The 55,979-nt window shown below is 48.7% G+C and overlaps 1 protein-coding gene across 2 annotated transcripts; it reads right to left on the reverse strand.

Moving 5' to 3' along the window:
* Positions 1-4,276: 4,276 nt before the first annotated feature.
* LMAN1 (lectin, mannose binding 1) lies at positions 4,277-50,442 on the reverse strand. 2 transcript variants are annotated; one of them, XM_069746177.1, is made up of 13 exons: positions 50,193-50,439; positions 39,901-40,055; positions 39,085-39,192; positions 28,731-28,792; positions 28,341-28,440; positions 28,123-28,246; positions 27,012-27,070; positions 25,747-25,879; positions 24,368-24,558; positions 22,525-22,595; positions 13,615-13,762; positions 11,167-11,282; positions 4,277-7,881 (listed from the first exon to the last, which is right to left on the reverse strand). In XM_069746177.1, the coding sequence occupies exons 1-13, from the start codon at positions 50,389-50,391 to the stop codon at positions 7,845-7,847; spliced, it is 1,503 nt and encodes a 500-aa protein (XP_069602278.1). In that variant the 5' UTR covers positions 50,392-50,439; the 3' UTR covers positions 4,277-7,844. The 2 variants fall into 2 exon arrangements, with proteins under 2 accessions (XP_069602278.1, XP_069602287.1); XM_069746186.1 differs by lacking the exons at positions 4,277-7,881; positions 11,167-11,282; positions 13,615-13,762 and adding an exon at positions 14,645-16,098 and having other exon boundaries at positions 50,193-50,442.
* Between the last annotated feature and the right edge of the window lie 5,537 nt (positions 50,443-55,979).

Raw genomic sequence — 55,979 nt, forward strand, 5'->3', positions numbered from 1 at the left:
AATGTTTGTTTGCTGCTGGAATTTTTAAAAAACATTTAAGGTACATGTGGCACCCCAGGAGTTCGGGTACCACAGTAGTGCTGCTTTCCTCTCAGGGAGGGTAGTGCTATGTCTGGAGACAAGTGAGATTCCCTTTGGCAGGCTATCACACACATAACACCTTCCAAATCCAGGCCAGGAGGGGGAGCTCTGAACCCTGTTTTAGGGCAGCTTCCCTGGATAAAGTTCCTGGTTTGGAGGTGGAGTTAGTTCAGTTAGTGCAGACAGTCTGTGTGCGACGACAGATAAGGACGGAGCCCAGTGGAGATACAGGACTCCAGGAGGGGACTAGGAAGGTCTCCTGGGAGTCAGAGCACAGTAACCGGGTACCGGGAGCCTGAGGCTTTTGTAGACTATAAGACACAGAGCAGAACCGGAGGGCAGAGAATTACATGGACTTTGCCCATATTTACCTGTGGCACAGCAGCACCTTGGAGCCTGGAGTCACTGTGAAAGGACCCCAGTAGGCACGGCTCAAGCTGCCTGCCATACAGGTACCTGTCCCTGGACAGGAGAACGATTAAGGACTTTGCTTAGGACAATTAGTGGCAGCAGGGACCTCAGAGACAGTAAGCACAGAGTGGAAGGCCCCTACCTGACCTACCCAAGGGGATTCCACTTGTCTCTGGACTACCCGGAACTCTAATTCACCTGTTGCCGATGCCCTGGACTGTGGCCTGTAACCCACAAGTAAATGAGGTAAAGACTTACAACCTGTCTCCTCCATTTATTCACCAGGCATACCATCTACGCCACACACCATAGGACCCCTGGGGACCCCGCTTCACCTGTGGGAAGTGTAACATCTGGGCTGCCGCAACATCCCCCAGGGGACCCCTTTAATGCATCGTCGGTCCCCCTACTGACCGAACTCCACAGGTGGCGTCACAACAAACTTTGAACATTTAACCCCTTTTAACGTTGATGCCCAGGGCCACAGACCGGGTCGCAGCCACCGTGACATCTCTTTGCGACCAGACCCGTACCGAGTATCCCACTTCCCTGTGGGCGTGTCATATACAGTATTTTTTGGAAATTGCAGCCAAAAATAAATGTATGTGTGCATACGGTTGAAAAGTTGGATATAGCCATCAAAGGGGTGAAGGGATGCAAAACCTGGGACGAGCTACAGAAGTGCAATGTGCTAATTTCTGCATCTTTTCTCTGGAGTAAATATAATTCCAATTGTGACTTTTTATCTTATTTGCACCTTTTTTACATTTAAAGCAGTATTCCCATCTCCAATATCCTATCCCTACTATATGTAGTAGGTGTAATAATATTCGCAAATGCCTCTAATTAGAAATGTATAGTTCTTCTGATTAGCCATGTCTGTTTCCTCATGTGCAAGCATTTCAGGTCCTTAGGTATTCATGGATACGCCCAATGATGAAGGTAGCTAGTTGCTATTGGTTGTAACCATGGATGTCTTCACATGACGAAAGAGACATGGCTAATCAGAAGAACTATACCATATTTCTAATTGGAGGTATTTTCTAATATTATTATTATTACTACATCTAATATATAAAGCTGAATGTGTGTGTGTGTGTGTGTGTGTGTGTGTGTGTGTGTGTGTGTGTATGTCCGGGATTGGCATCTGAACCGTCGCAGCTACAGCCACAAAATTTTGCACAATCACACGTCTGGACCCCGAGAGCGTCATAGGCTATGTTGTGAGGTGAAATTTTAACCCCGCGCTTTCCAATTCACCAAACAATTTTGCCCCTATCTACATAATGGGGAAAAGTGAAAGGAAAAGTGTTGGAGGCAAATTGACAGCTGCCAGATGTGAACAAGGGGGACTTAAAGAGTGAGAGCGATGGCGCCAAAGAGTATATACCGTACAGTTGCTAAGGTGGGGCCCCGACATGGGATACTCACCACACATGGGGATATGAACATGCACACAAAATGCGCCACACACTACCACGTGCTTGAACACATATACCACCCTCAGCACACATTTCACCACACATACACCAACTTCGCCACATAAAAGTCGAAACACAAAAGTTGCCGCTCAAAACTCGCCACGCGTAATACTCGCCACATGCAAAACTAGGCTCACGCAAAACTCGCAACACGTGCAAAACTCACCTCATGGGAAAACTTGCCACACCCAAAACTTGCACCCGCAGAAAAATTGCCACATGCACAAAAGTTGCAACACATGCAAAAGTTGCCTCACACAAAACTTGCACATACTCAAAACGCACCACACATAAAACTCACCACGCGCAAAACTCGCCATGCGCAAAACTTGCTGCACACAACTTGCTACACTAACCTGTCACATGCAACTTGACACACAAAAAGTTGCTACACGTATGTTGCCACACAAAACTCATCTCACAAAAGTCACTACATGCATGTCGCCACATGCAACTCAACACACACAACTTGAGACACGAAACTCGCCCTAAAACACACACAAGTCTGGTATTATCCTTCAAAAATAAAAATCTGATTAATAAGTAGACAAACTACAAGAGCAACAAATGTACCATATAGGAAATACGGCAGCTGTCAGTCACATGACCTGTCTATTATGTGTATGTATGAGCTAATATATACTGCCAGGGGGGAGGGCTTCCTGTTGGCTGGGGATTTATCAGGCTGCCAATTTAGCTTACAAATACTGAGGTAAAAATACTGAGCAAATAACGTGTGAACGAGGTCTAATACAGGAGGAGATGACACACAGGTATATACTATATACAGGGGAGATGACACACAGATATATACTATATACAGGAGAGATGACACACGTATATACTATATACAGGAGGAGATGACATACAGGTACATACTATATACAGGAGGAGATGACATACAGGTATATACTATATACAGGAGGAGATGACATACAGGTATATACTATATACAGGAGCAGATGACCTACAGGTGTATACTATATACAGGAGGAGATGACATACAGGTATATACTATATACAGGAGCAGATGACCTACAGGTGTATACTATATACAGGAGGAGATGACACACAGGTATATACTATATACAGGGGAGATGACACACAGATATATACTATATACAGGAGAGATGACACACGTATATACTATATACAGGAGGAGATGACATACAGGTACATACTATATACAGGAGGAGATGACATACAGGTATATACTATATGCAGGAGCAGATGACCTACAGGTGTATACTATATACAGGAGGAGATGACATACAGGTATATGCTATATATAGGAGATGACATACAGGTATATACTATATACAGGAGGAGATGACACACAGATATATACTATATACAGGGGAGATGACACAGGTATATACTATATACAGGAGATGACATACAGGTATATACTATATATAGGAGATGACATACAGGTATATACTATATACAGGCGAGATGACACACAGCAGGTATATACTATATACAGGGGAGATGACATACAGGTATATACTATATACAGGAGATGACATACAGGTGTATACTATATATAAGGGAGATGACATCCATGTTTATACTGAGGTGAAAATGAGAGATGTGAGGTGAAAATGAAAAGGTGTGAGTGCAAAATGAGAGGAGTGAGGGAAAATAGTGGAGTGATCGGAAAATGACAGATGTGAGGTCGAAATGACAAGTGTTAGGGGGAATGAGAGGAGTGAGGGGGAAAATAAGAGAAGTGAGGGGAAAATGAGAGGTGTGAGGGAGAAAATGAGAGATGTGAGGGGGAAAATGAGAGGCGTGATGGGAAAATAAGAGAAGTGAGGTGCTATAACTAACCACAGATATTTACTATGCCCAGGCAATGCCGGGCTCTTCAGCTAGTACACTATATATCGGGATAGGTTCTTTGAGATGGGAATACCCCTTTAACGTAACCTGGTTTTGCGGGTGTTTTTGGTTCGGCACTGTGGGTGTGGTTTTGACTATCAAGATGTTCATCTATGATTTTTTTGCACTCATATTCCTAGTAAAGCATAAAACCTATTTTTTGTTTTGCATTGTGACATTCTACTGTAAGAAAAAAAAAAAGGCACAATATCGAAAAAAAAAAAAATAGTTGAATATGCGCGAAATTCATCAACTAACAAACGACATTTTGAAAAACTTGGCCCAAAACATGACAGTGAATATATCTAAGAAAAAATGTAAGCATCACTTATATGGAAAAAAAAAGGCACATGACGGATCAGCCTCTTACCACGTTCACACAAAGGATGGCCGAAACAAATAAAACATCCTGCATCAAATTCATCATTTCATGGATTTATTATTTTTTTGGTTAAAAAACAAAACAAACAGAAAAAAACAATTTGCATTTTTTGGGGGGTTCGTGGCAATTAGACGACGTCCTGCTCCTGGTAACACTGTTTGTATTCATCAACGGCAAATATTCAGAATAACACAAATCAGGTGAATTATATGTGGCGATCGCAAAACAAGTACAAAAGGGGGGGAGGATTTATTAACAAGGTCCTGGATTTAGATTTAATGGGGTATTCCCATCTCCAAGACCCTACCCCAATATGTAGTAGGTGTAATCATAATAATATTAGCAAAAATACGTCCAATTTGAAATGTAGTATAGTTCTTCTGATTCACCGTGTCGTTTTCTTCATGTGCAGGCATTGCAGGACTTTAGGTATCCATGGTTACGACCACTGATATAGTGACAGCTAGTTGCTAGTGGTCGTAACAATGGATACCTAAGGTCCGGCAATGCCTGCGCATGAGGAAAGCAACATAGTGAATCAGAAGAACTAGACAACATTTCTAATTGGAGGTATTTGCTAATATTATTATTACACCTACTACGTATTGGGATAAGATCATGAAAATGGGAATACCCCTTTAAGCGTATAACAAGAAGGCGGAAAGAAGTTGCCAAATTTTTCACAGTGATGCCCGCACACAATACATTTGGCGCTAGATATGTTAGATCGACCTTTGTTCTTGTTGTAATTTTTAATGTACTGAACGAAAAAAAACAAAAAAACAATGCACCCTGGGTAAAGCTTCTGGTGTATACCGCAGGAATAAAACACACAAACCGCCACAAATTGCGTATTTTGCTTAGTCCATCCCCCTTGTATTTCTTGCAGCAAAAACGGATGCGATACAATTGTTGCAACTTGACTATTTGGCCATTAGTTCAATCTTCCGGCTGTAGTTTGCTGATCACTATGGTTCCTGCTGTTGTAACCTGACTGATTAGTTTTTTTAAGGATAAATCATATCTGCACTAATGCCGGTGTGGTTGTTTTTTTTTTTTTTACTTTTACAGTCACTCGGTGCAGTTTATTCTAGCATTTCAGGTCCTCAATTTGATCGTGCTCATTCTTAAAGGGACCTGCAGCTTTAAAGGGTTGTGTTTTCTTAAAGGAACATACAATGTAGACAGTGTTCTACCTCATTCAAGACGGTGCAGGAAATGTATCGCTACATAAAGGCCCACGTGCACAGGCGGATTTCAGCCCACAAACACTGGTGGAATATATAAAAATCGATCATTCATCGGTGTGATTATAGGGGCCGATGATTGGGAACCTGCCCCGCCACAACAGCTGGCACGGACGATCCTCCAAATCTCACCCCCATTGGCTGCTTACTCCCTTCTTTCTGAGAAATGACACAGTAGGAAACCTTGCTGTGAGCTGAACAGGCATCTACCACCTAGATGTATACAGATTAGATCAGATGACCTCATTTCAGATTAGAAGACCCCATAAATGGCGGTTTGAGAGAGCGCAAAATTCAAGCGGCAGGAGCGTTCTCTCCCTGGATGCAATCCACTGATCACTAAAGTTCTAGCTGTTGTAACCTTGGCTGCTTAGCTGTCAGCTAGTATTACATGGCACGGAGTCCACCAATAAGAGTGTACACCGACCACTCCTTTAAAAGGGGGTTTCCAGATAGGACAACCCCCACTTTCCAATATTCAAACCTTCCCGCAGAAATTTGCTGATCACTATGGTTCCAGCTGTTGTAACCTGATAAATGAAGCATTTTATGACACTTTGGTATATTGCGAACACCAAAGCGGCTTTCGTTGTTTGCAGTGGGGTAAGTGAGGTGGTAGCACCTCGATGAGGGTCACGTGCAGAGAAGGTACCCTCCGCACACACTGCCATCAGCCCCTACACGTAACAGAAACCGGTGGTGTAATCAGAGGTGTGGCAACGGATCAACACAGTACCCGGACCCCTTAAGCCACACATACAGCTATGCTGTACATTTTCTACAGCGGAAAAAAGTGGAGTTGAAATATATGATAATTAAGGCAGCGTGATATTAAACACACAGACATCTAGCCTATACTTCCATGTCAGAAGTCAATATTATATTGTTAGTGGGGAGGACCCCTATACATCCAAAGAAGAATCTCAGCAGCGTGGATGTATTGTGTCATAAATGGCGTGTACCTATATATACAATCTAATACAAAAGGATCACATCCCCTGCACAGATAAAAAGTTACACCACGAGAAAATTCGGCTTTTCCACAGCCACCACTAGAGGGAGCTCACTGCAGACTGTGTTCAGTGTATTAATTGTATGCAATGCGCTCCCCCTAGTGGTGTCTGAAAAAATGTTATCATTTAACGCTATGCCTATGCGGCAGATTTCAGAGTCCCAACTGCTAACCGAATTTTGGACATCTATTTGGAAAGATAAATGATATTAACATTATAGGATGTCTATAGCATCCCGATTTTTTTTTTAATCTAGCACTAATATTTATAGTCTTTTCCTAAGAGGCGGGGCTTCCTGGGTAATTATGCACAGCAGTCAAAATACACGCCCCCGAGGAATCATGTGAGCCACACTCCCATAGCAAAGACTATAGAAAAAAAACCTCATCGCTCTGGAACCGTATGGAGAATTAAAAAAATACTCAATGGAGGAGGGGGATAAAATAAGAGAATAGAGTAGCTCCTTATGACCTACTCATCCTCTAAGTATGAGTATAAAGGCTGCTATGACTGCAGTACGCTAAGCTCCTGAACCCGTCTGGTAGACCACACACAGTTAAAAAATATATAGGGAAATATTCCAACATTTTTTTTTAAATTTTCTTTATATTTTTGCCTAGTTCTAGGCACAGGTATCTCCGCTACACCACTGGTGAAGATTTGGAGACTGCAATACCTTTGCTTGAGTAATACTGGACTTAAGGGGTTTATTATAAATAAAACTGTTAAATCATGGGAAAAAAAATAATAAAAAAAGTTAACACTGGAATATAAACTTTAGGCCCCACGCATATCGCTCCATCATGGGTTTTTCACATTTCTTACAAATTCTTTTATAAAGAAAAGTTACGTTTTGTTTTCCATTCCATGATTAAATTGAAAGAATAACCCTATAAAATACATCTCAGTGGTTTCTCCAATCAGAATATATCATATTAAAAAACAAACATCCAACTTAATTAGAAATTACCGTTAAAATAAACAAATTGTCGGTAAATTAAGCTTTTCTTTTTTTAAAGCATGAAGCAGGGGAAAAATAAAAACGTTTTGCCCTGAGTCATAACAGACAAAATAAAATCAAACCAAAAAATTAAAATAACTGGATGCGAGATGGCGTGTTCTCCCACGGACGATTATTAAAAAATAGATAAAAAATAATATATATATTCCTCTTTTCCTCCCATTTCTGCCTCTTTGGCCGTTCTTCAGTAAATAGAAGTTCTCGCTTTCCTTTCCCCCAAAATTCAATAATTTAATCTAGGTGAGCAATACTAAAAAAAAGTCCCTCATATACAAATATAGGCCAGGCAGAGCGCGGTGATCGCATACAAAGTGGCGCCGATCATCAAAAGAATTTCTTGGCTGCTGCTTCTTGTTGACTTCTGCAAACAAAAAGAAGAGAAGATTATTAAGCTGCAAGATTTCTAGTACACTGGCACTGAACAGCAGACCAATGCCAAGAGAGGGAAAGAGCAAGGGTGGAGAAAGAGCAAGGGTGGAGAAAGAGCAAGGGTGGAGAAAGAGCAAGGGTGAGAAAGAGCAAGGGTGAGAAAGAGCAAGGGTGAGAAAGAGCAAGGGTGAGAAAGAGCAAGGGTGAGAAAGAGCAAGGGTGAGAAAGAGCAAGGGTGGGGAAAGAGCAAGGGTGGGGAAAGAGCAAGGGTGAGAAAGAGCAAGGGTGGGGAAAGAGCAAGGGTGGGGAAAGAGCAAGGGTGGGGAAAGAGCAAGGGTGGGGAAAGAGCAAGGGTGGGGAAAGAGCAAGGGTGGGGAAAGAGCAAGGGTGGGGAAAGAGCAAGGGTGAGAAAGAGCAAGGGTGGGGAAAGAGCAAGGGTGGAGAAAGAGCAAGGGTGGAGAAAGAGCAAGGGTGGGGAAAGAGCAAGGGTGGGGAAAGAGCAAGGGTGAGAAAGAGCAAGGGTGAGAAAGAGCAAGGGTGAGAAAGAGCAAGGGTGAGAAAGAGCAAGGGTGAGAAAGAGCAAGGGTGAGAAAGAGCAAGGGTGAGAAAGAGCAAGGGTGGGGAAAGAGCAAGGGTGAGAAAGAGCAAGGGTGAGAAAGAGCAAGGGTGAGAAAGAGCAAGGGTGGGGAAAGAGCAAGGGTGGGGAAAGAGCAAGGGTGGGGAAAGAGCAAGGGTGGGGAAAGAGCAAGGGTGGGGAAAGAGCAAGGGTGGGGAAAGAGCAAGGGTGGGGAAAGAGCAAGGGTGAGAAAGAGCAAGGGTGAGAAAGAGCAAGGGTGAGAAAGAGCAAGGGTGAGAAAGAGCAAGGGTGGGGAAAGAGCAAGGGTGAGAAAGAGCAAGGGTGAGAAAGAGCAAGGGTGAGAAAGAGCAAGGGTGAGAAAGAGCAAGGGTGAGAAAGAGCAAGGGTGAGAAAGAGCAAGGGTGAGAAAGAGCAAGGGTGAGAAAGAGCAAGGGTGGGGAAAGAGCAAGGGTGAGAAAGAGCAAGGGTGAGAAAGAGCAAGGGTGGGGAAAGAGCAAGGGTGGGGAAAGAGCAAGGGTGGGGAAAGAGCAAGGGTGGGGAAAGAGCAAGGGTGGGGAAAGAGCAAGGGTGGGGAAAGAGCAAGGGTGGGGAAAGAGCAAGGGTGGGGAAAGAGCAAGGGTGGGGAAAGAGCAAGGGTGGGGAAAGAGCAAGGGTGGGGAAAGAGCAAGGGTGGGGAAAGAGCAAGGGTGAGAAAGAGCAAGGGTGGGGAAAGAGCAAGGGTGGAGAAAGAGCAAGGGTGGAGAAAGAGCAAGGGTGGAGAAAGAGCAAGGGTGGGGAAAGAGCAAGGGTGGGGAAAGAGCAAGGGTGGGGAAAGAGCAAGGGTGAGAAAGAGCAAGGGTGAGAAAGAGCAAGGGTGAGAAAGAGCAAGGGTGAGAAAGAGCAAGGGTGAGAAAGAGCAAGGGTGGAGAAAGAGCAAGGGTGAGAAAGAGCAAGGGTGGAGAAAGAGCAAGGGTGGAGAAAGAGCAAGGGTGGAGAAAGAGCAAGGGTGGAGAAAGAGCAAGGGTGGAGAAAGAGCAAGGGTGGGGAAAGAGCAAGGGTGGGGAAATAGCAAGGGTGAGAAAGAGCAAGGGTGAGAAAGAGCAAGGGTGAGAAAGAGCAAGGGTGAGAAAGAGCAAGGGTGAGAAAGAGCAAGGGTGAGAAAGAGCAAGGGTGAGAAAGAGCAAGGGTGAGAAAGAGCAAGGGTGAGAAAGAGCAAGGGTGAGAAAGAGCAAGGGTGGGGAAAGAGCAAGGGTGGGGAAAGAGCAAGGGTGGGGAAAGAGCAAGGGTGGGGAAAGAGCAAGGGTGGGGAAAGAGCAAGGGTGGGGAAAGAGCAAGGGTGGGGAAAGAGCAAGGGTGGGGAAAGAGCAAGGGTGGGGAAAGAGCAAGGGTGGGGAAAGAGCAAGGGTGGGGAAAGAGCAAGGGTGGGGAAAGAGCAAGGGGGAGAAAAAGCAAGGGGGAGAAAGAGAAAGGGGGAATGAGCAAGAGGGGGAATGAGCAAGAGGGGGAATGAGCAAGAGGGGGAATGAGCAAGAGGGGGAATGAGCAAGAGGGGGAATGAGCAAGAGGGGGAATGAGCAAGGGGGGGAAAGATCAAGAGAGGGAAATAGCAAGGGAGAGAAAGAGGGAAAGTGAGGAAGAGAGAAAGAAAGAGAAAGGGAGGGAGAGAGGCAGGAAGAAGGAGAGGAAGAGAGGGAAAGGAGGAAGAGCGAGAAAAAGAGGGAGGAAGAGAGAAAAAGAGGGAGGAAGAGAGAGGAAAAGAGAAAAAAAGGAGGAAGGAAATTGCCTACTTAGGCTTCCTACTAAAATGAAATAACCTTAGCATACTCCAGCACCAATAAGCGCAGTTTGTTTCAGAGTATGTTGCTTTAAAGGGACAGTGCAGTTTAATAATTACAAAAAAACAAAACAAAAGCAATTATCGCCTCATTGATCCCTCTTGATCCCATCATTCTCCACTCCCTGATGCCTGACACAGGGACATGTGTCCTCTCGCGAGGACTGAGGGGAGAGGGGGAATCACTGCGGAAAGGGGTCGGCATTTTCAGTGTCTCAAAGGAATGAAAAATGGAGAAGATGAAGGTGAATCCAAGTGATTTTATTTTTTATGCCATTCATATCCTTTACGCCCAGATTGCCAATTTACCGACATACAAAATTGTGCAGTTTAAGTTCCCAAATAAGCTTAAATTTTGTAATGAAATTGAAATAAAAAAAAATATTAATAAAAACTACAAAGTGAATACATTTATTAATCATCGCAGTAATTGTACCGACTGGTTACCAGGTAATTTTTACTGCAAAATACAAGTTGCAAAAATAAAGTCTAAAAAAAAATGAAGGAATTGTATCTTATTTTCACCTTTTCAACAGACTTATTTTTTCTCCAGTTTTTCAGCACATTCTATGGTAAAATGAGTGATGTTAATCAAAACTACAATTCACAAAGTTAACAAAAAAAATGAAAGCGCCAAAACGAAACTAGGCCCAGTCAGGAAGGGGTTACAAAATTGCTGAACCCGACGTGCTCTCTAATAAGCTTGCCGATTGACCTCAGCGTTGCCCCCATGCCTTTTGCTCAGGAAGTTGGTTACCAATTCAAGGACGGTAATATAAAGAGCGAGAGATTCCTAGAAACACACATTACTCTAGCCTGGATGTGACGTCGTGCGGACAATGTGTCGCTCGCCTCCTGCTCGGACTACAGGGATGTGCGGCACTCACTTGTACATGATGTAACCGATGAAGAACACGCTCTGCACAGCTACGAACATAAAGAAGTGCGCTGTGGACAGACACGAGGGAACCGGAATTTCAGGGCATTTCTGTTTTTCATGAGGCTAGAAAAGAAATGCAAGAATAAAGTGAAAAACGGTAAAAAACAGAATGAGGCAACTTATTGATTAAAGCTATATTAAAATATATTCCAGAGCTGCAATCACAATGGTGCTGGCATCCGAGCCCAAATCTGCCAGGATGAGCGACCGCTTCAGAGTCTACACTGATCTCAGGGAGATCTGCACTTAGAAAGGTTTAATACTATGCATTGATCAGATGAAGGAAAAGAGCCCTGACCCCCTGCAATGCAGGAGCTCAGCACTGCGCTAGGGGGGGGGGGGGTTGGGGTGGCTGGGTACTAAATGGTTCATGGTTTTCATAGAGAACCAGCAGAATAGTGAGGGCAGCTCTGGAGTATAATACAGAGTGTAACTCAGGATCAGTAATGTAATGTGTGTACACAGTGACTGCACCAGCAGAATAGTGAGTGCAGCTCTGGGGTATAATACAGGATGTAACTCAGGATCAGTAATGTAATGTATGTACACAGTGACTGTACCAGCAGAATAGTGAGTGCAGCTCTGGAGTATAATACAGGATGTAACTCAGGATCAGTAATGTAATGTATGTACACAGTGACTGCACCAGCAGAATAGTGAGTGCAGCTCTGGGGTATAATACAGGATGTAACTCAGGATCAGTAATGTAATGTGTGTACACAGTGACTGCACCAGCAGAATAGTGAGTGCAGCTCTGGGGTATAATACAGGATGTAACTCAGGATCAGTAATGTAATGTGTGTACACAGTGACTGCACCAGCAGAATAGTGAGTGCAGCTCTAGTGTATAATACAGGATGTAACTCAGGATCAGTACAGGATCAGTAATGTATGTACACAGTGACTGCACCAGCAGAATAGTGAGTGCAGCTCTGGAGTATAATACAGGATGTAACTCAGGATCAGTAATGTAATGTGTGTACACAGTGACTGCACCAGCAGAATAGTGAGTGCAGCTCTAGTGTATAATACAGGATGTAAGTCAGGATCAGTAATGTAATGTATGTACACAGTGACTGCACCAGCAGAATAGTGAGTGCAGCTCTGGGGTATAATACAGGATGTAACTCAGGATCAGTAATGTAATGTATGTGCACAGTGACTGCACCAGCAGAATAGTGAGTGCAGCTCTGGAGTATAATACAGGATGTAACTCAGGATCAGTAATGTAATGTATGTACACAGTGACTGCACCAGCAGAATAGTGAGTGCAGCTCTGGGGTATAATACAGGATGTAACTCATGATCAGTAATGTAATGTATGTACACAGTGACTGCACCAGTAGAATAGTGAGTGAAGCTCTGGGGTATAATACAGGATGTAACTCATGATCAGTAATGTAATGTATGTACACAGTGACTGCACCAGCAGAATAGTGAGTGCAGCTCTGGGGTATAATACAGGATGTAACTCATGATCAGTAATGTAATGTATGTACACAGTGACTGCACCAGCAGAATAGTGAGTGCAGCTCTGGAGTATAATACAGGATGTAACTCATGATCAGTAATGTAATGTGTGGACACAGTGACTGCACCAGTAGAACAGTGAACTTAGTTTCTCAAACTAACTCCCAGTCTATTTTTCTTCTTTCGCTTTCAAACTCCACAATATAGAGTTTATACCCTGCCCCTACTTTCAGGCTTCTCCTATGTGGATTTCTTCCCAATATTGCAGGCTGAATGTGAGATCTTGACATTCAGGACAGTGCTCTCTTCGCCAGCTCTCTTGTATCAGTAGAGCTTCAATCCTAGACCGATTTCTCCGTTTCCAGCCCATGAAGGATCTTATCTTCTTTGTGTAAGTCAGCGATGCTGGGGGTCCGTCACTCCCACACAATCTGCAGTGGGGGCATTCCTATTCGGTAACATAGATGCACAGCCTGTGTACCTCTCTACCACCCTGTTACTTACGTGCGCTCATCTCTATCCACACCCTGTGATCTACCTTCTCTACATTCTGGGATGGTTCCCCCCTCCCCTAAAGATCTACTGATCTACCATGTACAACCTCTTCCACTTGAAACAATCATCATATAGGAAGGGGACAGCAGAGTAAGCCGACGGCCTGGAGCAGACTGCTGCTGGAGTCATCTTAGCAGCAGCAGAACAGCCAGCTATAAGTGGGAGTTATACTGGGGGTGTCCGCACTGTCAGCTCAATGCTGTTATGTCCTGCCAGGGTATGGTCGAGGCATAGACAAGTAGTCACTAGGCATTAACAGTTAGTATGGATGTTTGTCTACAGAGGAGTGCTGTAATTATTCATTATGTCTTATTACTGCAGAGCTACCTATCAGTACAGTGAGAATGGAGAGGAAACAAGCTATGATTACCAGGTTCTTCTGTACGAGAGACTCGATGTCCCTTTTCACCAGATGGAGATGTTCTTTGATGTCATTGAAGTGCTGTGTGTTCTCGTAGCCGACAGCGCCCCCGTGCTGATTCCCAGACACCAGTCTTAAAGTTTCACTCATTGAATTCCTTAAGAAAAAAAAAAATCATTTTCACCAATGATGACTACACTATGTCTGGTGTGAACGTTCAATGTACACTTTAATGCATTTGCCTGAATGTGTTGGCCCGCCGAAACAACAGATTACCCACCCAAAAATTCATGTGTGAGATCGTTGGGGGTCTGAACACTTCAAGGGCTTGTCTGGGCAAAATAGAACTTTGGCCAGTGGATGGGAAAGGCAAAAATTAAAGGGAACCTGTCACCCCCAAAATGGAAGGTGAGCTAAGCCCATCGGCATCAGGGGCTTATCTACTTCATTCTGTAACGCTGTAGATAAGCCCCCGATGTATCCTAAAAGATGAGAAAAAGAAGTTAGATTATACTCACCCAGGGGTGGTCCCAGTCCGGTTCTGGTCCGATGGGCGTCGTGGTCCGGTCCAACACCTCCTATCTTCATCAGATGATGTCGTCGTCTTCTCTTCACGCTCCGGCGCAGGCGTACTTTGTCTGCCCTGTTGAGGACAGAGCAAAGTACTGCAGTGCGCAGGCGCCGGGAAAGGCCAGAGAGGCCCAGCACCTGCGCACTGCAGCGTGAAGACAAAAGGACGTCATCGTAAGATGGGAGGCCCCGGACCGTGACGCCCATCCGACCAGAACTGCCCCTGGGTGAGTATAATCTAACCTCTTTTTCTCATCATTCAGGATACATCGGGGGCTTATATATATATATATATATATATATATATATATATATATATATATATATATATATATATCTATATCTATATCTATATCTATATCTATATCTATATCTATATATATATATATATATATATATATCTATCTATATATATATACACACACACACACACACAAGATGGTGGCCCGATTTTAACACATTGGGTATTCTAGGATATGTATGTAGTTTATTTATGAAGATTTTAGAATAATACAATGAATACACAGAATTCAGCTGGCAAGGGTGCGACCAATTGGCAAAGCTTGGTTCAAATCCCACGCCAATTCGTGGCCGGAGTGCACCTATCACTGATTGTTTGTGGCCGGCCACGTAGTATATAGCAGCCCACATAGCATATAACACAGCTCATGTAGTATATAACAGCCCACGTAGTGTACAACACAGCCATGTAGTTTACAGCACAGCCCAAGTAGTATATTGCACAGCCACGTGGTATGTAGCACAGCTCACGTAGTATATTGCACAGCCCACGTAGTGTATAGCACAGTCCATGTAGAATATTGCACAGTCCACATAGTATACTGCACAGTCCACATAGTATATTGCACAGTCCACGTAGTATATTGCATAGTCCACGTAGTATATAGCACAGCCCACGTTGTATATTACACAGCCCATGTAGTATATTGCACAGCCCACTCAGTATATAGCACAGCCACGTAGTATAATGCACGGTCGACGCAGTATATAACGCAGCCCACGCAGTATATAACACAGCCCACGTAGTATATAGCACAGCCAAGTAGTATATTGCACAGCCACGAAGTATATTGCACAGCCACGTAGTATATTGCACAGCCACGTAGTATATTGCACAGCCACGTAGTATATTTCACAGCCCACGTAGTATATTTCACAGCCGACGCAGTATATAATACAGCCCACGTAGTATATTACACAGCTCACGTAGTATATTACACAGCCACGTATTATATTACGCAGCCACGTAGTATATTACACAGCCCACGTAGTACATAGCACAGCCCACGTAGTATATAGCACAGCGACGTAGTAAATAACAGCCCACGCAGTATATAACACTGCCCACGCAGTATATAACACTGCCCACGTAGTATATAACATGCATTGACCGCAGGGGAGTAGGGAGGGGCCAATTCACGGGGCAGGATCTTGCCAACTTCAAACCATTATGGTGGGTAAAATGGATGCCTCCAGGGAAATAAAAATAATAAAAAAAAGTATATTATCCATTTTTTTTTTTGAATAGTAGAATATTCCAGCTGTTTTTTAATTTAATTTTAATTTTTTTTTATGTCCCTTTAAAATATCCAAGACTGATGAGCTATTTTATTTATTTTGTGGCTTTCTATATTTACTGTAGTCCTTCCAGGAGGGAGCGGCTTCTTTCCTTTTGTGTAACGTCTCTCATCGGGAAAACGCAAAGCTTTCCAAAAGAAATTAATACAGTTTGTGCAAGAAATGAAGAGGCTTAAGGATAAGGAAAGATTTAGGGCTAAGGTCCAAGATTACATTCAACATAAGAGAAACTCATTTCCCATATGTGCTCTTCTAGCGCTGGAATATTGCGGCCCTGTTTTGTTTTTGTTGTTTTTTTTTTCCTCCCTTTTCATTCTGTTGTTGCTATAGAAGAAAAAAAAAAAATCTAATTAAAGTCCAGTCTGTGTTTCTGTAGCCGGCCGTTTACACAGATCTGTAACGTGATCGGATCAGCCGGCGCGGACATGCTGCTTAATCAATATGCTCGGATCACTCAGCCGTCCTGTTATGCCCCAATTTATTTATTTATTTATGGTTTGTTTCAAAGAAGATTAAGGTCTGTAACGGGAATATTTATCATCAGGAGGATTTTGATTTTAATCCCTTTTCTACTTCTGGCAAAAGACACAAAGGAAAGAAAAAAAAAAAAAAAAAAAAAAATTATATATATATATATATATCTAAACCCCAGTAACGGAATTTAGTCCCGAAACTCTTATTCGCCAAAACAACAAAGGTTTAAACCCCCCCCCCCCCCCCCCCCGCTAAGTGGTAGCTGCCGAAGATAGAGGGACAAAGACTGGAGGTCTCAGGAGATTTTTACCACATTTAATAATAATAATGATAAAAGATATTCTAAAAGTTAGAGGTGTTTAAAAAAAATAAAAAAGACTAATAAAAAAATAATAAGTAACTAATAGTTCTCATACGTTCCAGCACTGTTTCCCATTGGTCTTTATTTACTTCTTCTGCATGAACATCCATGTGATAGTTGGAGCCAATCAAGCATCACCACGTCGGCCAGCGATTGGCTGCAACAGTCACGTGTGTATGTGACATCATCGATGCCTCAAAAAGACCCCCCCCAAGTCTACTGACGAATCCTCTGGATAGGAGGCTTGTGTAGCGCCTCCTATCTCCCAGCATCCACGCCGTCTTTTCTGATTCGTAGACCTGGTGCAACGTCATCCAAAGAAAGCGAGGCGCTGGCGATGATGGTAGGAAGGAGATGCAAGTCTCCCGTTGGGCGACTCGGACTACTGACAACAGCCGCTGGACCAGGGTAATGCAATCTATTCGCTCATCTTTAGTGACCGTCCATCCCCATAGACAGCAAATGTCCTAAAAGTGGTTGCCCCAAGTTTACAAGTTATCACCTATCCATGTGTGCAGCATTTATGGTCAATGGGACTGCAGGAGAAAGCGGGAAGGGATGAGCGAATGTGCTCGGATAAGGTGCTAACGAGGGTCTTCGGCGTGCTCGAAAACTATGTTTGAGTCCCCACGGCTGCAGGTCTCGTGGCTGTCTGACAGCGGCAACACATGCTGGGATTGGCTGTCTGTTAGGCAATCGTTGCATGTGTTGCAGCTTTCGAACAGCTGTGTGACAAGCAGCCGTGGAAACTCGAACATATTTTTCGAGCACGCCGAAGACCCTCAGTTAGCACCTTAGCCCAGCGCGCTCGCTGCGAGTTCACTGCAGTGCAAATTCACCACAGTGAAATTCTCCAGGTGAACGTCGGTGAATTTGTCTGTGGACTTTGTCCTCACGGTGCTAGTGGGGATCTCACTGACATCACCGTAGTTCAACCTCGAATTCACCGCCGGTCACTGATGCTGCGTTCGCAGCAGCTCATTCATCAGTGGTTCTCAGACTGGACGGTCGCATCTTGGCACGTCCAGATTGAAAACAATTTATCCCCCAGACATAGATTACGGAGTGGGACAGAACGATGGACAAGTGGGGGATTATTATGGTTTTTTATTATTGTTTTATTACAGGAGACGAGGGATTCGGTGGAATAGGCATTAAGTAAGTTAAAACTGTTTATTATTTTTAAATAAAAAACGGAAAACTGTGTTTTGTTTTATTTATTTCTAATAGACTTTATTCTGGCTTTGTCTTTATTTACAATATAACTATAGGATTAGTAATGGATGGATTAGGCCATGTTCACACAATGCGTTTTTTACTGCGGAACCGCCGCGATTTTGCCGCAGCTGTTTTCCATGCAGGGTACAGTACAATGTACACTATGGAAAACAGGAACCGCTGTGCACATGATGCGGAAATTCACTAAAAAAGCCGCGCTGAATAGCTGCGGTAAAAAAGAAGGACCATGTCACTTCTTTGTGCGGAACTGCAGCGGTTCTGCACCCATTGACCTCCATTGTGAGAATCAAACCTGCAGACGAAAAAAATATCTGCGGGTTTTCTGCGGTTTGTGGTGCAGAACCGCTGCAGCAGGAGGTGCGTGGGCGGAGTGTGGCTGTCCCCCCATGCTCCAATCCCCCCCCCCCCCCGTGCCCTCATCTCCCCCCCTTATACTTACCGGGCCTCCCGGTGTCCGTCTTCTCCCTGGGCGCCATCTTCCAAAATGGCGGGCGCATACGCAGTGCGCCCGCCGAATCTGCCGGCCGACAGATTCGTTCCAGGCACATTTTGATCACTGCGATAACCTCACAGTGATCAAAATAAAAAAAAAAGTAAATGACCCCCCCCCCCCCCCTTTATCACCCCCATAGGTAGTAACAATAATAAAATAAAGAATTTTTTTTTTCCCCCCCCACTACAGTTAGAACTAGGGTTAGGGGTAGGGTTAGGGGCAGGGTTAGGGGTAGGGGTAGGGTTAGGGTAGGGTTTTTTCAGCCATTTTAACCCTAAAAAAACTTCCTAGAAAACACACAGACTCTGCAGAGAAAACTGCATAAAAAACCGCATTAAAAAAGCATCAAAAAACGCACCAAAAAACACACCAAAAAACGCAGATGCGTTTTCTGCCAAGAGCTGCGGTTTTTAGTGCAGAAAAAACAGCAGGGAAATCAGGAACGTGTGAACATGGCCTTATAGATGTCTCTCCATTACTAATCCGTGGGCTTGATGTCACCAGACAATACAAAGGTGACATCAACCCCACAAATATGAACCCCACTTTCCATTGCTACAGTGCAAGTGGGAAGAGCCGGGCAAAGCGCCAGAACTGGTGCATGTAACAGATGCACCTTTTCTGGGTGGCTGCAGGCTACTTTTAGGCTGAGGGGGGCACAATATCCATGGCCCCTTACCAGCTTGAGAATACCAGCCCCCAGCTTTAGCTTTGCTGGTTGTCAAAAATTGGGGGGACCCCTTGTCGCTTTTATTTATTTAAATATACTAAAAAATATGGCGTGGGGACCTCCTATATTCTTGATAGCCAGCCTTGCTAAAGCTGACAGGTGAGGATTGCAGTCCTCAGTTGTGAGTTTTGCTTGGCTGGTTATCAAAAATATAGGGGAACCCACGCCTGTTTTTTTTTTTTTTTTTTTAATTATTTACTCACAGTGCAGGAGCTGGCTGATGAATATTCCTATCAGCCGGCTCTTACTGTTATTAGCGGCAGCAGCTGATGGGAGCAGTAGTCCCATCAGCTGACACCAATGACTGGAGGTAAACTTTATCCGTCCGATCACAGCTGCGGGTTCATGCTGTCATTTGACAGCGTGGGAACGGCGGCTGTCTGACCCGCTGTGATGTTTTTACCGCCGATCGGAAGCGGTGTTTACTGCGTTGTCATAAATATGACAACGCGACAAACACCCGGTGTTCATGGGGCCGAACCCGAACAATAACACGGACTTCCTGGTGAAGTCAGTGTTCGGTGTCCGTGCCCGAACAGTAGGTGTTTGGTACGGACGCTGAAATTTACTGTTCGGGTGAACTCGCCCATCTCTACTCATCACTAATAGCGAGACACGCGACAGCAAGCACAGATCTTAACATTAATAATAATAATAATACTTAAAGCATATTGGAAAATTGTATAACTTCTGAACATAAATCAAACAATATCAAAAACCATAGAAAAAGTCCCTTTTTCATTTCCACGGACTATAAGTCGAGCAAATGGTCAGTGACACACGACATCTATACGAACGTGAAGCTAAGAAGATATTTACATGGCGAGATTGGCAATAGGCTTCATGCCCGGATTTACCCCTAATACGTAAATCCTCGGAGAAGCATATTAGATATTAACTGCTATTATTAAATCTTAAACAAGGCAGAAAAAAAAAATCTGCAATCTGTGGAAATTACTTCACGAGAGAAATGAGCATCCTCTTACATGCTGCTCACAGTCATGACTTTATCCGAATAAAAATGCCCAGAAACGACATCCTAATCTGCCCAGAGCATATTAAGAAGAGTTTAAAGGAAATATTAAATAAGAGCCGAGACCTTAAAACGGGGAAATCGAATTTGCTCACTTGGAATAAAGATTTGGAAAGAATATTAAAGCAAAAGCCGCGCTGCTGGGAAACAAAACTATGATAATCTTCAGCGCGCAGCTGACCTAGATAGTGACAAGAGAAGCCAATGGTCACGCCGCTGCCCCTGTAGCCGACATATCACTAGGTGAATTCATCACACTATGTGCAGGGGAGGGGGGACACTTTGCAACTTATCTATTAGGCCTCTTTCACATGTCAGTGTCTCCGGTACGTGTACTGACAGTTTTCTCATGTACCGGAGACACTGACACACGTAGACCCATTGAAATGAATGGGTCTAAGCACATGTCTCCGTGTTTTCATGGACCGTGTGTCCGTGTTGAAAACATGGAGACATGTCCGTTTTTCGCCGGCAGCACGGTCCGCAAAGTGTTCCGCACACGTGCACACGGAGAACAGCGTGCACTCTCCTCCATGTGCACGTACGGCCCGCAGGAGAGACAGCGCTGTCCCCTGCGTGCGGTGCTGAAGCCGGAATTTATTCCTTCTTCCCAGCAGCGTTCGCTGGAGAGAAGGAATGAAAATTTTTTTTTTCTTTTCCCTTAAAAATAAAGTCTGTGCGTCTCCTCTCGCCTCCCATTCCCTGTGCAAATCCCACTACCCCCCCCCCCCCTCCGCTTGCCAGGAAATACTCACCCAGCCCCAGCGATGTCTCCTCTCAGCACCGGCAGCAGGCCCTGTGTGAGCGGTCACGTGGTACCACTCATTACAGTGAGGAATATGCGCATATTCCGCACTGTAATGAGCGGGACCATGTGACCGCTCACACAGGGAGGAGACCGCGCTGAGAGGAGACATCGCTGGAGCTGGGTGAGTATTTCCTGGCAATCGGGGTGGGGGGGGGGGGGGGGGGAGGGTTGAGGCGCACAGGGGATGGGAGGCGGGAGGGGACACACAAACTATTTTTAAGGGAAAAGAAAAAAAATTTTCATTCCTTCTCTCCAACGAATGCTGCTGGGAAGAAGGGATGAATACCGGCTTCAGCACCGCATGCAGGGGGCAGCGCTTAACTGTAGCGCTGTCTCCTGCACTGTCCGTGTGGTCCTCAGTCGGCACACGTCTGCCGCACGTGTGCCACACTGATGTGCTACGTGAGCACACGGACACGGATAATTCCGGTACCGATTTCTCCGGTACCGGAATTATCTGGACGTGTGAAAGAGGCCTTATACATCGTTTACTTCTGCCACAATTGTCCATAACAATCCAAAGTTTCGTTAAAATTATAGGGCTATTCCCATCTTCATAAAGATGGAAACTGTTGGATAGTACTTGTTAAAACAAGCACTTATGCAATTTACTGCTTATTAAAATTTGCAGCTGTTCTGGAGATATTAACACTTTTCTGCTTGTTGCCTAAGAGACCGACCACCGCTGCTGTCTAGCTTGCGCGCAGAGCGGAGGAAACAGCGTTCCTGGCCAGCTTACAAGCTAAACAGAAAAGAGCTTGCAAGCACTGCACCTGCTCTGCTGACTAGCAGCAGTGGTCAGTCTCCAAGGCAACAAGTTGTAAATAAAAAAAAGTGTAAATATTATAAGCATGGCTGAAAATGTTAATACATCAGTGAAAGGCAAAATTGCTTGTATTCGGAAGCACCATCGGACAGTATCCTGTTGGGAATATCCCTTTAGTGTGGCTGGATTGCAACACCAGACACAATCCGTGAACAGGTGTGACCCTTTAAACTCATTTAGTTGTCCATCGATTTAAAGGGGTTGTCCACTTTTCGGGACAATCTTTTTAAAAAAAATTTATTTAAATGCATGTATTTTTTTTCTAAAATTCATTTTTGCAATTGGGTTTCACTAAAAATGTTACACCGCTGGCCTTTTATAGCCTGGGTGTTGCTGACCATCTGTCAGTGAGCTCTTTCAGGAGGTCTAACTTGGAAAGTTTGTAAAAAGCAATAAAACATTATGGATCTCGGAACACAGTAATAAAAGGAAAAAAAATAAAGACTAAAACATAGTATCCTCTATGACCAAAGGAGCTTGGGGAGCTTTTACACATTGCAGTTGAAAAAACTGTGATCTTATCAAAACTGAAGCAAGCAGCCCAGTAAGTGACACATCGCTGGAATCACGGTCTCTGCCCCTACAACCTGGTGACAGATTCCCTTTAAAAAGATTGTCCTGTTCTTGAGATAGAGGTGTGTTCCTACTGATATGCCGTAAGTGTTCCAGATGGGACACTGGGGAGGTGGGGATGGGGGGGTCTCCTGGTGACCTCCAGATTTTAACAAATACCATCCAGACAATCAAGTCTCCATTTACATTTTTTTTTTAAAAAAAGTGTCTTACCTCATTTCACTGATATGTTTGAACACTTCCCTCTGACCACTGAGTAAAGTTTCCAGTTCTGGTTGAGAAGCCTAAAAGGAAGCAAAAATGGAGTTTACAGAGTGGAAGTTAAACGATCAGAATAGTCTCAAAATGCACAGGAGTGTCACATTTGAGATTTTTTTATTTGACCCTCATTGCACTTTTTGTCTTTCGCTATATTAAAAATGCCGAAGTCCCTACAGATCTCCACAAGGTCAAACCCCATTCACCCACCCCCAGTGAATTGGCCTCCTTTTTTTTTTTTTTTTGCTCCCCTTCTTCCCAGAGACAGAAGTTTTTTACTTTATTTTTTTTTACTGATTTTACTATGCAGTGTACTGGAAAAAAGAAAAAAAAATTAACCCCTTCATGACCGTGGGATTTTTCATTTTTCCGTATTCGTTTTTCACTCCCCTCCTTCCCAGAGCCATAACTTTTTTATTTTTCCTTCAGTTTAGCCATGTGAGGGCTTATTTTTTGCAGGACGAGTTGTACTTTTGAACGACATCATTGGTTTTACCATGTCGTGTACTAGAAAACGGGAAAAAAATTCCAAGTGCGGCGAAATTGCAAAAAAAGTGCAGTCCCACACTTGTTTTTTGTTTGGCTTTTTTGCTAGGTTCACTAAATGCTAAAACTGACCTGCCATTATGATTCTCCAGGTCAGTACGAGTTCATAGACACCTAACATGACGAGGTTATTTTTTACCTAAGTGGTGAAAAAAAATTCCAAACTTTGCTAAAAAAAAAAAAAAAAAAAAAATTGCGCCATTTTCCGATACTCGTAGCGTCTCTATTTTTCGTGATCTGGGGTCGGTTGAGGGCTTATTTTTTGCGTGCCGAGCTGGCGTTTTTAATTATTCCAATTCGGTGCAGATACGTTCTTTTGATCGCCCGTTATTGCATTTTAATGCAATGTCGCGGCGACCAAAAAAACGTAATTCTGGCGTTACGGTTTTTTTTCTCGTTACGCAGTTTAGCGATCAGGTTAATGCTTTTTTTTACCAAATATGTGTAGATTTGATTTTTTTTTTATTGATTTATTTTGATTGGGGCGAAAGGGGGGTGATTTAAACTTTTATATTTATTTATTTTTTTCACATTTTTTTTTTTACTTTTGCCATGCTTCAATAGCCTTTATGGGAGGCTAGAAGCTAGCACAGCACGATCGGCTCTGCTACATAGCAGCAATCTGCTGTTCGCTGCTATGTAGTAGAAAATCAGGTGTGCTGTGAGCGCCGACCACAGGGTGGCGCTCACAGCTGCCGGCGTTCAGTAACCATAGAGGTCTCAAGGACCTCTATGGTTACAATAGAGAAGCATCGCTGACCCCCGATTATGTGATGGGGGTCGGCGATGACGTCATTTCCGGCCGCCCGGCCGGATGCGGTAGTTAAATGGCGCTGTCTGCGTTTGACAGCGGCATTTAACTAGTTAATAGCGGGCGGTGAATCGCGATTTCACCCTCCGCTATTGCGGGCACATGTCAGCTGTTCAAAACAGCTGACAAGTCCCGGCTTTGATGCGGGCTCACCGCGGAGTCCTGCATCAAAGCAGGGGAGCTGACATCGGACGTACTATACTGTCCGATGTCAGTAAGGGGTTAAAGTTTGGTGAAATTGCAAAAAAGTGCAATTCCACAATGGTTTTGTGTTTTTTTTTAACCATGTTAACTAAATGTTAAAACTGACCTGCCATTACAAGTTTGCAGATAGCAAAAAAAAAAAAAAAAAGGTGTCACGACGTACGTCATATGTCGTGAAAGGGTTAATTTCCCATTATAGCTCTAGCCCATGCCATTGCCCAGAAGGCGCCCTTGTACCTGTGGGATGTTCCCATCAGCAGCCGCCCTCTTGGCGATCTCGTCGGTCACTGCGTTCACGTATCGTCGCTGCTCATCCAGTATCATGTCCAGTTGCCGATTCAGTTGCTTGATTTCAAGGTGGATTCGGTTCTGACCTTCGAAAATTTGTCTGAGCTCCCGGTCATTTACAGACTCAAACATGTCGTCCTCTAGAAAAGTAAATAAATGAAATAGAATTAGGTGAAGTTCACACCAATTTAAAAATACATTTTTTTTTACATTTTTCTTCCTATAGTCCGAAGACAAATCAAACTTAAGTGTAGCTTTATGGACATTCTAAATCGGCATTCTGCCAGCACTATAGGTGCTGCAAAGCCCTTTCCCGTCATATCCGAATATGCAATTCAATGGGTTGCACCCCTCTCCCTGGTATGCCTGTGTGCAGTGTGACATTCACATGCTATTATAGAGTCCTAAATTTCACAGTAATATTTGCAGTGAACAAAGCCCCTTTGAAATCAAGGCCTTGAAAGGCTTGTACACTGTAACCCATTTTTAATTGTTCCCAACATGTTGAATAAAAAAATAAAGTAACTAAATAATAATATTATTAGAGGCTTGCCAGTAGTGAACACATTGGAGGCAAATTAAAAAACAGTGTTTAGACTTGTGCTCACTGGAACCTTCAGTAGTTTAGAAATTCTTATGTAGCCAATGCCATCAGTATGTTTTGCAACAATAAGGTTGCGAAGGTCTTGAGACAGTTCACTGGTTTTACCCATCATAACATGTTTTTTGTCCGGCACCTTTTTATAGGCCATCAGTTCAACCAGCTGATATTATGTCACTTAGTGGCAGGATTGCTTTCTAATTAGATAGATTTCAGTTGGTGTTATGACTTTCAATGGTGGCACCTCTATTTCTTCATATGTTCAATACATTTGCCCTTTGTCATTTCTCATTATTACATATAACCATTTATGGACATCTATGGATTGATTTCTTAGCGTGTGTGGATTGGATGGGTTGCTACCGACATCTGGTAACAATTTCATGTCAATAGAACCTTTAGAAATAGATTTACTCAAGACCTTTGCAACCTTATTGTTGCAAAGCATACTGATGACATTGGTTACAGAAGAATTTCTGAACTACTTAAGGTTCCAGTGGGCATTATGGGGGCCATAATCCAGAAGGGGAAAATTGGTGACTTGTTCAATACTTATTTCACCTGCTGTATGCAACATTAGGTTACTTTTTTTTTTTTTTTTTTTTTTACATAATTCTAAATAAAAAAAACCTTCACCATAGAGTAAAACTAGTGAGTAAGATGCTGAAGTCGAACACATCCACACAAATGCCCTGAAGCCGTGAGCTTGAGTTTGGGGAATACATGCCTGGGTGATCCTTGAGCTCTGGGTGGTCTTTATTGAAGTCGTCTTTCCTTTTTTCCAGCTCTTGTTGAAAGTTGTCAAACTCCTCCTGGTACTTGTCCTTCTCTTCTTTGGGAATCTCTCCATCTGGAGCGGGCTGAATGACAACAGTGTTACGTTCCCATACTAGAAGCCCCGTCTGCGAGCCGAGTGCAGATCTTATCAGGACTCAATCGTTTTGGGAACAACTACAGCGGAAAAACCCTCCTGATACTGTAATGCACGCACTCGCCTTATTAAAAAAGCCAACCACTGGAGATACAAAAACAGTATAAAAATAAATATATAAACTAAAGGAAGGAAAAAAGGAAAAAAAAACACTAACCAAATTACTTTTCATATGGCAGATTGTCTGTATCGAAAATATAACACAATGCTAGCTAGGGGAGCTTTTATAAACCCTTGGTGCACTTGCAGGGGCTGTGCAAACTAATATATTTTTCGCAAGAATAAAAAATAATAATTAAAAAAAACATCAGCCAGCCATGTAAATCACCCCAGACTCAGTCCATTGGTGTTGAATGCCGCACTATCCACATGACCGCTGCAGCCAATCGCTGGTCTCACTAGTGATGCCGCCACTTATGGCAGGAGACCGCTGAGGCTGGTGACGGGTGAAGAGGTCATGCGGGTTTACGGCATGTGCAGTAAAGGAAATAAGAACTGGTGGGGACCACTAGGGGGGCGGCAGTGCTGGAGGAATGGGGTTTAAATGTTTTTTTTTGTTATTTTAATTATGGGAATCCCTTCAAGACCAAACAGAAGTTCCTTTATCAAACATCCATGTTTCATGGTGTGAGCATGAATCGTGATGGACGGACTGTCCAGAGGGTCTCCTGTCCCGAAATTGACAGCCTCACTGATATATACGAGCCCGTCAATTTGAGGTTAGGAGACCTTCTGGATAGTCAGTACATCATGGCCGGTGCTTGGACTGTGACACCTGAATGTGTGACTGTGGCATAAGCCTGATAGATGAGGATCCCGAGCAGGGACGTCTCCCCGCACCAAGTCCATGTGCCTTAATAGGGGGATCATATGTAGGGTCTCCCAGATTAAACACCCTCTTTAATTTGATGTCACTAGCTGCCTGTTATACGTCCGATTACAGGTGTCATTCAGGATCGGGTGAGGGTTGGGTGGACTCCAGACGTCAGACCCTACTGATTATATGATGGCGTATCTTAGCAATGAAAACTTTATTATAACCCCCTTTAAAAGCAGCTTACGGTTGTTTTTCCCGGCTCGGTCAGCTGGAAGGTGAGAAACGACAGCACGTCATGGTCATCTGTAAAGGAAATAATATTGAAATAAGACCAACACATATAAGCAAAAGACTCTGCTTCCGACACGAGTGCGCGGTCAACATTAAGCAGTGGTGCTAATCATAAAGACCTGGAGGACTGGGGAACGTCACCATATACAGACATAGTATTTGTATTTTAGGATCCCTGTCATGAGGTCCGGACCCGTCTTTTAGTAAAAGATTATTTGTTCTAGGATGAAGAGTTAATATTGATCTCTGCTCGCTGTCAATCACTAGAACCTTCCTAGTTCCCTCTACTCTGGTCTTTGATGGACACGCCGTGTGCCAGTCCGTCCAACACACGGCCAGGACAGTGTATTTTCTTTTTTTTTTTTACTGAATGCTAGCAATAGTTTCATATTAATTTACACTAACCACGAGCTGACATCTGCACTGTCCGCAAGCAACCAGGTGTGAATATACGGCCTTAGGACGTAGCTTATGTAGAAGCTGAGAAGATGACAAAAACAGCAGCCGGGATCGAAGAACCTTGACATTTCCACTTTTTAAAGGGACCCTATTGTTTTAATTTGTTTTGTACATTAATTGGTGGAGGGTCTCAGGACCCCCTCCGCATACTTAGCGCTCAAAACACTGATTTGATGCGCCGATTCCTGCAAGCAGTTCTCGGCTCGTGCACAGTGAGGTGTATGAACTCAATGGAAAGTCTCTGTGCCTGTAGACAGAATGCATAATACACGTTGTCCTGCAAGACCGGAGCAACGCATGCAGAAGGCCGTGCTCCAGAGCAGTGTTTTTGGAAAAAGGTGGTGGTTTTAGGACCTGCACCCTCAATTAAAGGATATAAAAAAAATATATGAAAAGAGCAGGCACCCTTTAACCCCTTGGATGCAATGGTCAGTAGCGACCGCAGCATCTAATGGGTTAGGTGCTTCTTCTGTATACAGATCGGCAGCCATCAGGTGCAACAACGGTCCCAGGTCTGCAAGAAGGAAAGCCTGATGGTGGGCAACAATGGCGGGACATAATACAAGCATGAAACGTGAAGGCTGTGCAGTGAGAGCAGAACTAACCTGCCAAGCCCCCGGTGGCTGCAGAGATCCCGAAGAAGCCCTGCTGGGGCAGGATCATGTTGTCCACTTTGGCACAGAATTCATAGTCCTCCCGGTCGGGGGTGAAGCCGTTGTTAATGAACACCTAGGAGAATAATGTAGACACAGAGCGGTCAAGGAAAAAAGATTAAAAAATTAGCAAACTCAGCGAGTCCCCGATGCGGAGCAGCAGGACTCACCATCAGCGACTTCTTGTAGTACGTGATCCTGGCGCGGACTGGGTACGGCTTGTTACGGAAGTCTCTCTGACAAGAGGCCAGCGCTTGGGTCGCACCGTCACTGCGAAGAGCAGAAAACCACGTGCTGAGTGAGAGCGCCAGAGCCAAGAAGCCCCCCGCGTGACATCAGTGAGCGGAAACATTCCCGAATATGAGCGATGGCATGTTACTAGGATATTTCACCACTGGACGGGCATGGGGTGGGGGTCTCGTCCCTGCCAACCCCACCCGTGCTATGTCTGAGGGGGCAGCAACTGTAATTCAGGGACCAGCCTCCTTCACTTGTGCGGGGGGCTACATGAGCATTGCTCCATTCATGTGAAAATCCCAAAACTGAAGACATGTACTTACTTTTGATGGTCGTATAAAAGTTTGCCATTATTGCCCACAACCAAAATCGCTGGATTATTTTTCTAAAAAAGGAAAAATAAATAAAAATGATCTGATGGACTGTATACAGGGAATTATGGATTAAGATAGCAACTCGTGTAAGAGGAACATCTGATATAGGCATGCGGACATTTCCATAAATACGCAGCAGAATAGTGAGTGCAGCTCTGGGGTATAATACAGGATGTAACTCAGGATCAGTAATGTAATGTATGTACACAGTGACCGCACCAGCAGAATAGTGAGTGCAGCTCTGGGGTATAATACAGGAAGTAACTCAGGGTCAGTAATGTAATGTATGTACACACTGACTGCACCAGCAGAATAGTGAGTGCAGCTCTGGGGTATAATACAGGAAGTAACTCAGGGTCAGTAATGTAATGTATGTACACACTGACTGCACCAGCAGAATAGTGAGTGCAGCTCTGGGGTATAATACAGGAAGTAACTCCGGATCAGTAATGTATGTATGTACACACTGACTGCACCAGCAGAATAGTGAGTGCAGCTCTGGGGTATAATACAGGAAGTAACTCAGGGTCAGTAATGTAATGTATGTACACACTGACTGCACCAGCAGAATAGTGAGTGCAGCTCTGGGGTATAATACAGGAAGTAACTCAGGGTCAGTAATGTAATGTATGTACACACTGACTGCACCAGCAGAATAGTGAGTGCAGCTCTGGGGTATAATACAGGAAGTAACTCAGGGTCAGTAATGTAATGTATGTACACACTGACTGCACCAGCAGAATAGTGAGTGCAGCTCTGGGGTATAATACAGGAAGTAACTCAGGGTCAGTAATGTAATGTAATGTTTTGTTTTTCGTTTTATTGTGAAGCCAACAACAAAAAGGACTAAATAACTGAAAACTTACTGTGCATAACTATTCACCCCCTAAAACCAGTACTTTGCAGAGCCTCCGTTTGCAGCAGTTACAGCTCAGTGTCGCTTTGGATAAGTTTCTATGAACTTTCCACATCTTGCCGCTGGGATTTTCCCCATTCCTCAGGCAAAACTGCTCCAGCGCCTTCAGGTTAGATGGTTTCATCTGGTGAACAGCAATCTTCATAGTCTGACCATAGATTCTCCATTGGATTAAGGTCTGGACTTTTCTCCAAAACATTTACGTTTCCGCTTAAACCACTCTACTGTTGCTTTAGCAGTATACTTTGGGTCATTGTCTTGTTGGAAGGTGAACTTCAAATCTGACAAACAGGTTTTGCTAGAGTATCCCTGTATTTTCACCATCCATCTTCCCCTCCACTGGGACCATTTTCCCTGCCCCTGCTGCCAAAAAATATCCCCACAGCATGATGCTGCCACCACCATGTTTCACTGTGGGGATAGTGTTCTTGGGCTGATGAGCTATCTTGGTTTGGGGCCTGACCTAGAGTTTACCTTGGTGGCCAAAAAGTTAAATTTTGGTCTCATCTGACCACAGCAACTTCTCTTATACATTTGGGGAGTCACCCACATTTCTTTTGGCAAACTCAAAATGAGCCTCACAGCTTTTGTGTGTAAGTAAAGGCTTTTTTCTGCCACCTCTATGGAGTGTACTGCTTATTGTGGTCATATGGACACATATTCCAGTCTCTCCTTGGGAACTACGCAGCTCCTTCAGGATTACCTTTAATCTCTGTGCTGCCTCTCTGATTAATGCCCTCCTTGCCCAAGCTGAGTTTTGGTGGGCAACCCTCTACAGGCAGGTTTTTTATGGTACCATGTTCTTTCCATTTGATGATAATGATGGTGCTCGGGGGAATCATCGGAGCTTAAGGGATTTTTTTATAACCAAATCCTGACTTATACTTCTGAACAATGTCCCTGACTTGTTAGGAGATCTCCTTGGTCTTCATGGTGCTGTTAGGAGATCTCCTTGGTCTTCATGGTGCTGTTAGGAGATCTCCTTGGTCTTCATGGTGCTGTTAGGAGATCTCCTTGGTCTTCATGGTGCTGTTAGGAGATCTCCTTGGTCTTCATGGTGCTGTTAGGAGATCTCCTTGGTCTTCATGGTGCTGTTAGGAGATCTCCTTGGTCTTCATGGTGCTGTTAGGAGATCTCCTTGGTCTTCATGGTGCTGTTAGGAGATCTCCTTGGTCTTCATGGTGCTGTTAGGAGATCTCCTTGGTCTTCATGGTGCTGTTAGGAGATCTCCTTGGTCTTCATGGTGCTGTTAGGAGATCTCCTTGGTCTTCATGGTGCTGTTAGGAGATCTCCTTGGTCTTCATGGTGCTGTTAGGAGATCTCCTTGGTCTTCATGGTGCTGTTAGGAGATCTCCTTGGTCTTCATGGTGCTGTTAGGAGATCTCCTTGGTCTTCATGGTGCTGTTAGGAGATCTCCTTGGTCTTCATGGTGCTGTTAGGAGATCTCCTTGGTCTTCATGGTGCTGTTAGGAGATCTCCTTGGTCTTCATGGTGCTGTTAGGAGATCTCCTTGGTCTTCATGGTGCTGTTAGGAGATCTCCTTGGTCTTCATGGTGCTGTTAGGAGATCTCCTTGGTCTTCATGGTGCTGTTAGGAGATCTCCTTGGTCTTCATGGTGCTGTTAGGAGATCTCCTTGGTCTTCATGGTGCTGTTAGGAGATCTCCTTGGTCTTCATGGTGCTGTTAGGAGATCTCCTTGGTCTTCATGGTGCTGTTAGGAGATCTCCTTGGTCTTCATGGTGCTGTTAGGAGATCTCCTTGGTCTTCATGGTGCTGTTAGGAGATCTCCTTGGTCTTCATGGTGCTGTTAGGAGATCTCCTTGGTCTTCATGGTGCTGTTAGGAGATCTCCTTGGTCTTCATGGTGCTGTTAGGAGATCTCCTTGGTCTTCATGGTGCTGTTAGGAGATCTCCTTGGTCTTCATGGTGCTGTTAGGAGATCTCCTTGGTCTTCATGGTGCTGTTAGGAGATCTCCTTGGTCTTCATGGTGCTGTTAGGAGATCTCCTTGGTCTTCATGGTGCTGTTAGGAGATCTCCTTGGTCTTCATGGTGCTGTTAGGAGATCTCCTTGGTCTTCATGGTGCTGTTAGGAGATCTCCTTGGTCTTCATGGTGCTGTTAGGAGATCTCCTTGGTCTTCATGGTGCTGTTAGGAGATCTCCTTGGTCTTCATGGTGCTGTTAGGAGATCTCCTTGGTCTTCATGGTGCTGTTAGGAGATCTCCTTGGTCTTCATGGTGCTGTTAGGAGATCTCCTTGGTCTTCATGGTGCTGTTAGGAGATCTCCTTGGTCTTCATGGTGCTGTTAGGAGATCTCCTTGGTCTTCATGGTGCTGTTAGGAGATCTCCTTGGTCTTCATGGTGCTGTTAGGAGATCTCCTTGGTCTTCATGGTGCTGTTAGGAGATCTCCTTGGTCTTCATGGTGCTGTTAGGAGATCTCCTTGGTCTTCATGGTGCTGTTAGGAGATCTCCTTGGTCTTCATGGTGCTGTTAGGAGATCTCCTTGGTCTTCATGGTGCTGTTAGGAGATCTCCTTGGTCTTCATGGTGCTGTTAGGAGATCTCCTTGGTCTTCATGGTGCTGTTAGGAGATCTCCTTGGTCTTCATGGTGCTGTTAGGAGATCTCCTTGGTCTTCATGGTGCTGTTAGGAGATCTCCTTGGTCTTCATGGTGCTGTTAGGAGATCTCCTTGGTCTTCATGGTGCTGTTAGGAGATCTCCTTGGTCTTCATGGTGCTGTTAGGAGATCTCCTTGGTCTTCATGGTGCTGTTAGGAGATCTCCTTGGTCTTCATGGTGCTGTTAGGAGATCTCCTTGGTCTTCATGGTGCTGTTAGGAGATCTCCTTGGTCTTCATGGTGCTGTTAGGAGATCTCCTTGGTCTTCATGGTGCTGTTAGGAGATCTCCTTGGTCTTCATGGTGCTGTTAGGAGATCTCCTTGGTCTTCATGGTGCTGTTAGGAGATCTCCTTGGTCTTCATGGTGCTGTTAGGAGATCTCCTTGGTCTTCATGGTGCTGTTAGGAGATCTCCTTGGTCTTCATGGTGCTGTTAGGAGATCTCCTTGGTCTTCATGGTGCTGTTAGGAGATCTCCTTGGTCTTCATGGTGCTGTTAGGAGATCTCCTTGGTCTTCATGGTGCTGTTAGGAGATCTCCTTGGTCTTCATGGTGCTGTTAGGAGATCTCCTTGGTCTTCATGGTGCTGTTAGGAGATCTCCTTGGTCTTCATGGTGCTGTTAGGAGATCTCCTTGGTCTTCATGGTGCTGTTAGGAGATCTCCTTGGTCTTCATGGTGCTGTTAGGAGATCTCCTTGGTCTTCATGGTGCTGTTAGGAGATCTCCTTGGTCTTCATGGTGCTGTTAGGAGATCTCCTTGGTCTTCATGGTGCTGTTAGGAGATCTCCTTGGTCTTCATGGTGCTGTTAGGAGATCTCCTTGGTCTTCATGGTGCTGTTAGGAGATCTCCTTGGTCTTCATGGTGCTGTTAGGAGATCTCCTTGGTCTTCATGGTGCTGTTAGGAGATCTCCTTGGTCTTCATGGTGCTGTTAGGAGATCTCCTTGGTCTTCATGGTGCTGTTAGGAGATCTCCTTGGTCTTCATGGTGCTGTTGGGAGATCTCCTTGGTCTTCATGGTGCTGTTGGGAGATCTCCTTGGTCTTCATGGTGCTGTTGGGAGATCTCCTTGGTCTTCATGGTGCTGTTGGGAGATCTCCTTGGTCTTCATGGTGCTGTTGGGAGATCTCCTTGGTCTTCATGGTGCTGTTGGGAGATCTCCTTGGTCTTCATGGTGCTGTTGGGAGATCTCCTTGGTCTTCATGGTGCTGTTGGGAGATCTCCTTGGTCTTCATGGTGCTGTTGGGAGATCTCCTTGGTCTTCATGGTGCTGTTGGGAGATCTCCTTGGTCTTCATGGTGCTGTTGGGAGATCTCCTTGGTCTTCATGGTGCTGTTGGGAGATCTCCTTGGTCTTCATGGTGCTGTTGGGAGATCTCCTTGGTCTTCATGGTGCTGTTGGGAGATCTCCTTGGTCTTCATGGTGCTGTTGGGAGATCTCCTTGGTCTTCATGGTGCTGTTGGGAGATCTCCTTGGTCTTCATGGTGCTGTTGGGAGATCTCCTTGGTCTTCATGGTGCTGTTGGGAGATCTCCTTGGTCTTCATGGTGCTGTTGGGAGATCTCCTTGGTCTTCATGGTGCTGTTAGGAGATCTCCTTGGTCTTCATGGTGCTGTTAGGAGATCTCCTTGGTCTTCATGGTGCTGTTAGGAGATCTCCTTGGTCTTCATGGTGCTGTTAGGAGATCTCCTTGGTCTTCATGGTGCTGTTAGGAGATCTCCTTGGTCTTCATGGTGCTGTTAGGAGATCTCCTTGGTCTTCATGGTGCTGTTAGGAGATCTCCTTGGTCTTCATGGTGCTGTTAGGAGATCTCCTTGGTCTTCATGGTGCTGTTAGGAGATCTCCTTGGTCTTCATGGTGCTGTTAGGAGATCTCCTTGGTCTTCATGGTGCTGTTAGGAGATCTCCTTGGTCTTCATGGTGCTGTTAGGAGATCTCCTTGGTCTTCATGGTGCTGTTAGGAGATCTCCTTGGTCTTCATGGTGCTGTTAGGAGATCTCCTTGGTCTTCATGGTGCTGTTAGGAGATCTCCTTGGTCTTCATGGTGCTGTTAGGAGATCTCCTTGGTCTTCATGGTGTTGTTTGGTCAGTGATGCCTTTTGTAAAATGGTGTTGTGGCCTTTCAGAGAAGGTAAAGTGTATTTACTGACAACCACGTGAAACTTAAGGTACCGTCACATTTAGCGACGCTGCAGCGATCTAGACAATGATGCCGATCGCTGCAGCGTCGCTGTGTGGTCGCTGAAGAGCTGTCACACAGACAGCTCTCCAGCGACCAACGATGCCGAAGTCCCCGGGTAACCAGGGTAAACATCGGGTTACTAAGCGCAGGGCCACGCTTAGTAACCCGATATTTACCCTGGTTACCAGTGTAAATGTAAAACAAAACACTACATACTTACATTCCGGTGTTTGTTGCGTCCCCCGGCGTTCTGCTTCCCTGCACTGTGTAAGCGCCGGCCGTAAAGCACAGCGGTGACGTCACCGCCCTGCTTTACGGCCGGCCGGCGCTCACAGTGCAGGGAAGCAGAACGCCGGGGGACGCGACAGACACCGGAATGTAAGTATGTAGTGTTTTTTTTTTTTTTTACATTTACACTGGTAACCAGGGTAAATATCTGGTTACCAGTGAACACATCGCTGGCTCGGCGTCACACACGCCGATTCAGCGTTGTCTGTGGGAGATCCAGCGACGAAATAAAGTTCTGGCCTTTCTGCTCCGACCAACGATGTCACAGCAGGATCCTGATCGCTGCTGCCTGTCAAACACAACAATATCGCTATCCAGGACGCTGCAACGTCACGGATCGCTAGCGATATCGTTGTTAAGTTGTTCAGTGTGAAGGTACCTTTAGTTTGCAAACAGTGGGACAGCCTGTCACGAAGAGTGGGACTTATAAAGGTAATTGCTTGCACCTGAAATTTTTAGGGGCTTCATAGCAAAAGGGGTGTATACATATGCACATGCCAATTTTTAGTTACTTGATCCCATACATTTAAATGTATTATTCGCACTTCACCAGCTCAGACTATTTATTGCTGATGCATCGCACACAAATCAGATTACATTAATATTTAGACTCAGGTTGTCATGTAACAAAATAACTAAAGACAAGGAGGGGTGTGGGGGTGTCACTCCCTACAGCAATGGTGGAAAAATTAGCAATGAGCACTGTCAGGCTTATCCGATGGCCGCCTGCAGCCGATGTCAATTGGTTGCTGGTATGTGTAACTATGTCATCTAATACGTAGGTAAAAGTGACTCCCCCTCCCCCCCCAGATTAAACTAACTCATAACGTCCTCATCCAAGCAGCTTTATTACCAGATACAAGATTGACTCTTAATGCTGCTACTAAATAATGACTCACAACCATTTATTTTTTTACTCCCATAAATCAAAAATCCTGCACATTTTATTTTAAGAGTTATAGACAGAAGTCAATGATAAGAGTCTGGATGTCTGCTGCCGCCACTAGGGGGAGCTCAGGAGCTCACTGCTTACAGTTTCAAAGTTAGAAAAAACTTTTTGCAGTAAAGTCACTTCTGAACCGACAAACTACAAAAATCAATCAACAGCTCAAAAAGGTGCAGATTGCAGATCTGTAATATTTATATGTTTAATTTATCTGTATGTGTCTAATGTGAACAGGGCAAAGGGATGGATCTGGATGTAGATGCATTGAAAGAACTGCTAATAACACGCATACTGCAAAGGAGGCCATCAGCGTCAAGAAAAACACCCTACTCTTCTAATAACGGGGTCTTCAGGGCTAAAGCAAATTCATCGGCGAATAATAAAGTTTGCCAACTTCTTAGACCTGAAAGCTCAGAAGACAAAGTACAGAAGGTGCTGCAGAAATAGACAACGGCAGCTCGTGAAATGTTGATGTCGCCGTGCCAGCCCCTCAGGATATTCAGCTAAACACGGGTTTGTTCCAAACTTGCCCAACCTGAAATCACAATAGTGACATGTCCCAAAAAACTGCATCCAATGGTTACACTGGAAAAAGCCAAAAAAATGTGATACGTGTGAATGCACCCAAATAACGTCAGTCCATTGTAGCTCATCCTACATGGATATATATATATATATATATATATATATATATATATATATATATATATATATATATATATATATATATATATATATATATATATATATATAGTGTATACATTTTTTTTATTCTACCAACCTTTATAAAATTTTCTTTTAAACACCACAAAGAACAGAAATAAAAAGAGAAAGCAAACTACTACACAAATACAGAAGTAAAATGCTAATTACAGCTGAACAACAGTCACTCTCCCCACCATCACTATTCACATCCAGGTGTTGCATTATTTGTTGTCTTTATTACAATATACAGTGACATGTAAAGTTTGTTGCTGACATACTCTGTGCTGCTGTGGCGGGGGTTCAGGAGGGGCTGTGTACGTGTGAGTGGTTGATGTATAAGACAGAGAGAAAGAGAAAGACAGCTCTGTCCTTGGTCTCTCTGGCTTAGAGAAGGAAGATCACACTCTGCCTACTGGTCGCCCTGGAGGACGGTCATCTCATTAATGGAAACTTCTAACACGGATTACACAAGAACCACAAGACCTAACACGGATTACACAAGAACCACAAGACCTAACATGGATTACACAAGAACCACAAGACCTAACACGGATTACACAAGAACCACAAGACCTAACACGGATTACACAAGAACCACAAGATGGATTTCTTCACCCAAGGTATCATTGTAATCAGTATAATGGGCGCCGACCTAACAGTCTCTGTAGGTTACTCAGCACAATCCTTCTGACGTGTTCTCTTTAAGGTCTGAAACCTTGGTCGAAGTTATACTATTCACAATAACAGTAATTTTGAGCATGGGTGCGCAAACCTTTACAAGCCAGTATACCTAATCCCAAGAGGGCTGCATATGACTGTGCCATTGTATGTTAGAGCTTACACATTTCTCTGTACTTATCCATCTTTTACTCTGTCCTGTAACGTGAATGTTGTTGCCAAACTGGGAAAATGTAACCAGTGACACCATAATTTTTAATACTTACCATAAACTTCTCGTATTTGGTGAATAAACCGTTCACATATTATAACAGAGTTTACTTTATTAACAATAATTGATTGTACAATAATTGAGAAAGAAAAAAAAATTGAATTACCTAAAGCCTGAGTGACATTGTGCATTATACCCCAGAGCTGCACTCACTATTCTGCTGGTGCAGTCACTGTGCACATACATTACATTACTGATCCTGTACTGATCCTGAGTTACATCCTGTATTATACCCCAGAGCTGCACTCACTATTCTGCTGGTGCAGTCACTGTGCACATACATTACATTACTGATCCTGAGTTACATCCTGTATTATACTCCAGAGCTGCACTCACTATTCTGCTGGTGCAGTCACTGTGCACATACATTACATTACTGATCCTGAGTTACATCCTGTATTATACTCCAGAGCTGCACTCACTATTCTACTGGTGTAGTCACTGTGTACACACAGTACATTACTGATCCTGAGTTAGATCCTGTATTATACCCCAGAGCTGCGCTCACTATTCTGCTGGTGCAGTCACTGTGTACACACATTACATTACTGATCCTGAGTTACATCCTTTATTATACCCCAGAGCTGCACTCACTATTCTGCTGGTGCAGTCACTGTGCACATACATTACATTACTGATCCTGTACTGATCCTGAGTTACATCCTGTATTATACCCCAGAGCTGCACTCACTATTCTGCTGGGGCAGGCACTGAGTACATACATTACATTACTGATCCTGAGTCACATCCTTTATTATACCCCAGAGCTGCACTCACTGTGCACATACATTACTGATCCTGAGATACATCCTGTATTATACCCCAGAGCTGCACTCACTATTCTGCTGGTGCAGTCACTGTGCACATACATTACATTACTGATCCTGAGTTACATCCTGTATTATACTCCAGAGCTGCACTCACTATTCTGCTGGTGCAGTCACTGAGTACATACATTACATTACTGATCCTGAGTTACATCGTGTATTATACTCCAGAGCTGCACTCACTATTCTGCTGGTGGAGTCACTGTGTACATACATTACATTACTGATCCTGAGTTACCTCCTGTATTATACTCCAGAGCTGCACTCACTATTCTGCTGGTGCAGTCACTGTGTACATACATTACATTACTGATCCTGAGTTACATCCTGTATTGTACCCCAGAGCTGCACTCACTATTCTGCTGGTGCAGTTACTGTGTACACACATTACATTACTGATCCTGAGTTACCTCCTGTATTATACCCCAGAGCTGCACTCACTATTCTGCTGGTGCAGTTACTGTGTACATACATTACATTACTGATCTTGTACTGATCCTGAGTTACATCCTGTATTATACCCCAGAGCTGCACTCACTATTCTGCTGGGGCAGGCACTGAGTACATACATTACATCGTATTATTCTCCAGAGCTGCACTCACATTGAAGGATACATAAGTCAGTGACGACACAGGAGTCATAGGTGGGTGGAGGTGCATTAGGGGCTACGGCTGTGATGGCAGCACCGGTATAACAGCCGTTTCGTATGTGGAAGCACCAGCTTATCTGACCCTATAATAAGCATTTCCAGGTTCCTCTGCACACAGGATAATGGCGGGGAGTCGCTCTGATGCAAATCTCCGGAGCTGAGCACACATATCAGTGTGTACTTTGGAACGAGTGCAGATAAATTAAATCAAGGTGCAGACAGTAATCCTACCTTCCCGTCGTTGTCAAATGAGTCGAAGAAAATACCAACACCGTTCCAAGTGTCAGCGGATCCGTAGACATTGCCAGCCAGGCCCTGGGCCGCCGTGTACCATATGGCCTAAGAGAGAACGATGGCGTGTTATGGGGAGTACAACAAGCATGCGGCAGGGATATTACACCCATCTATAAACTATATAAATCCCAAAATCGGGCACCCCACGTCTAATAGGCAGAAACAAATTGGGGGTCCCCCATTTAAAACATTAAGAAGCGTCAATGTCATCAGCAACCTTGCTGCAAGTTGTATAAGCACCAAGGCTAGAAGAACACAAACTGTGCAGCTAAAATGGATGGTCCTTCAGAACCTACCCCTCCCCCACGCATCCACAGACTGTGGAGATATCGCTGTGATTTCTGCCTTTACTTTCTGCATTGCAAAGGGTGAATATTTGCAGCATATATTGGCAGAAGGCAACAAATCCAGAGTGTACCTGACCCGTAAAAACATACGCTAGGCTCTTATAGAAGCTGAAGAAAGAGGTCCTTGATGGAGTAGGGTGATGATCCATGAGAACAGGCTCCCCAGGATCTTGCTGCTACCCCACATTCATCCCCAAGGTTCAGGAAGCCAAGATACAAGGAGCTGTTGGTAAGGTCTACTGTGGACCCAACATGGTGGCCAAGACCTAAACCGCGGTCCGGCCCAACACCTTTGTTATTTCGTCCCTCCATGTCATGAAGGCATCCATGACCTCATCAACAGCTTGTAGGACCTCCATGAAATCAATGATAAGACATGTTATCTATGACAATCCATAACACACACCAGGCCGTCAGCGCCGATTCTTCCGCGTCCCGTCACCCGGAAAGTTACTTCTACTTCCCAGTTCTCAAAGCTTGAGGCGGATTTCGTCCAGACCGAACCTTTCTGACTCTTCAGAGAAGGAGCTATCCGAATCTGGTCGGCACTGGGGATGGCATCTAAAACGGAAGTGGCATAAGGTCACCGACAAGTGGTAACGGGAAGACATTCAGAGACATGATACAAGTATTATACAGCTTCTATGGAAACGTACACCTCTCCATGGTGAGTATCAAACCCTGTACAATCCAGTCCTAACCTAATTACCCAACATTTAGACTAACAACCACTGAGGAGTTCAAGATGCACCGACAATGGCCGACCGTGCGCTCCTAAAGGTACCGTCACACTCAGCGACGCTGCAGCGATATAGACAACGAGCCGATCACTGCAGCGTCGCTGTTTAGGTCGCTGTTGAGACGTCAAACACAGCAACTCCAGAACGATGCAGGAGCGATCCAGTGACGTAACGGCGACTCACTTATCGTTCTCGCTGGTTGTTGCTCCATGTAAAACATTGCTGGCATCGTTGCTTTTGATGTCAAACATGACGATACACGCCGACCTGACGACCAAATAAAGTTCTGGACTTCTAGCTCCGACCAGCGATGGCACAGCGGGATCCAGATCGCTGCTGCGTGTCAAACACAACGAGATCGCTATCCAGGACGCTGCAACGTCACTGATCGTTGTCGTTCTTGTTGCAAAGTTGCTGAGTGTGAAGGTACCTTAAGAATGCTTGTTTCCCCATAACCATCAGTCTGCAAATCCTCCAAACAATAGTATCAACCTTGCCAAAGTCATTATTCTTGGCATCACATGGTACTGTGTAAACAAGACATGTGCTGCCGAGGACAATGTATGCGCACAGACTAATCTATCACCAAACAGGCCAATAAACCACCCATGGATCAGCAAACAAGTAGTCAATCGGCTGTTTAATCATACAAATTGGGTGATGTTAACTCGCCCTTACTAAAGGTACTTTCACACTGAACAACTTTACAACGAGAACGACAGCAATCCGTGACGTTGCAGCGTCCTGGAAAGCGATATCGTTGTGTTTGACACGCAGCAGCGATCAGGATCCTGCTGTGACATCGCTGGTCGTCGCTGAAAGTCCGGAACTTTATTTGGTCGTCAGGTCGTCGTGATTCGTCCTGTTTGATAGCAAAAGCAACAATGCCAGCAATGTTTTTCCATGGAGCTAACAACCAGCGAGAACGATAAGTACGTCACTGGATCGCTCCTGCATCGTTCTGGAGCTGCCGTGTTTGACGTCTCCTAGCGACCTAAACAGCGACGCTGCAGCGATCAGCTCGTTGTCTGTATTGCTGCAGCGTCGCTTAATGTGACAGTACCTTTAGAACTAGGATAATGATTGAAAAAAAAGCTTACAATGCAGGACCAGACTACACAGGGATAGATTGTAGTCTGTTTCCATGGAAACACATACACAAAACATCTAGAATATCTACTATGTTACTTTTCTTTACGTTTTCTTACAAGTATAATAGTAAAGACGAAAAAGGAGAAAAAGTATAATGCCGCTCACTTTTTCTTAAGACACCTGATTGGCAAATTTGCATGACATATATTGCTACACATTGGCTGTTCAGTGAGTTAAAAAGGCTGACTACCTGAACTAATGGCTTAAAAGGTTTGTCCACTTTGTGAGGCACAGGTTAGAGATCACTGGTTTTCTCTGGGGTCATTACGGTTCAATACAAGCCCACCCATCACTATTGGCACCTTGGTGAGGGGTGGGGGAGGTCTCCTGTGGATGAATATTACAATAATGGCCACAAGGAAGGCCAGCGACTCCCAACGTGTGGCTACAGATGCAGGCATTCAGTAATGATTTATTGTGGCAGAGGTTTGCTCAGCCTTCGGGGGGGATTCTTCTCCAGCGGGGTCAGCTGCCGTAGCCCAGTGCTAGTACATAATGTGCAGTGATATCTGCGACTGCCGGTTTCCACCATCACTTCCTGCTGACAAAGTTCACACCGTACAAATATTAGCACAGGGTCACAGCTGCAGCAGGTACAAGGCCACATCAGCGGGAGATCCCAGGGGGGCACGAGGTGCCACGTGTCACTCACCCGGGATATCGGCACGACGCTCTGATAACTGAGCAAATGTACAGGGCGACGACAAAACCGGCCATAAAGGCATCGAAAGGGAAGAGCCACGGCCACACCGAAAGGGTTAATAAACGAGTATTACTCCCGTATTCAGGGAGGGGAAATCACATGCAGACGATGAAACACGTACCGCATGGAGTGATCAGGATTTATTTTCCGCAGGATTTTTCTGCACCGATACAAGGAGCAGACCCCCATTATTCCCCCCCGCTCAGTGCTCTCCTCCTCCTGCTGATGTTTGTAAGCAAAATTTATCAGCCTGGCCACACACGATCATGAATTTTGTGTAGTCAAAGTCGTTTTTTTTTCCTGTCTTCAACCGTTTTGACAACTTTTTGCAGCAATGAGGTCACAAGAATCGTGGAAAAATATCTGGTGCATCAAAAATCCCTCCGATGTGGAGAGGAGATGAGGAGAGGGGACAATCAGGACAAACGGAGCAACTGTTCGAAAAGTCACAAATGATGAATCACACAAATTCGGGCGGTGTAAACTCGCCCTCACCAAGAAGCAGCAAAGTGATAGAAAAAAAAAAGTTACACTGCAGGACCAGACCACACAGGGTTAGTTTGTAGTTGGTTTCCATGGAAACATACACAACATCTAGAAAAGTCACAAATGATGAATTAGCTGAAAACATCTGGAGAGTTGTAGTAAGGTGGATTATCTCGGCAGCCCGCGGGGAGGAGCAGCGACTCGGCAGCCCGCGGGGAGGAGCAGCGACTCGGCAGCCCGCGGGGAGGAGCAGCGACTCGGCAGCCCGCGGGGAGGAGCAGCGACTCGGCAGCCCGCGGGGAGGAGCAGCGACTCGGCAGCCCGCGGGGAGGAGCAGCGACTCGGCAGCCCGCGGGGAGGAGCAGCGACTCGGCAGCCCGCGGGGAGGAGCAGCGACTCGGCAGCCCGCGGGGAGGAGCAGCGACTCGGCAGCCCGCGGGGAGGAGCAGCGACTCGGCAGCCCGCGGGGAGGAGCAGCGACTCGGCAGCCCGCGGGGAGGAGCAGCGACTCGGCAGCCCGCGGGGAGGAGCAGCGACTCGGCAGCCCGCGGGGAGGAGCAGCGACTCGGCAGCCCGCGGGGAGGAGCAGCGACTCGGCAGCCCGCGGGGAGGAGCAGCGACTCGGCAGCCCGCGGGGAGGAGCAGCGACTCGGCAGCCCGCGGGGAGGAGCAGCGACTCGGCAGCCCGCGGGGAGGAGCAGCGACTCGGCAGCCCGCGGGGAGGAGCAGCGACTCGGCAGCCCGCGGGGAGGAGCAGCGACTCGGCAGCCCGCGGGGAGGAGCAGCGACTCGGCAGCCCGCGGGGAGGAGCAGCGACTCGGCAGCCCGCGGGGAGGAGCAGCGACTCGGCAGCCCGCGGGGAGGAGCAGCGACTCGGCAGCCCGCGGGGAGGAGCAGCGACTCGGCAGCCCGCGGGGAGGAGCAGCGACTCGGCAGCCCGCGGGGAGGAGCAGCGACTCGGCAGCCCGCGGGGAGGAGCAGCGACTCGGCAGCCCGCGGGGAGGAGCAGCGACTCGGCAGCCCGCGGGGAGGAGCAGCGACTCGGCAGCCCGCGGGGAGGAGCAGCGACTCGGCAGCCCGCGGGGAGGAGCAGCGACTCGGCAGCCCGCGGGGAGGAGCAGCGACTCGGCAGCCCGCGGGGAGGAGCAGCGACTCGGCAGCCCGCGGGGAGGAGCAGCGACTCGGCAGCCCGCGGGGAGGAGCAGCGACTCGGCAGCCCGCGGGGAGGAGCAGCGACTCGGCAGCCCGCGGGGAGGAGCAGCGACTCGGCAGCCCGCGGGGAGGAGCAGCGACTCGGCAGCCCGCGGGGAGGAGCAGCGACTCGGCAGCCCGCGGGGAGGAGCAGCGACTCGGCAGCCCGCGGGGAGGAGCAGCGACTCGGCAGCCCGCGGGGAGGAGCAGCGACTCGGCAGCCCGCGGGGAGGAGCAGCGACTCGGCAGCCCGCGGGGAGGAGCAGCGACTCGGCAGCCCGCGGGGAGGAGCAGCGACTCGGCAGCCCGCGGGGAGGAGCAGCGACTCGGCAGCCCGCGGGGAGGAGCAGCGACTCGGCAGCCCGCGGGGAGGAGCAGCGACTCGGCAGCCCGCGGGGAGGAGCAGCGACTCGGCAGCCCGCGGGGAGGAGCAGCGACTCGGCAGCCCGCGGGGAGGAGCAGCGACTCGGCAGCCCGCGGGGAGGAGCAGCGACTCGGCAGCCCGCGGGGAGGAGCAGCGACTCGGCAGCCCGCGGGGAGGAGCAGCGACTCGGCAGCCCGCGGGGAGGAGCAGCGACTCGGCAGCCCGCGGGGAGGAGCAGCGACTCGGCAGCCCGCGGGGAGGAGCAGCGACTCGGCAGCCCGCGGGGAGGAGCAGCGACTCGGCAGCCCGCGGGGAGGAGCAGCGACTCGGCAGCCCGCGGGGAGGAGCAGCGACTCGGCAGCCCGCGGGGAGGAGCAGCGACTCGGCAGCCCGCGGGGAGGAGCAGCGACTCGGCAGCCCGCGGGGAGGAGCAGCGACTCGGCAGCCCGCGGGGAGGAGCAGCGACTCGGCAGCCCGCGGGGAGGAGCAGCGACTCGGCAGCCCGCGGGGAGGAGCAGCGACTCGGCAGCCCGCGGGGAGGAGCAGCGACTCGGCAGCCCGCGGGGAGGAGCAGCGACTCGGCAGCCCGCGGGGAGGAGCAGCGACTCGGCAGCCCGCGGGGAGGAGCAGCGACTCGGCAGCCCGCGGGGAGGAGCAGCGACTCGGCAGCCCGCGGGGAGGAGCAGCGACTCGGCAGCCCGCGGGGAGGAGCAGCGACTCGGCAGCCCGCGGGGAGGAGCAGCGACTCGGCAGCCCGCGGGGAGGAGCAGCGACTCGGCAGCCCGCGGGGAGGAGCAGCGACTCGGCAGCCCGCGGGGAGGAGCAGCGACTCGGCAGCCCGCGGGGAGGAGCAGCGACTCGGCAGCCCGCGGGGAGGAGCAGCGACTCGGCAGCCCGCGGGGAGGAGCAGCGACTCGGCAGCCCGCGGGGAGGAGCAGCGACTCGGCAGCCCGCGGGGAGGAGCAGCGACTCGGCAGCCCGCGGGGAGGAGCAGCGACTCGGCAGCCCGCGGGGAGGAGCAGCGACTCGGCAGCCCGCGGGGAGGAGCAGCGACTCGGCAGCCCGCGGGGAGGAGCAGCGACTCGGCAGCCCGCGGGGAGGAGCAGCGACTCGGCAGCCCGCGGGGAGGAGCAGCGACTCGGCAGCCCGCGGGGAGGAGCAGCGACTCGGCAGCCCGCGGGGAGGAGCAGCGACTCGGCAGCCCGCGGGGAGGAGCAGCGACTCGGCAGCCCGCGGGGAGGAGCAGCGACTCGGCAGCCCGCGGGGAGGAGCAGCGACTCGGCAGCCCGCGGGGAGGAGCAGCGACTCGGCAGCCCGCGGGGAGGAGCAGCGACTCGGCAGCCCGCGGGGAGGAGCAGCGACTCGGCAGCCCGCGGGGAGGAGCAGCGACTCGGCAGCCCGCGGGGAGGAGCAGCGACTCGGCAGCCCGCGGGGAGGAGCAGCGACTCGGCAGCCCGCGGGGAGGAGCAGCGACTCGGCAGCCCGCGGGGAGGAGCAGCGACTCGGCAGCCCGCGGGGAGGAGCAGCGACTCGGCAGCCCGCGGGGAGGAGCAGCGACTCGGCAGCCCGCGGGGAGGAGCAGCGACTCGGCAGCCCGCGGGGAGGAGCAGCGACTCGGCAGCCCGCGGGGAGGAGCAGCGACTCGGCAGCCCGCGGGGAGGAGCAGCGACTCGGCAGCCCGCGGGGAGGAGCAGCGACTCGGCAGCCCGCGGGGAGGAGCAGCGACTCGGCAGCCCGCGGGGAGGAGCAGCGACTCGGCAGCCCGCGGGGAGGAGCAGCGACTCGGCAGCCCGCGGGGAGGAGCAGCGACTCGGCAGCCCGCGGGGAGGAGCAGCGACTCGGCAGCCCGCGGGGAGGAGCAGCGACTCGGCAGCCCGCGGGGAGGAGCAGCGACTCGGCAGCCCGCGGGGAGGAGCAGCGACTCGGCAGCCCGCGGGGAGGAGCAGCGACTCGGCAGCCCGCGGGGAGGAGCAGCGACTCGGCAGCCCGCGGGGAGGAGCAGCGACTCGGCAGCCCGCGGGGAGGAGCAGCGACTCGGCAGCCCGCGGGGAGGAGCAGCGACTCGGCAGCCCGCGGGGAGGAGCAGCGACTCGGCAGCCCGCGGGGAGGAGCAGCGACTCGGCAGCCCGCGGGGAGGAGCAGCGACTCGGCAGCCCGCGGGGAGGAGCAGCGACTCGGCAGCCCGCGGGGAGGAGCAGCGACTCGGCAGCCCGCGGGGAGGAGCAGCGACTCGGCAGCCCGCGGGGAGGAGCAGCGACTCGGCAGCCCGCGGGGAGGAGCAGCGACTCGGCAGCCCGCGGGGAGGAGCAGCGACTCGGCAGCCCGCGGGGAGGAGCAGCGACTCGGCAGCCCGCGGGGAGGAGCAGCGACTCGGCAGCCCGCGGGGAGGAGCAGCGACTCGGCAGCCCGCGGGGAGGAGCAGCGACTCCGGCAGCCCGCGGGGAGGAGCAGCGACTCGGCAGCCCGCGGGGAGGAGCAGCGACTCGGCAGCCCCGCGGGGAGGAGCAGCGACTCGGCAGCCCGCGGGGAGGAGCAGCGACTCGGCAGCCCGCGGGGAGGAGGAGCAGCGACTCGGCAGCCCGCGGGGAGGAGCAGCGACTCGGCAGCCCGCGGGGAGGAGCAGCGACTCGGCAGCCCGCGGGGAGGAGCAGCGACTCGGCAGCCCGCGGGGAGGAGCAGCGACTCGGCAGCCCGCGGGGAGGAGCAGCGACTCGGCAGCCACGCGGGGAGGGAGCAGCGACTCGGCAGCACGCGGGGGAGGAGCAGCGACTCGGCAGCCCGCGGGGAGGAGCAGCGACTCGGCAGCACGCGGGGAGGAGCAGCGACTCGGCAGCACCGCGGGGGAGGAGCAGCGACTCGGCAGCACGCGGGGGAGGAGCAGCGACTCGGCAGCACGCGGGGAGGAGCAGCGACTCGGCAGCACGCGGGGAGGAGCAGCGACTCGGCAGCACGCGGGGGAGGAGCAGCGACTCGGCAGCACGCGGGGAGGAGCAGCGACTCGGCAGCACGCGGGGAGGAGCAGCGACTCGGCAGCACGCGGGGAGGAGCAGCGACTCGGGCAAGCACGCGGGGAGGAGCAGCGACTCGGCAGCACGCGGGGAGGAGCAGCGACTCGGCAGCACGCGGGGAGGAGCAGCGACTCGGCAGCGCACGCGGGGAGGAGCAGCGACTCGGCAGCACGCGGGGAGGAGCAGCGACTCGGGCAGCACGCGGGGAGGGAGCAGCGACTCGGCAGCCACGCGGGGAGGAGCAGCAGCGACTCGGCAGCACGCGCGGGGGAGGAGCAGCGACTCGGCAGCACGCGGGGGAGGAGCAGCGACTCGGGCAGCACGCAGGGGAGGAAGCAGCGACTCGGCAAGCACGCGGGGGAGGAGCAGCGACTCGGCAGCACGCGGGGAGGAGCAGCGACTCGGCAGCACGCGGGGGAGGAGCAGCGACTCGGCAGCAGCCGCGGGGAGGAGCAGCGACTCGGCAGCACGCGGGGAGGAGCAGCGACTCGGCAGCACGCGGGGAGGAGCAGCGACTCGGCAGCACGCGGGGAGGAGCAGCGACTCGGCAGCACGCGGGGAGGAGCAGCGACTCGGCAGCACGCGGGGAGGAGCAGCGACTCGGCAGCACGCGGGGAGGAGCAGCGACTCGGCAGCCCGCGGGGAGGAGCAGCGACTCGGCAGCCCGCGGGGAGGAGCAGCGACTCGGCAGCCCGCGGGGAGGAGCAGCGACTCGGCAGCCCGCGGGGAGGAGCAGCGACTCGGCAGCCCGCGGGGAGGAGCAGCGACTCGGCAGCCCGCGGGGAGGAGCAGCGACTCGGCAGCCCGCGGGGAGGAGCAGCGACTCGGCAGCCCGCGGGGAGGAGCAGCGACTCGGCAGCCCGCGGGGAGGAGCAGCGACTCGGCAGCCCGCGGGGAGGAGCAGCGACTCGGCAGCCCGCGGGGAGGAGCAGCGACTCGGCAGCCCGCGGGGAGGAGCAGCGACTCGGCAGCCCGCGGGGAGGAGCAGCGACTCGGCAGCCCGCGGGGAGGAGCAGCGACTCGGCAGCCCGCGGGGAGGAGCAGCGACTCGGCAGCCCGCGGGGAGGAGCAGCGACTCGGCAGCCCGCGGGGAGGAGCAGCGACTCGGCAGCCCGCGGGGAGGAGCAGCGACTCGGCAGCCCGCGGGGAGGAGCAGCGACTCGGCAGCCCGCGGGGAGGAGCAGCGACTCGGCAGCCCGCGGGGAGGAGCAGCGACTCGGCAGCCCGCGGGGAGGAGCAGCGACTCGGCAGCCCGCGGGGAGGAGCAGCGACTCGGCAGCCCGCGGGGAGGAGCAGCGACTCGGCAGCCCGCGGGGAGGAGCAGCGACTCGGCAGCCCGCGGGGAGGAGCAGCGACTCGGCAGCCCGCGGGGAGGAGCAGCGACTCGGCAGCCCGCGGGGAGGAGCAGCGACTCGGCAGCCCGCGGGGAGGAGCAGCGACTCGGCAGCCCGCGGGGAGGAGCAGCGACTCGGCAGCCCGCGGGGAGGAGCAGCGACTCGGCAGCCCGCGGGGAGGAGCAGCGACTCGGCAGCCCGCGGGGAGGAGCAGCGACTCGGCAGCCCGCGGGGAGGAGCAGCGACTCGGCAGCCCGCGGGGAGGAGCAGCGACTCGGCAGCCCGCGGGGAGGAGCAGCGACTCGGCAGCCCGCGGGGAGGAGCAGCGACTCGGCAGCCCGCGGGGAGGAGCAGCGACTCGGCAGCCCGCGGGGAGGAGCAGCGACTCGGCAGCACCGCGGGGAGGAGCAGCGACTCGGCAGCACGCGGGGAGGAGCAGCGACTCGGCAGCACGCGGGGAGGAGCAGCGACTCGGCAGCACGCGGGGAGGAGCAGCGACTCGGCAGCACGCGGGGAGGAGCAGCGACTCGGCAGCACGCGGGGAGGAGCAGCGACTCGGCAGCCCGCGGGGAGGAGCAGCGACTCGGCAGCCCGCGGGGAGGAGCAGCGACTCGGCAGCCCGCGGGGAGGAGCAGCGACTCGGCAGCCCGCGGGGAGGAGCAGCGACTCGGCAGCCCGCGGGGAGGAGCAGCGACTCGGCAGCCCGCGGGGAGGAGCAGCGACTCGGCAGCCCGCGGGGAGGAGCAGCGACTCGGCAGCCCGCGGGGAGGAGCAGCGACTCGGCAGCCCGCGGGGAGGAGCAGCGACTCGGCAGCCCGCGGGGAGGAGCAGCGACTCGGCAGCCCGCGGGGAGGAGCAGCGACTCGGCAGCCCGCGGGGAGGAGCAGCGACTCGGCAGCCCGCGGGGAGGAGCAGCGACTCGGCAGCCCGCGGGGAGGAGCAGCGACTCGGCAGCCCGCGGGGAGGAGCAGCGACTCGGCAGCCCGCGGGGAGGAGCAGCGACTCGGCAGCCCGCGGGGAGGAGCAGCGACTCGGCAGCCCGCGGGGAGGAGCAGCGACTCGGCAGCCCGCGGGGAGGAGCAGCGACTCGGCAGCCCGCGGGGAGGAGCAGCGACTCGGCAGCCCGCGGGGAGGAGCAGCGACTCGGCAGCCCGCGGGGAGGAGCAGCGACTCGGCAGCCCGCGGGGAGGAGCAGCGACTCGGCAGCCCGCGGGGAGGAGCAGCGACTCGGCAGCCCGCGGGGAGGAGCAGCGACTCGGCAGCCCGCGGGGAGGAGCAGCGACTCGGCAGCCCGCGGGGAGGAGCAGCGACTCGGCAGCCCGCGGGGAGGAGCAGCGACTCGGCAGCCCGCGGGGAGGAGCAGCGACTCGGCAGCCCGCGGGGAGGAGCAGCGACTCGGCAGCCCGCGGGGAGGAGCAGCGACTCGGCAGCCCGCGGGGAGGAGCAGCGACTCGGCAGCCCGCGGGGAGGAGCAGCGACTCGGCAGCCCGCGGGGAGGAGCAGCGACTCGGCAGCCCGCGGGGAGGAGCAGCGACTCGGCAGCACACCCGTACACATCTTTACATCAGGTCCCTAGAACACTCGCTGACCCCTGTAATGATGGCAGCTGTCACCCAGCTTCCCGGCAGCACCGGACTCGGGCAGCATGATGTGACACGAGTCCTGTAACTTTCCCTAGAAGTCGCTGCATTAGCGCCCCGGGCTCCTGGCTGATACTTACTGCCGGTGTGGACCCAGAACGGCACCGTCCCGTCCCCCTGCACCAGGTAGGGGCCCTTGAAGCTGTACTTATACTCGAACCTGCGCTGAGGAGCCGCCTGTTCCCCCTCAGACCGGGCGCCGCTCAGCGAGCACAGGACGAGTACCGAGCAGAGGACGGAGAGCGCCCGGTGATGCTGCCGCTGAATGGACATCGCCATCTTGGATTTTGCTGACGTAGCGGCGACCGGAGAGAACCCGCAGAGCCAACAGGGCGCTCTCCCATTGGCCGGCGGCTGGACCGGTGGGCGGGGCCCAAAGCGTTGCCTAGCTTACTGCATGGTGACGCTCGGCCGAGGTGTTGTGTGGTCCTCCGGACGTAGAGGTCGCTGTGAGCTGAACAGCGCCGTCAGTGCCAGATGTGTTTTACATACATTGTAGAATCTGCGGATGGGAGAAGCCAGAAGGGTCTTAAAGGGACAGCACATAGTGGTCTGTCATTAAAGGGGTCATCTAATCAAAAGTTTTTAATAACACCATTCATTTTACTAGACAATGTACTGGAAACACACAAAATTCCAAACGAGAGCTGTAACGTCTTCAATTTTGGAAATCTGGATCTGCGTGAGGGCTTTTTTTTTTCACGCCCCAAGTCGGTTTTTATTGATATCTCTGAGGGGTTAATAGGATATTTTAATTGCTTATTATTACAATTGTTTTATGTTGTGGCTGAAAAACTGCAATTCTGGCTTTTATTTTCCGTTACGCCATTTACCAATTGGGTTCATTTATTTTAGACATTTTATAGATTGGACTTTAATGAACGCAACTAACACAAATATTTATTTTTTATTTTTAATGTTTCTTCATTTTTAATGGGGGAAAATTTGAAATTTTTTTTTTTTTTTCATAAAACATGTTTATGTTTACTTTCACTAAATTTGTTAGTCCCTAAAAGGGGACTTGAGCCTGTGATTATCTGACCACTTGTGCTATAGACGGTGATGGCACAGCATTGCTGTATAAAGCAGAAATCACGATCTCCTATGAACGCCGGGAGTACAGAGATGACGCACAAGGGTCTTTAGGAGACCCCCGCTGTCATGGTAACACATCAGCGTCCCGTGATCGCATCGCGGAATCACCGATGAGAGGATTAAATACCACTGTTACGGATTAACAGCGGCGTTTACACCTGCAGGTGAAGCTCCGCTCCACCCGTTGCTGTTAGAGGCAGATGATGGCTTCATAACACAGCCATCATCTGCTCGGAAAGAGGCAGGCTTGGTGTACACCTAATAATCCTGATTGTAAGGCGACTATCGATTGTGTCTTGGTTATAAAAAGTTTCTAATATTGTAATTTCAGAAAACCAAATAAAAACTAATTGACAAGAATAATAGTATCTCAATATCCTTTTTTTTTTTTGCCTTTGCGTTTCTGCCCTGAGGAATTTTTTTTTGCGCTGTCGTCCACTACTCGGATAACCCCTTCTCGATCCATGTGTTTCCTCCCTGTAAAATATAGGCTATGTTCACACGTTGCGTTTTTGCAGTGTTTTTTTTTTTTTAGGCCAATTTCAAGATTTAATAAGGTTTTGGCGCCAAAAACACAGCAAAACCTGATACCTGCATTTTTTTGCAGCATTTGTTGGCACCGCCAACAGTCAGGAAAAAGAAAAAGCAATGTGTGTGTGCGTGAGATTTCTGAAATCTCATAGACTATGCTGGCGCTGTAAAACACAGCTGAAAATTTGCCTTAAAAAAAGCTGCAAAAAATGCTGCAAAAACGCAACGTGTGAACATAGCGCTGGCTCTTGATCACATCACGCTATCTCTGCGGCCAATCAGTTCTGGCTTCACCCTCCCCTTCTTCGGACATAACTGATATCTGGAAGAAGCGATAGAGCAGCTAAAGGGCCGAAAGTTAAAGATGACAGAGTTCCTTTGTATTTTTGGCAAAAAAAAATTGTCATGTTTTCATTTTAAAAATCACAAAAAAAGAAAATAGGCCGATGCATAAATTTGGGCATCCTTATAGATTTTTGTGCTCAGATACATTTGACCAAGGTTTCAGACCTTAATTAGCCTGATAGGATTATGGCTTGTTCACTATCATCGTTAGGAAAGGACAGGTGATGCAAATTTCCCAGCTTTATAAAAACCCAGCCTCCTCTAACCGTGTGCCAAAAACAGCAGCCATAGGTTCTTCTAAGCAGCTGCCTAGCACTCTGAAAATGAAAGTGGTAGAGGCCCACAAAGCTGCAAAAGGCTATAAGACGACAATAATGCATTTTAATTTGTCCTTTCCTCAGTTCAAAATCTAATTAAGAAATGGCAGCTAACAAGAACAGTGTAGGTCAAGATGAAGTCTGGAAGACCAAGCACATTTTCAGAGAGAGCTGCTCGTAGGATTGCTACACAGGCAAATCAGAACCTCCGCTTGACTGCAATAGAACTTCGGACCTTCAGAAATATTTAGCAGACTCTGGAGTTGTTGTACATTATTCTACTGTTCAGAGACACCTGCACAAATATGACCTTCTTGGAAGAGTCATCAGAAGAAAACCTCTCCTGCGTCCTCACTATAAAATTCAGCATCAGAAGTATGCAAAAGATCAACTAAGCAATCCTGATGCATTTTGGAAACAAGTCCTGTGGACCGATGAGGTTAAATTTGAACCTTTTGGCCACAATGATCAAAGGTATGTGTGGACAAAAAAGGGCACAGAATTTCTGGAAAAGAACATCTCACCAACCATTAAGCATGGTGATGGATCAATCATGCTTTGGGGAAGGGGGGGGGGGGGGAGGGTTGTAGTCAATGGCAAGGGGAACATTTCAAGGGTAGAGGGAAGAATGGATTCAATGAAAATGCAACAAATTCTTGATGCAAACATAACACAGTCTGTAAAAAAGCTAAAGGTGAAATGAGGATGGCTTCTACAGATGGATAATGATCCTGAACACACATTAAAATTCACAATAGACAACTTCAAAAAGTGCAAGCTGAAGGTTCCACAATGGCCCTCACACTCTCCTGATCTGAACGTCATTGAAAATCTGTGGCTAGCCCTCAAAATACCAGAGCATGCAAGACGACCCAAGAATCTCACAGAAATAGAAGAATTTTCCAAAGAAGAATGAATGAAAATCCCTCAAATAAGAATTGAAAGATTCTTGTCTGGCTACAAAAAGCGTTTACAAGCTGTAATAATTTCAAAAGGGGGTGCTACTAGGGACTAACCATGCAGGGTGTCCAAACTTTGGCATCTGACCGTTTTTCTTTTTGTCATTTTTAAAATGTAAAAGATGAAGATATATACAATTTTATTTGCCTAAAATACAAAGGAAATGTGTCATCTTTATCTTTAGGCCTTTAAGAGATCGTTTCATCAACTTGCTTAACTGTTCACAATAATAGTAATTTTGACCAGGGGTGCCCAAACTTTTACATGCCACTGTATATGAAGTGCAATAGGGGTGCATTATATTTTATGGATGTGAATTACACTACATGAAGTGCAATGGGGGCACATTATACTATATGGAAGCGCATTATACTATACAGAGGGAAATGGGGGCGCATATTACTATATGGAGGGCAATGGGGGTGCTTTATTCTATATGGAGGGCTATGTGGGGGCCCATTATCCCATATGGAAGGCAATATGGGGCCATTATACTATTTGAAGGGCTATGTACTGCCCAATATATTACATGGAGCACTATGTGGGGGCCATTATACTGTTTCCAAGGATACGTGGGGAGCCAGTATACTATTTTAAGGGCTTTATGGGGGTCATTTATGCTGTTTACATGGCTAGTGGGACCATTATACTATACGCGAGCAATTATAGAGTGTGAAGGTTTGTGTGGGGTCTATCATCCTTTGTGGATGGCTGTGTGGGGGCCATTATGATTTTTGTAGGTCTCTGTGGGGCCATTATACTGTTTGGAGGGCAAGTGGGGCCATTATACAGTGTGGATGGTTGAGTTGGGGCCATCATACTGTTTAGAGGGTTGTGTTTGGGCCATTATCCCGTATGGAGGGCTGTGTTTGGGACACAGTTGAGTCTTTGCACTGTGTTGAGGTCACCGTACTTTCAGTAGGGTCATCATAATCTACGTGTGAAGGGTATTCTGGAGGAATTCGCTGTGGGGGGTATCTTACAGTGCTTGTGGGGCAATGGGAGGCTTCAATAGTAAGAACATTACTTTCTAAGGTCTTCAAAGTTGTGAGTTTTGCTCTTCTGTGACCCCACCAAATATTCATTATTTTTAGGGAGAGAGGCAATTAAAACTACCGCTCTGGGGCACCATGATTTCTATGTACGCCCCTGCGTCAGATATTATAGATATTGGAATGGAAAATTCAGCACTTCCATTTCCATGTGACGCCTCTGTGTTTTAAAAAAAAAAAAAAGATACTGGTATATTAAAAAAAAAAAAAAAAAAGATTAATTCCTCAAGGAGGTAATTCCAACAGAAACATCCTGTGGCGGCACTCCACATAATTCCATATAATCGACCTGAGAAAATTGAAATAATGAAACAAATTTAATAGAAATAAACCAAACAATACCAATAGCAACAAAAATACAAAAACATAGGGGTTAGATATGAGCAGATCAGGCAAAATTAAATTTGCCTGTTCATACGTTTCTCCCAGGAAATTTGATTCGCCAAGAATTTATTCTCCACAAATTTAATGGCCTCTACTATGGTCTCTACAGACCCCAGAGCATAATAAATGTATTATGTAGAAAATGGACAAATCCTTATAACCACTGACCATTCTCCGACCTCTCCACTTCTCATGGTCACCTGTCCAATGCTCGCCTCATCGTATAGATCACCGATGCTTGCGCCGAAATCTCTGTGTTCTTCACGCAGGTCCTGGACTTCTGGCTTTTAGGAAGTGATGAATGGAGTGTTCTACACAAGCGCGGGCCAAAGATCACAGCATCCTGACGTTACGGACTTTGCATGCATCTGCAGAGCCCTCACAAGTCCTCATCAAGGTCATAAACCTCGCTCCAGCATGTGAAGCCAAAGAATTTCAGCTCTTGTGGCAGTGATATGAAGATGTGGCAAGGACAAGATGGGTCACTGTGAAAGGCTGAGGGGCCAGAGAAATGATGGACCTCTACAAAGCTCTACAATTCTGAAAAAGGTCATCCAGTGGCCCTTGTAATTGCTAACTACGGCCACCATGGGCAAGCTTAGTTCTGTCCATTCTATTTATCAAATTCCAAGGGTTATCCTGGCCTTTGCCCTTTAAACCTTGCGCAAGGATCTGGACTTAAAAAGGAGACGCTGGGTTGGGACCAGGTAGTTAGCTGCTGGCCAATGGTGCAGCTGGCATCAATGATCAGGTAGCTGGGTCTGAACCAAGAGGACAAAGAAGGTACAATATCAGCAAACGAAAGAGTAGTCAGTAAGAAGACCAAGGTCAAAACAGGAAACTTCAAACAAAACAAGAGTCAAACTCACAAGGCTAAATTAGAGGAGCACAAGGCTTTGTCTGGCAGCTTCTAGTAATCTGATGGAGCTTAAGTAGGGTGTGGTGCTCTCCAGTGGTCTGAAGCATTGGAGAGGATTGCTCCAGCTGGAGAGCACACACATCCATACTGCCAGACTGGACGGTACTATAGGTTGAAGCCACCCCAATCTCAGTTACTGGTTCTGATGTCTCTTCCATCACAGCGCCACTTGCAGAATGACTAAGGTGGCACCTAATGACAGGAGAAGACATTGCCTGAGCAGGTTCCGGAGGAGATGTGATATTGCGTGGAAGCGAATTACAG

The sequence above is a fragment of the Ranitomeya imitator genome, chromosome 1 (genome assembly GCF_032444005.1).
Source record: "Ranitomeya imitator isolate aRanImi1 chromosome 1, aRanImi1.pri, whole genome shotgun sequence".
In the NCBI taxonomy this organism is placed as follows: Eukaryota; Metazoa; Chordata; class Amphibia; order Anura; family Dendrobatidae; genus Ranitomeya; species Ranitomeya imitator.

What these genes read in the sequence shown, in the direction of transcription:
- LMAN1 (XM_069746177.1), bottom strand. Translation starts at nt 50,391, where the DNA reads ATGGCGATGTCCATTCAGCGGCAGCATCACCGGGCGCTCTCCGTCCTC. An exon ending in ACTACAAGAAGTCGCTGATG is followed by an intron (nt 28,247 to 28,340) that starts GTGAGTCCTGCT and finishes TTATTCTCCTAG; the next exon opens with GTGTTCATTAACAACGGCTT. An exon ending in CTGATGGGAACATCCCACAG is followed by an intron (nt 22,596 to 24,367) that starts GTACAAGGGCGC and finishes GCTTCCTTTTAG; the next exon opens with GCTTCTCAACCAGAACTGGA.